Source organism: Astatotilapia calliptera, chromosome 2 (assembly GCF_964374335.1).
Source record: "Astatotilapia calliptera chromosome 2, fAstCal68.1, whole genome shotgun sequence".
Classification (NCBI taxonomy): domain Eukaryota; kingdom Metazoa; phylum Chordata; class Actinopteri; order Cichliformes; family Cichlidae; genus Astatotilapia; species Astatotilapia calliptera.
The window spans coordinates 7,000,538-7,072,166 of record NC_137423.1 but is presented as its reverse complement, the minus strand read 5'-3'; the positions used below and the strand labels follow the sequence as shown (position 1 = coordinate 7,072,166).

Here is a 71,629-nt window from a genome sequence, read left to right as displayed (position 1 = left end):
CGCGGCTAGTGACTACCAGAATCAGGAAAATGTACTGCAGAGACTCAGAGGCTCGCTTAAAGCCCGACCTGTGGCGACTGAAAACCAAGAAAACCTTCCTCCGAAGCAAGCCGCCAACAGAACCGTGCTAGGAGCCCTGCAGAACAACCAGAGGAACAAATCCCAAGTCGGCGGAAAGCAGGTAACAATGCTAACTGGTAGCTGCTTAGCTGGTGCTGCGCTTTGCTGTTGACTACATGTTTTGGAGCCAATACATTTTACCATGTCCCTGCTTGTTAAAAAATACTTGATGCTTTTATTATTTCTTAAAACTTAATATTTACAAACTCACGAACGTAGTTGTGTGTGTACGCCCCGTTCCCACCAATTGACCGCCATTTTAATATCAACATTAAGGTGAAGTCAGTCATGTAGTTGGCTGCTTAAAACAACAAACATGCCTTCTTGAGGGTGCTTTATTAACGTTTCCCTCCCGTCAGCGGATGTAACAATTGAGTATTAACATTGAACCTGACTAGTGTAATATCATCTGAATGTTCTCAGTCAAGTGCAGCACACTTAGTGTTGTAATGAAAAGTCTTCATCTAACCACTAAGTTGAGCAGCATGTATGCCCTTGGATGGTGTTGCTGTCAGATCTAATCTAACAAAGTTTCTATTCTGTGGGCCATGTCTGAATATTTCTTTGCTTCCAGGATTCAACACAATCCTTGTCTTGTAAAAATGAAGACTTTGGGAAAAGCTGCTTTGATAAACCACTGGCCAAGCAACCTGCTTTCCAGATCCATATTGATGAGCCTGATGGAGCCTGTGTCAAGAAGCCACTGCAAGCAGTTGAGAGTATCAAAGCCAAGCCCACAGTTGAACAATCCCCACTGGAGATCAGTGCTGTGGCACGGCTCCGGCAGCCCCTTGCCACTATTGAAATTCCATCAGCGATGGATGTCAGCTTTGGTGGGTTTAAAGGAAATGACGCTAGCAACTGTTACTCTGATCTGGGTTTTTACTGTTTACTAAATATAAAACTCTTCTCAGATTCTCCAATGGACATGTCTGTGGTTGAGGGGGAGGAAAAACCAGTGAATGTAAATGAGGCCCCAGAATATGCAGCTGAAATTCACAGCTATCTGAGGGAGATGGAGGTGAGAAATTAGCATACGAAGTGCTAAAGCAAAAAGCATATGAGAATTTTCTGGCAGTGCTGCCATCTTAGACATGTCCCCTGGCAACATTTTTCAACCTAAACCTGTTGATGGTTATCTGATCCTGTTTGCAAACTGGCTCTTTATAACTAGATTGTCACCCCACAGGTGAAAACCAGGCCTAAAGCTGGCTACATGAAGAAGCAGCCTGACATCACAAACAGCATGCGAGCCATTCTGGTTGATTGGCTGGTCGAAGTTGGCGAAGAGTACAAGCTCCAGAATGAGACACTTTATCTGGCTGTTAACTACATTGATCGCTTCCTTTCCTCAATGTCTGTCCTAAGAGGCAAACTTCAGCTGGTTGGCACTGCAGCTATGCTGCTAGCTTCGTATGTAACTCTTTGCATGTCAGATTCTACAAATGTTCAAAGCCCACTACTTTGCAAACATTACATTTGTTCCTTTTGAATGTTATGCAGGAAATTTGAAGAGATCTACCCACCAGAGGTGGCAGAGTTTGTTTACATCACAGACGACACCTACACAAAGAAGCAAGTGTTAAGAATGGAGCATCTGGTGCTTAAAGTGCTCTCATTTGACCTGGCAGCACCAACAATAAACCAGTTTCTCACTCAGTACTTCCTGCAGCATGCTGTTACCAAACAAGTGGAGAGCTTGGCAATGGTGGGCATGAGATTTCTGTAGTCTGAAAGTGATGTCTTAAGTGCATTGTCTAAACATTTGTTGTTGTTTTTCATCTTCAGTACCTTGGTGAGCTCAGCCTGGTTGATTCAGACCCCTTCTTGAAATACTTGCCATCGCAGACAGCAGCTGCGGCCTACATTCTGGCTAACACCACAGTGACTGGTGCCTCATGGGTGAGCTCTATAGACTTGTACAAATGGGCAACTAGGAGGTATTGGTCTATATGTAGGTGGAAATGCCAATGGTGTCCAGCAGCACAGCCAATAACTCAGAGCTTGCATCTACTCTTAACTGTTGTTTAAAGTTAAACTTGTCCAAGTTTATGCAAGCTTTAGTTTAGTGTGTGGGGAAATGTATTTGTATTTGAAGACACAAACTGACCAAAGTTGTGCTCCTTAGCCCAAGTCCTTGAACGAGATGACTGGCTACTCTCTGGAAGATCTGATGCCGTGCATTGAGGATCTTCACCGCATATACCTCAATGCCCCTCAGCATGCACAGCAGTCTGTCCGGGAGAAGTACAAGGGCACAAAGTAAGTCAGCAGATTTGTTTGAAAACTTCATGGGGAGTCTTTGTTTACATTTGGAACAGTCTGGGTTTCTTTATTTGTGCTAAAGCACTAAACCCTTGTCTCTTCCACAGGTACCATGAAGTCTCAAGCATCAATGCACCAACTAAACTGCAGCTGAACTGACTACTTCATTCCCTTCTATCCATGTTGTACTCCCCTGTCACTTAATGATGTGTGCCACAATATCAAATGCCCTGCTCTTTTTGGAGTAGCACTAGGTATTTTAGATGTTTTGACTTTTTTTTTTTTTTGTAATTTTTATATTGTAAAGTCTAAGATTCATGCCACACTACAGTTATTGGCAAAATCAAGAAGTTTTAATCAGACAAATTATAGGCTTTATAGCACTGTTGGGCTACTTGGCTCCTCAGTGTTGCTAATTGACCTGCACATGTACCTAAACCCACAGAACAGATTGTGGCCTCAATTTTTTTTTTTTTTTTTCTAGCTTAGTTTCCTAAGCAAGGGTGCAGGGTTGCCTTTTTTTTTTTTTTTTTTTTTTTTTAAAGAGGTGTAACCTTGGACCATTTGGCCTAATGGGATGCAGATTAAAGTGTAGTTTGTCTGTCATTGAGTCATTTGATTACATTGGTGTCTTGAAAGCTTTTTTGGGACATCTTCTGCACTGTTAAACTATGGCTCTTGTAAATAAAATTCTTTTAAATACATTTTCTGATGCTTTATCAACACCCTAGACTCAAGAGGGCAGCAGAGGACAAGTTCTTAAAAGCTTACATCAGCTTAGGAATGTGAGCCCTGGTTGTTTGTATAAGGCTAAACTAATTTCTGGGTATCCAAAATGGGATTTCTGTTTGAATTGAGGACAAAGTGCCATTGAGGAGTGGTAATTATGGGAAAGGTAAAGTCAGTTCTTTAAACCAGTAAGGTTTTCCTGTGCAGCCTTTCTTACAACAGGATAAGTATGGTTTTGAAATATCAAAAGCCCCTCAAGGCATTTAAGGTTCTGTTCAACAAGGGAAGGGGAAAATAAGGACACACACCCCGTGTTTGGAGTTTTTGTTTCAAACTAAATGCTTTTCCACTTGTCATTCAACAACGGCTTGATTTTTATCTGAACGCGAGTTAGTCGGCCAATAGCATTGAAGGTATTGCACGCTCCCCCTCGTGATAAATTGGGAGGCTGGCTTTGTGCAAGGAGTCTGACAGGAGAGGGGAAGTGGAGCCCAGCCGCAGAAAGGATTTTCATCTCAGAAGCATGGACCGCTCAAAAAGCATGCACTCTCTCAGCAGGTTTCCTTTATTACTGACTGCACGCACTTGTGACTAACGGGAGGATTTAACCATGGAAACTGATGGGAATTCTATAACATAGCCTAAACGGCTGGATACCTGGCTGAATGATGACTCGTGCAGCTACGGCATAACATCTGTTTAACTCCTAAGATCTAACTTTGTTAAAGACCATTTTTGGTAGTGTAAAGAGTGGCTTGCTGCTTAACCCCATGCCTGCCCCCAGAAGATTTGTTGTGGCGTCCACGTCGCTGCCGCTGGCACTGGGCTGGGGCTGGAACCTGAGCTTGTACGTGGGGATGCTTCTCGGTCTCCTGATGCTCATGATGCTTCTCCTCTGGATGCTTCTCAAACAGCTCAGGAACTCGGTGGCAAAATCGATGCTGCAGCCCGTTCGCTCTTTTAGGCAGCCTTGCTTTGAACAGAGGTTGGAGCGTGTGTTGTGAAATATGGGACAAATCTGCCAAAACACTGCCAGGACTGAGGCATGTTGGCGTACTTGATTGTGCCTTTGCAGAACTGTGTAAGAAAATTACTTTAAAAATGATCTGTTATGGACTCGTGCTGAAACTGCCTCACAAATAATAAAAGCTCATGATTTTATTCATAGAAACCCGTTTGTTCTTTTACCAGCTTTATATGTTGCTTATTTTCAGATAAGCGTGAAGCAGGGAGCCTTATCTGTGTTCTCCTTCAGTAATTAAAATTACCGCTAATTTTATGCAAGAGCTATTAAGTGTATTTACACAGCCATAGCCCAAACATCTAAACTGCTGAGTAAAAGCAGAAGCCAAGATTAAATCTGCATCCTGATCCATGCTGATTAAAGCAGTGCATTCAGTAGGCCAATTTGCACTCATCTCATTTTCGTGAATTGGCAGGAGGAATATTAAGGATTTCTGCTGATGAAATATATAAAAGGTGCTATGCCACCTTTATTTTTAAGTATTGTACATATCAAGGGGCAAAGTGTCATGAGACTTAAGGTGAGAAAGCTAATATCAACTAAAAGAACTCACAGGGTTAATGCCATTTAACATTTCCCAGGGATGTAAAAGTGGCCAATACACCTGATCTATTGACCACAGATAGGAAGCTATTTTACTGCCAAGTGTGGAGTCCACTTTTCCACTTATTGAAGGACATGTTTATGTCCTGATGAGAGTGATCTTTTGCAGGATGACATAAGGGATCACTGAATTATCTGATGCATATCAAAATAATGTGCACACTATGGCTTTCCTGATCGCCAGATTTCATACAGCACCAGATAGATGCTCAACACAAACATTAAATCATCAAATGCATAAATATCTTTCGGAAGAAAGACTTTCATCTCTTCAGTTCAGCTCCAGGAACAGAGTCAATGCCAAGATAATTTGTGTTGGGTTTTCCTTTAATTTACCATTTACCTGTGGTTCTTACTGTGTTTTATTTTTATTCCTCTTCAGTCATTAGTCAGAGGAGGTCATGCAGGCTTTGAATGATTGAATAGTCCCAAAAGGATCAATATCCTGTTAACCTAGAGGGGAGCATGTTCATAACACAATGGCAGCTGATTTCCTTATACTTCAACACAATAATGAAAACACCCATTATTCATATGTAGTGTACCTGTGTGATGCAAGTTATTTCTTGCAAATCATTGTTGCCAGAAATAATATTGTTAAGATTTCTCAAGATCTGTAAATATTTGCATTCCTACATTAACTTTATATTTAAAAGTCAACTAATTTGGAGGTTTTCTTACATCTTTGACTAGAAATAAACAGAAAGGGGTAGCATGGCTAATCGAGCTGCCAAAACTACTAAAGGTCACTTACGCAGATGTGATGGATGTAGAAATTTTTCAATGTGGCTCTCTGCAAGAAAGCAAAGAAGCATAGTGTTCCAAGGTGTCAAGCTGTTTCTGTGAATACTTTCTCTGAGACATGTCTGAAAACACTTCGCCACCTCTCAGCTAATTTCACACCAGTGAATCTTAAGGGATTTTTCTTCAGCAGATTCGTGCACGGGTTATTTCAAAATAATAACAGTTTGTTTATCTGCTCACTCCAGCTGTAACTCAGAGCTCTGCCAGCTCTGATTTATTTTGCACATGTGCTTTTGAGCTTAAAATTCTCCTTTGGTTACAATACTATGATCTCTTTATTTGCAATATATCGTAAAAAAAAAAAAAAAACCTTAGTGCAAATCAATCTGAATCCTGAAAAAGTCAAAAGCAGCAGCATCTGCGGTGTAGGTTCCTGTAGAGTCTATGCTGCAGACAACAGAGAGTTAGACTATGACCACGAAATAATCAAAGCATCTGATCTGATGAAGATGAAGAATTCTGCTGAAAAGAGCAACAAAACTGCTGAATCGGACTCATCTTCTGAGACCAGAGATGCACTTTTTAAATAGAGACGTGTTCAAAACACCTGCTTGGCAATAATAATAAAATATAAACCAAGGTAAACTCTGATCAAAACACTAACCATTTTATGGACAAAGATTTTGTTCTTTTTGGTATTTTTAACATTTGGGTTGGAAAAAAATTAATAAAATTCATTACCTGTAAAATGGGTAGGCTAGCATTTTTTAATTTTCAGTGAATATTCAAGTGTTGTTTTCTTGATTTTATTAATAAATTTCTAAATTTACTTATTTTGCATTTATCCTCGAAAAAGACGCGTTTTCTATATAAACAATATATTCTAAAATGCTGCTAATCTGACATGCTTACATAGTTTTATGCTGTAGTTTAAGCGCAAAGCTAAAGTCAATCCTAATAAAATATATTTATTATCAGAAATATTAGCTGGAGTTTTATGTACTTTACATCTTTGATTATTGGAAATTAACTATGTATATAGTCAGCCCCCTACCCCCAACCCCCAAAAAGCTAAAAAATAAAAATAAAATAAAGATTACATTTCATGAATATTTGTCTAAATTAAGTCTGCTCTCAAACACGACAGTAGTCTATTTGTTCCCTAATCGCAAATGTTGCATCTAGCACAACATTTATTCACTGGCTTCATACACAAGAGCTGTGGATGGTTTCCTCTTAGTAGAGGCAGTTTATCTGCTCTTTTAATATATTATGATGAACGTTCCTGAAAAGGTATAAGACACAAGTTGAACCTGGCCTCAGCAAAGCTGTAATTTGTGGAAAGTAGTAAACATGTGATCTATGGTGACCCTTTGATTGATGATAGACCTTATTGTCGGTCATTCAGTACTGCATATATTGAGTTGTAGACACAGAGCTCTGTAACACAGCTGTCGCATGGCACACCGCTCATGAATGAAAATCTCTCAGTGATTTGGTTTTAAAGCTGACAACTTGGGAAGGGCAATGGGAAGAAACTGCTGACTTTTGGTTTCACTTCCCAGCAGTTTGCAGGATCACTGATTTAGATGATAAATAATCAATAGATGTTTTCTCATATAAAAACAAATAGATTTTAATACATAAATGTCATATATGATTTTAGAAAGTGCAATTTAAAAAACAAGGTTAACTCACTAACTTTGGTTTTAACATGATTTTCCTGCCACACAAATTGTGCCAAACATTGTGCACATTTGTCTCACCTAAATGTTTCTGATCAAACAAACATGAAAATAGTTTTAATATAAGACAAAGATAACGCACGTTAAATGCTTTAAAAAAAAAAAACTATCCAAACTATCTGGCACTGTTGCATTGCTCCCTAAACCAATAAGTGGTTGTGCCACCCTTGGCAGGAAGAACTGCAATCAAGCATTTGTGATAACAGGGAATCAATGATGAACACTGATCTTAACTGAGACAAGTGAGGTCTGGAGTTCTTTGGATGATGTTTTGGGTTCTTTTGTGACCTCTTACATCAGTTGTTGATGTGCTCTTGGAGAAATCTTGTTAGACTTTAGTAATTTTGTTACTGTTCCAGTTTTTTTTTTTCCATTTGTTGATAATGGTTCATTGTGATTAGCTGGAATGCAAACCTTGTAACTTTTTCCAGACTGTCAAGGACTTTGCTTCTCAGCTGTTTCTTTAGATGGTCTCATGATGTGTTGCTTTTTGAGAGCTGAAACTAGAGTCCAAACATTTTGATTAATCTCAGTTAACTCATGATTTAACAAAGGCGACCTTTACTTTTTCACACAGGGCCAGAAAGGTTTGGATAGCTTATTTTCTCTTAAAAGAAATGAAATCATCATTTAAAAAATTGCAATTGGTATGAACTGGCATTACTAGAATTTGTTTGATGATCACAGTGACAAATGTGTGAAAAAGATAAGAATTCAGGAAGCAGCAAATACTTTTTCATGGCAATGTTTGATGTTTTTTTGGACTAGTCTTCAACTTACAGACAGTATGACCAAGTATGTCTCCTTATGTAAGCTTCTTTTTAAGTACATATGTATCATTAATCACTAACTGTCTGAATTTAACCACAACAGCAGTGATTTCTGTATGACTTGACTTGTTTTATTTATTTTTATTTTTTTACATTAATCTTTAAAATTCAGAAAATTAGTTAGGTTACAGGCAGAAAAAAAGACTTATTAGTTATTAGTTATTGCACATATTAATAGATATAGTGTCACTGCATATTTTAACACTTTGCAAATGAAAAAATTGCAATTTGTCTTATTTAGGCTTAGATTAATTATAGTTGTTAAACACAGCTAATGACATCAATGTTTTTAAGACAGCCAATCCATCACATTGTCATTGGTAGGAAATTATAGGAAAATCCCTTGCAGACTTGTGTGTATATATATATGTGTGTGTTACAGTTGTGTGTTACTGGCATTCAGAGCTCCCTGCTTGCCATTTGATGGAGTGCAGATTAAAAGAACTTTTGCACTGGTTTTACTTTTCAGACCTGAAGTTATGTCCATCTTTTGTTTACTTACTTACTTTATTTACAGCTTACAATCAAAATCATTACAAATAGATATGTATCTGAAACTATCACCCCCCCCCCCCCCCCCAAAAAAAAAACAAAAACAAAAACAAAAACAAAAAAACCCAAACATTTCATTTGAGAGATAAAGATGATCAGCTAAAATATTTTTTTAGGTTAATCCAGGCATGAAGTTTGGTGCACTGTATGAGGATTTTGCTAAAAATATGAATTGTAATTCAGTGTCCGTAGTGTTTTTAACAGTCATTATCTACATGCACATATCACATGAGAGAAAGAATGAGAAATTAGTTTTTGTAAAAACTGCACATATTATCCAAGCACTTCATATGAACACTTGTAGCTTATCCGATTGTGAGATATTAAATACTCAGAGAAGTACATAATCCATTTAGTTTGTGTATGTCTGCCTCTGGTGAGTAGATGATATCTCAGTTACCTGAAAAATATCTCCATTCAATCTGATATGTTTGTTATTAGCTGCTATACGCTTGTTTATGTGGGAATCAAGGAAATTGGCTCCTTGTCAGCCTGGGAGACTGTGAAATGAAACTGTGAGCTTCCGTAACTGGATCACCTCAGAGATGGTATTCACACTCCCATCTTCTCACAGGTGCTCACTTTAATTAAGGTTTGCTGCGAAGGAGACAACTATAATGATATGTGAGCTGCGCCGCTGATCCCTTCCCTCCTATCAGCCATCAAGCATCTCCTCTTTGTGTCCTGTCTGCACATTAACCTCTGAGTAGCCATGCTTGAAACCATGTTAATGTAGAGCATGAAACAAAAAGCTAAATGTAGACAGAGGCAGAAAGAACACTGAATTAAGCCTGCATGTTAAAATACTGATTTATTATTTAATAGAACACTAGCTCTCTCAGGCATTCATTCAAGACACTGGAGTAATTATGGGCACATGCTATTAATCACCCAAAGACATTTTCTCATATGCCATTCTGGTTTCTGGGTGGAAGGCAACCAAGTACTGCCAAGTACAATATGTGAGACATGGCTAAGTGGTGGGGCAGAAAGAAAGAGCCTTTAAACTGTTCATCAGGTCAAGTGGATCAGTGTTTTATATTTAGTTTGACTGAAACTAATAAAAAATTATCAAAAAAAGAGAAAAAACAAGAAATTAGAAAAAAGTCTGCAGCACCTGCTTTTTTTGACACAAAATAATGCTGCAGCTCCTGTCTGTAATGACAGTATTGCCTCTGATTCCAGGAAATAACAATAGAGTAATAAATTAAATGAATCTTAACTATTTCCTACAATCAACACATCCTGCAAACATTCCCCTCCTGCATACTATACTTAGCACACTCTCCCCAGGAAGTTGACCATAAATGGAATTAAACAGGGCCCTGAATGGTTTTGCAGTTCTTAGTTTCAAACAAGAGAAGAAGTGAGAATAACAAACAAAAGAATCAATACACATCTTAAAGCTTCTGGCCTTCTTTCAGAAAACTCGGTTTTTGCATTTCACTTATATTATACTTCACCTAATTGCTAATTAGGATTTTATACAGAATATATATAAGCTATATGATGATGAATGCATTTTTGTAAACTACTCAGTATTGTCCAAAACATATCAAATTTGCTCCACCTCAGCCAATTGTTGGTCATAAAAACAGAATACAACTATTTTAACTGTCAAACTCAAAGGAGCATTTGTATAAAGAACTACAGAGTACTACAGACTTTAGTCAGGGTTAAATTTAAGATAATTTAAAGCAAATAATCAACCCCATCATAGGGCCACTAAAACAAAGAAAATGTATTTCTAGAGTGCAAACAAAGTTTACCCGCAGAAAAGCTTGGAAACAAAAATATTCAAGACTAGTAATAAAACTTGGAAAAAAAAACATAAGAAAAGAGGAAAGAATAAATGATTTAAAAAATGTATTACTAACAGTTTCAGATAGACTGGTGGAACTTTAACATGTTTGCAATTTTTTAAAGAGTTCAAATTAATTAAATACGTGATCAAAGCTGCTGGGCAGCATCACACATTCTAAAAAATAACAACTGCTGTCTGTGAAAATTTGTAGAAATTTTTAACCGCTTAATAAAAGTCACACAAAGGTGACTTGAAGCATGAGCTAACCATCTCACGTTTGATTGTCAGTGAAAGGCAACACTACCTGCAGATGAGGATGTGCATCTTGTCAGCTTTCCTTAGTGAGGAGGAGTTTTAGGGGGAAGAAAATAAAGAGCGTACCTGACTCCAGATCATCTGTGTGGAGGAGAAGACAGACATCAGTTGGTAAGAACAGAAACTTGTTACTGTTGAGTAATTCCACTCGATTTATACTGTTTTTGAATAAATCCAGTGAATCTAAGCCTTTGTTTCAATATTTTTTAAAATTGTTTCGTTTCCTTTCAGTTGACAGCCATTATCTTCAATCATCAATAAAAAAAAAAGCATGGTAAGTGTGTCCTTTCATTGTTTTGTGCTCTGTGAAAAGAGAAGCTATGCAAAGTGCCAAGAATCCCTCCTGTTAAGCTGCAGCTCTAGGACTTTCTTTGTGTAATGAAGTGTGGCTTGACTCTTGAAAGGTCATTCCCTTTTCAAGTCACTGTGACATTCGTTCTGAAACGATGCCCATCACAAATAGCTCAATCAAATGGCTTGCATGTAGCCCTAAATTATTTTTCCCTCTATATATTTAGCTAAATTCTCATTTTTCCAATTTCCTTTTTCCACGAAGACTTGGTGTGTGTGGATACCCTGACTCTTTGATGAGCCTCATTTCACCGAAAGGAGTTTCTGTGTGAAGATGCACTCATTACAAAAACATTAGTATGCCTGTGCTGTATACTTACATTGGCACAAAAAGAGAAGCAGCAGCTTCATTTGATATCCTTGATTTGATTTTATCCCCATCAGGGTGCTGAGATACCTCAGACTGTCTAATGAGGAGACGTGAAGAAAGAACTCAGTTTCAGTTGATGACGGTGGTCTAGTTTGTACCATATTGAATTACCATGTACATGGAAACTGCAGGCACCTGTCTCTATTGTATCCCCACTGGCTTACAATTTCATCAAGAGACAGTTGGGAGATGGCACTGCATGATGGTTTAAAAAGGAGACTACTCCATCTTCACTTAAAAACTAAAATAAGTGAATAAAACAACCACATTTTGAGGTTGGGTATGACTTCTAAATGAACTAAGGCTAAAACCATTTATTTATTCCACCATATAGTCTAGTCGTGAATGAGGTATATTGAAAATGTTGTCATTACAAAGGTCAGAAACACAGGAATAATGATCCACAGTGAAATATATATATATAAATCTACATCAGTAATCCTCTTAAATGTCTTATTTGATGTTCCAGCAGGTGACGTTTTTAGATACAATGAACAAAATATATCCAGCTTATTGCCTCTAGAGAGTTTATATTTGTGTTTATGCTCATTTTATAAAAAGTGCTGGACATAAACACCTTGCTTAAGTAAGTCTAAAGAATCCCATATGTAATTTGGGCATCTGTAATCCATAAATCTCAAGTCATCTTTAACTGATAGGACCTGACCTGTGATCTCTCAGGATTTAGTCAGGAACAGCTTTTAGCCAAAAGAAAAAAAAGAATAAAATTTTAGAAGAGGAGATATTGGTGAAGATAAAGTCAAAGGCAAATGTGTAGTTTTTGAGCATGACTTCAATGGTTATACATTGAATGTTATACACAAAAAGTTATTCTGGTCTCTAAAAATGCTCAAAGGACATGTATCAGTTTTCAATGTTTCCCGCTAATGTACAGAATAGGTAACTCATTTACAGTTTGACACACTCACAAACAAACACCCAGTGCTGCTTTTAAGTTAAAATTTGTGTTTGCTTACTAATCCCTTATATCTTCATTTAATTATCCATCCATTCATCCAGACATCTAATGAAAAGTTTGCTACAATACCTACTACAGCATAAAATGGACAATTCCATCTCAATTTTTCATATAACAACCAAACAAAGAAAAAAAGCCTTCCCCCTGAAGCTTTTGCCTTGAAAAAAAAAACAATCCAGGGAAGAGACACTTCTTAATAAGAATAATCCCTGATGATAGAAGCCTGTATGTAGGTAGCTGAAAGAACAAGTTTCTGTTAATATGCTAATATGCTAATGCTAATATCCTACATTTCTGATGGTTCTCTCTCTCGTTTTCCCGTTTGAATTTTTGAGTTCAGTTATTTGTTTATGGCAGCCAAAGACTGTTTCAGAAGTAGAGCAAGATATTTTAATTCAATTTATGCACGCTCACTGCCCAGTAAGAAATTATTTTTCCTGGCCAAAAAGAGAGTATGTGTAATCAAGTGAGTCCTATTTTCCTTGTGGAGTTTTGTTCTGGCAAATCCAAGCTGGTCAGCTGGGAGGCAGTTGATAAACTGACATGGAATTATCCATCAGTCATTTTGCTTTTTGTGTGTTATTTCATGTGATGCAGATTTGACTAATTATCCTTCAGAGCTGCTCTTGACCCCAACGTTCAGTGTCGTTTGGACAATAGGTTCCTTCACATGTCAGAGTAAGAATTTATAAAGGACTTCTTTACATGGTTTTATCTTTCAGCCACACATGACTTTTTATCATAAACTGCTTTGTAAAACTGTTAAGATTACTAGTGTATTTCAGGACAGTTGATCTGATAAATGCTGAGACACCTCAATTAATGTTGGGAAAAGGCTAAGTAAACATTTCCAGATGAATATCTGTTCTAGATTCAAGCCTTTGCACCATTTTTAAAACACCAAGATTGCCAAAGTGAAAATGCCCAACTACTGGGAGATGTTAAAACAGATGTCCATCTTTTGTATACATTGTGTGTCTCAGTAGAAAGGTGGCTTTATAGTGTAGTGGTTTACAAATGCTAGTGCAATTCCAGCCAGAGACACAAATTCCCTTTTGTTTTGCAGTAGGAAGGGTGTTTGGGATAAAACTCAAACACGTTGAACTACTCTTGTTACAAGGAAGCATCTAAAACGAACTGTTGTGTGTCTTAGTAGAAAGTCTGAATGATAGAATTTGTAGCAAAAAGCAGAAAGAACAATAATGCTAAAAACTGTAACATAAAAAGCTTTTGAGAGGTTGTGGTGCCAAATTGAACTGGTTGACAATACAGACAGAATAAACACAGTGACAGTAGCACTGACACTTCAAGGAGACGCTGTCAAGTTGCAGAAGGAGGTTGCTCTCTTGAGCACGCTTTAACATTTATAAGCCATTTTTGTATGAACATACAGAATAGCACACACAAATGATCAACAAGAGAAATAATACAAATCTTTATAAAGAGGTGTAGGAGGTGTATTTGTTCATTTCTCCACCTGCACAGTTTATTACAAGACTGCAGCTGAGGTTTTACTGCTTCTTCTACAAATGGCCTTTTCCCTTAAGAATGTGTGCACGTCCAAGTAAGATGAAAACACATTTTTTTAAAATTACCTGCTGACAAAAACCAGCAGTCAGACCTGATTTAGGTTCTACTTAAAGTATTGCCTCACTGTTGGGTGTTACACCCCGGCCTAGGCAACCGGGGTGCAACGTAGAAAAACAAAGATAAAGAAAATAAAACCATGAAGGCCCTCCACCAAAATCCCAAAACGAAGGTGTCTCAAACGAAAATATTAACAAACCCATTCACAACTATTTACAACAGACTATTTATTTACACCAAAACACCAAACTATTTACAACACGGGGGAGATCGCGACCATGACATACTGAAACACAAGGCTTAAATACATAGAAGGAGCAATCAGGGAATGGACCACAGGAGGGAAACACAGCTGGGGCAAATTAGAACTGACGAGACAGGGAAAATGTAAACTGAACACACTAAGATAACACAGACTTTCAAAGTAAAGCAGGAAATACATAACAGTCACGCAAAAACAAAACACTGACACACCGAAACGTAACATTTCCCCCTACCCAAAAATCAAACATGTAACCCCAAGTGAAATGTTTGATCAAAACCGGATGAAGGCTGGTGGAGGCTGGAGCGGTCCCACGGACCCTCCAGCGAAGACGGATGAAGTCTGGAGCGGTCCCACGGACCCTCCAGCGAAGGCAGACGAAGGCTGGAGCGGTGCCTCGGACCCTCCAGCGAAGACAAACGAAGACTGAAGCGGTGCCTCGGACCCTCCAGCGAAGACGGACGAAGCTGATGAAGGCTGGAGCGGTCCCACCGACCCTCCAGCAGACGACGAAGGCTGGAGCGGTCCCACGGACCCTCCAGCGAAGACAAACGAAGACTGAAGCGGTGCCTCGGACCCTCCAGCGAAGACGGACGAAGACTGAAGCGGTGCCTCGGACCCTCCAGCGAAGACAAACGAAGACTGAAGCGGTGCCTCGGACCCTCCAGCGAAGACGGACGAAGCTGATGAAGGCTGGAGCGGTCCCACCGACCCTCCAGCAGACGACGAAGGCTGGAGCGGTCCCACGGACCCTCCAGCGAAGGCGGATGAAGGCTGGAGCGGTCCCTCGGACTCTCCAGCGAAGGCAGATGAAGGCTGGAGCGGTCCCACGGACCCTCCAGCGAAGGCGGATGAAGTGTGGAGCGGTCCCACGGACTCTCCAGCGAAGGCAGATGAAGGCTGGAGCGGTCCCACGGACCCTCCAGCGAACGACGAAGGCTGGAGCGGTCCCACGGACTCTCCAGCGAAGGCAGATGAAGGCTGGAGCGGTCCCACGGACCCTCCAGCGAACGACGAAGGCTGGAGCGGTCCCACGGACCATCCAGCGAAGGCGGATGAGCAGCCCACCAGCTGCACACACGGACACGCAGCCCACCAGCTGCAGAAGGCTGGAGCGGTCCCTCGGATCCTCCAGCGAAGACAAACGAAGGCTGGAGCGGTCCCTCGGATCCTCCAGCGAAGGCAGATGAAGGCTGGAGCGGTCCCACGGACCCTCCAGCGAAGGCGGATGAAGTGTGGAGCGGTCCCACGGACCCTCCAGCGAAGACGGATGAAGGCTGGACCGGCCCTCGGACCCTCCAGCGAAGACAGACGGCTGAAGCGGTCCCTCCCTCGGACCCTCCAGCGACGGCGGACGGCCGAAGCGGACCCCGGGCCCTCCAGCGAAGACAGACGGAGGCCGAAGCGGCCCTCGGACCCTCCAGCGATTGGACGAGCCCCCATATGTTACACCCCGGCCTAGGCAACCGGGGTGCAACGTAGAAAAACAAAGATAAAGAAAATAAAACCACGAAGGCCCTCCACCAAAATCCCAAAACGAAGGTGTCTCAAACGAAAATATTAACAAACCCATTCACAACTATTTACAACAGACTATTTATTTACACCAAAACACCAAACTATTTACAACACGGGGGAGATCGCGACCATGACATACTGAAACACAAGGCTTAAATACATAGAAGGAGCAATCAGGGAATGGACCACAGGAGGGAAACACAGCTGGGGCAAATTAGAACTGACGAGACAAGGAAAATGTAAACTGAACACACTAAGATAACACAGACTTTCAAAGTAAAGCAGGAAATACATAACAGTCACGCAAAAACAAAACACTGACACACCGAAACGTAACATGGGTTAGACAACATTTAAACCCATGCAGGTTTTTGATGGCCTTTGGCAAAAGTTTATAGTGCTGCTACTAACAGTCGCTTGCAATTTTCAGTATCTTAAAATTTTTATGCCCACAGAATAAAAAAATTCTGCTGGAGTTTTATTCTCTGCCAGAAAAGGGCATTGCATGAAGCACCATCTACCCGACTAGCTGAAATGGTGCTAAAGTTATGAAAGTCTTGTACTAATTCACTACTACTGCACTACCATTGGTTTTAAATTGAGAATTGATCTGGGAAGGATTTAATTTTAAGTGCAATAGGTGCACAAAAAATAATATAATTGTTTTTTTTTCATGTATGATTCGAGCCAGAATTGGTAATAACCTATGTGTGAAAGTACAGTGTTACGATCCAATGTTGTCAGTGTTTTGTGTTAGGCGTGTGTTTCCTGTTATACTTTGAAGGTCTGTCTTATCTCAGTGTGTTCAGTTTACGCTTCCTTGTCTCGTCAGTTCTGATTTGCCCCAGCTGTGTTTCCCTCCTGTTGTCCATTCCCTGATTGCTCCCTCTATGTATTTAAGCCCTGTGTTTCAGTTTGTCATGGGTCGTGATCTCCCCCTGTGTTGTAAATAGTTTGTTGTATATAGATGTAAATAGTTGTCAATACTTTTTTAACTCGTTAGCTGTAGGGGTGAGAAGCCATTTTTCTTTGGGAACCTTTTCTCCTGTTTTTGGTTAGGGAGGCAGGTAAGACACCTGTAATTTTCATTTGGGGTTTTCTGTGAAGGTAAGCCAGCTGCATTTCATTTCTAGAGTTTTTGTTTGTTTTGGCCATGCTCACCCTGATGCCTGCTACCTTTTGGGACTCAATAAACTGACTGGCTGTTGTGAAATCCGTGGTAGCTGTTTTTTGTTGGTTCGTCCTCCTTGAGAGCAGGGAGTGTGGGGGGCATTTTTTCCTTATTTTTATTTTCCTTATGTCGCACGCCGGTTCCCTGGTCTGGGGTGTAACAACAGTGAGTATTGGGTATATAAAATGCATGCATACTTGCACTTACATGAGTGCATTCACATCAGCATGCTAACTGTTGTTACTAACAAAGACAGATGAAGGAAACCTTTGCTTGTTACAAATGTTTTATTACTTACATGTGTTGCTCTCTTCCTACAGGCGTACCGAGGCAGCGTTAGACCTTACGTCAACTTCAATGCCAAACATGATGCTGAAATCCTCCATAAGGCCATGAAAGGGATGGGTCAGTATCCTGCTTAAATGTATTGCTGCTCACTTTCATTTCACATTGACACTAGCATGTCATACGACATTAACTAACTATTGTATGCAACATTTCACAGCGATGACCATAAATACAAAAAATGAATTCTTTGCACAGTTGAAAGCTTTTTTTTTTTTTTTTTTTTTTTTTATATAGCTGCTTAGGTGTGTTTATTTATTTACTTGGCAGGTCCCTATGTAAGTCATTCAATGAAAAAGCTGTACCTCTGAAAATGGGGAACTAAGTATAAAACTACTGTAATTTCTAAATAGTCATGCACAATTTTTGTAACATTCCTTGGTTTAAAGCTGAAATTCTGCACATAATTACATATTGACTGCTTGATTTAAAGTCCACTGTGGTGATGTAAGGAGGCAAAGCTACAAAAAGCATGACCAGTCATTTCATCCTATATTAATTTAATAAAAAACAGTTGTCTTCTTATTTGTCAGTAGTGGTTGTAAATACAGGAAAGGATGTGAAAACAGATAATGAACAAAGATAAAAACACATTACTGACACAGCTGTCAGAGCATCTGAACTGCTCCCTTTTGTAAGCATCATCTGAAAGATGGGAAAGCAATTCATTTTTCTAGTGTGTTTTACCAATTAGTGTATCACCAACATTAAAACTGACGCATGTGTCAGAGAGAGAAAGCGATAACACTGTAAATTATATTTCCTAACACTTTATGACCAGTACAAGCAGAACCATTAGATCTAATTAATGGTTTCCCTGTCTGCAAACTACTGTGGACTCAAACTTGAAACAGCAGACTTGCATTACTTAAGTACAGTTCTTTAGTCAGTGCTGTCACTGCAGATCAGCTGGGCTTTGTGCCATAATTACCTTTCACTAATTTAACATTTGATCCCTGAATTGAAAATGATACATGCTGCTTCAGCCTGTTTGCGTCTCTGAGCCTTTTTTTTTTTTTTTTTTTTTTTTTTTACTAAGGTGCTGTTGACTTTAGAAAGCTATTGGTTGTTAGATCATCTGCCATGCCAATCCTTTTGAATCCTGATCTCATGCTCTAACAGGCTGACTCATTTAGGTTAGGATATACTGGAAGCTATCATAATAAGGATTTGTGTTGTGTTTGAAAAGAAAGACTTGAAATGAAAAGCTTCTTTTGTCTTGACCCACATTGCAGATGATTTCAGAGTCATTTTCCACACATTATTTAAGGTTTATATGATTTCTGGTGCAGGTACAGATGAAGATGCCATCCTCATGCTTCTTACAGCCCGCAGCAATGATCAGCGCCAGCAAATTAAGGCAGCATATAAAAAGGCCCACGGAAAGGTGAGAAGAGCCACTAGGAATTAAACAGAGAACTGATATACAATTACAGGTCGTGCCATCCACTCTGCATTCCTCACTTCACAAAACCAACCTGGCTGATGGTCAACTTCACCCCAGGCACTGAAGACTGAGAATATATCATCCTTCTAAATATGCTGCAGGTGTTTCACTGAGCGTGAATAGTTGTCTGTCTTTCTGCATTCACCATGGGATGTATTAGTCTTGTCATGAGTGTACCCCACCTCTTGCACACTGTCAGCTGTTATGTGCCTCCCCACCTTCCTGCACCATGCTTCTGTGTTGGGCTCACAAGTAATAAGCCCAGAAATGAGTATCTGTCTACAGTAGGTTTGTGCATGTGTAACATCTTGACTGTTTTAAGAATTGTATATTTAACATGCACTTCTCATGCTCATTTCCAGCCCAGTATATTTAGTCTTAGACTCCAGCTGTGTGTGTGTTTCACAACTCAAAATAATCCTTATTTATGTCAAATTGGGCCTTGATGCAACCTCTCACTACTTTCTCTGTCTCAAAAAAGACAGTTTAGCTCCTCTTCCTTTAAGGTAACTGTCTTCTGATTGGCTGCCCCTCACAAACTAAAACTCTGAACAGCGGGTACTTGGGGCTTCTGTGTTATTTGACATCAAAACAAAGGGGACTACAATGTGTCGTAGCTTCCAGCTATCGTTTACACCTGAAGGCAATTTACAGTCATTATATTTTACTAATTTATTTTTTTTTACTAAAAATAATAATAAAAAAAACAAAGAGGCCCTAGCCTGAATTTAAGGACCTTTTTGCTGTGAGGTGACGGTGCAAAGCACTGCACTAGCATGTCAGAGTCACATTTTAAAGCTATTAAAGAATGAATTAGCTATGTTCAAAATACAAACAAATGTGCTTAAGTAAAGACCTCAATATTGCACTTGATTAGTTTTGAGCTTTTCCTTGGATGAGTTCTCCAATACCTATTTAATCAATTAGGGAGCAGGTACAACTGATAGAGGAATAAATCCTTATGACTTATAACATTTCCATTGCTTTTTGTGCACCTAACTAGGTGAAATTTTGCATACAGGACCTTTGCTTGTAATTTTTTCACATTGTTATATTACTTAAGTATAGAATCTTGCTGGTTTTTCACCATTGGCTGTCTTCTGTTCATCAATTTTTAACAGCAAAAAGGCAGCCAAAAACATTAAGTCTGTGATTTAAAGGGCAAGATTTTGGATCAAGACTGAACAGTCCTCAAATAAGTGGCAGGAAGGGCAGTTCTCCCCAGTCTCTATGGCGCAGAATTCAGTGCAGCTAGTTAGACAGAATTTTAAGCATCCATAGTCTCACTGTTCTGTCACACAGTGAAGATTTTTTTTATGCCCACCTGTGGATTGAAAGCTGAAAGCTAATTTTCTTTCTGTCTCAAGTATAAGTAGATGGAGGAGTTTGAGAGAGCATAGATGTATCACAAAACAGCTCCAGGGATAGCTCTGTATATTACAGTGTTTTATCAAAATGACCCAGAACGTGAGACTTTTTGCTTTGCTCAGTATTGCAGAGAATCTTTATGAGATGTATTAAAATGTCATGACGCCATTACACAATTGTGCTCAACTGCAAAAATATCTGAAGCCCGAGTCTACTTTTTTCTATATAACCGAACAAAATATTACATCCTCTGTCATTTTCTTTTTTCCACATTCTTTGTAGGGATTTGATTAGTCTGACTTGAGAAATTTAACTCGTTCTACACACAAAAAATACGGTAACAAATAGATGGATTGTGTTATCCAGAAATATGGGGAATTTCTGCTTAATATCTAATGTATTCAGCTAGAATCGTGATTTCTGGACTTCTCCAAAGAGCACTTGGATGAGCACAGTGCTGTGGGTGTTTTTGTGTACACAAATAGAGCCACATACTCAAATAACAATGGTATATGCTGTTGTTCATTTGGTTCCTGCAATGCACAAATCATTGGAGGCAGAAAACAATTTAGAGAAAGCCAGCTGTGAGTAATTTGCAAAGTAAATATATTTTCCTCTTCTGCAGGTCACATTGAATACTCTAAGTATAAGCGAAGCAGTGAGATGTAATTTTTTTTTCCCCTCATCTTCTTCACATCAAGGTCCTGAATGGCCATTTTGTGTTTTTTAATGTTGGGATCTGGTGTGGTTTATATAAATGTCCCTGTTACCAATATAGTTATTACTGTTTTAGCTCCTCTCATTATTATTAATTATTTGACCACAGGACTTGGTCAGTGCACTGAAATCTGAGCTCGGTGGACTGTTTGAGAGTCTTATTGTGGCTCTGATGACCCCATCTGTCTTATATGATGCTACTCTCCTGCACAACGCTCTCAAGGTAACAACTTAAACCACGTTACAGGTCTCATGTAAATGTGAATGTAGCCTACGTTTTTATTGTGATGTTTTTTGAATAATGTTTGATTAGGAAACACTTCATAGTTGACAACAGACATTTCAACTTCTCAAAGCCAGACAAACAAATGAGTAAATTAGGGACCACTGAAATTTCAATTTTTGGTGTATGTGTGTGTTTTGCTGTTATTCATTATTCACTTTGTACATAGAAACAAAATAATACTGTTCAGCAATGCAGTGGCTTCTCAAACCAATAGGTGATGTCATTATGATTATGTCCATCTTTTATTCAGTCAATGCACTATATTCATATTGAAGCCACTTTACAGATTTTAACTACAAGAGATGAAAAGGTTTAATTTTTTTAATCTACATTACACAGAGTTTCAACATTAGCAATAAAGCATCTAATACATGAAAAAAGAGTTGCAAACATAATTGCTAGTAAGATATCATGCACACTACCAGCTCCCTCCCTCTCTTTAGCCCACATAAATGGAACTCAAACATTACTGAAAAAGTGTTCTGAAAAGTTTGGTTGAAAAGGTAAAATGTTTGCCACCAGAAGGACCTTTTTCCAGTTTGTCTTTTTAACTAAAAGCAACAGTGGCAGGAACTCTTTCTACATAATAAAAAAATAGTTCCTGCCACTGTTGCTACTAGTCTCTTAACTCAACTCAGCTTCATTATAAATCTTTGGGCCAACAGGTAGGCCACCTAACATGTATTATTATCTGTTTTCCCACATGACATTCAAAACCTTTTATTTTATGTTAACAGTATGCGATAGAAGCTGCTTGACAACTCCACAAAGACCATTTAGACCAATCTCTGATGCCCATTCTTTTTTAGATCAACATTTTGGCATTACATCACATTTACTGATATGTTACAATGCTATCATCAAGCTCGACTCCAACAGCAGGAAGCAGCTGTTTTCAACCAATAGCCAGGGCTCGTTTCCAGAACACAATAGTTTAGGGTGCTTCTAAAATTAGTGGGAGTGCACTTGTACTGACAGCCAAAGTGATCATCAGCCATTTAAAAACTCATTACTCATACTTCTTATTATCTGACTATTCAGTTTTTGTAGGTCTGCTAATTCATATATCTGAATCAAACAGAAATATAATGAAAATGCAGTCTTTGTAAGTCTTTAATATTTTGAACAAGCAAATTTTCAAAAGAATACCATAATAATGCATGCAACCACTAAAGTATTATTTATTTCTCATTAATTCATACATATTTGTTGTTTCTAATGCCCCTTTTAGACTTCCTAGATTAAGAAACTATGATTATGTATTAATGTAATAATAGCTGAAGTAGAAAAATGTTAAACTCTAGGCTGTCCAGCAACAAATAGCTAGTGGAGACATTATATTTATCTAAGAGTTAAAATTAATAAATTGAATTAAATTTGTTAAAATTATAACATTTATCCAGAGTTTGTGGATGACAAGAATAATATTGGACCTGTTTGTCAAAAGTTTGCTGGAAGTTCACCACAGTTTGATAGCAGTAGCAGCTGTGATGACTGCATAAGGTGATCATACTGCTGGCTTTGAGTTTGTCAGCTTATTGCAGAGCTCTTTTCTTTCAGATTACTTTGTTTGTATTCAGCAGCTTGCTTTAGACTTCAGACAATGTAGCCATGACTAAGACATGTTTAAAACTGAGAACAAAGGCAAGGACAAAACAATTAAATTCAGGCACAAAAGACTTATTGTGTTTTGTCACAGGTACTACATGGTGGTTTTAGCCTTTTTGTTTTCATTGTTACAGTAAAATTGAAACTGTCATCTGATGACTTAGCTGCAGGGGGTAATGCCTAATGATTCAGGGGGTTTTGGTGACATCCAGACAATGAATGACTGATAATCAATAATAGCCAAGACTTTCGGTTCCATGCACTTGATGAATGCACATAATTGTATTTAAAGTTAATTCATAGTTAACTCGTTGGCAGACCGTAGCTCAATATTTTGAGATTGCAGATTTGACAGTTTGTTAAATTGTCAATACAATTTTAAATTCAAACAGACTAAAACTAGAATCTAGAACGTCTCAAATACCATAACTCTTTTTTTCTTTTGCCAATATATTCCAAAAATTCATATACAGATATCTTTAAATTGGTTAAGCTTTCTCTCTATATCTCCTGCAAACATTTTGTTTTGCAGCATTGGAGCATTGTAGTCCATTAGATCTATCTTTTGTACCTTCAGTGAAACTCAAATGAAAAAAGATGTCAGATCAAACTGGACATATTATATTATAGACATTTCAGACATTTTATGAGTGCTCTTTTTCAGGTCACAGGAGGCTCATAAAGTTAGAAGGGAATTGCATGAGGGAAAAACATTTAGCAAACTCTCAGATTCTCATATGATTTACAAATGAAATTTTTTTTCTGTCTCATTATTCTTCAGACACATTTACATTTGCATTACCCATGTGCAAATGAAGTGTTTAGTCAAAGTGAGAGCAAAGCATTTAGGACTTGGCCTCAACATTCCTATCACACCCACTCCTCCATTAGTTAGGTTTGCCAGACAGTCTTGCTGTAAGGTTAATTGCAGCATAGAGAAGTGAACGTCAAAGATAATTCTCTTTAGTACTGAACCTATTCGTTCTCTAATTGCAAACCTTTTAACTCTGCTATGCTCTCAAGTTGTACATCTTTTATTATTTCTATATTTTTCTTTATCGACTTTTAGGCTTTCTTTTTTTCATATTACTAATCAATGATATAGCCTAATGTATAATAAACATGTACTAAAATTTAATATTGAACAGATATGGATATTGTTTCACACTGACTCCATTTATCTCATGCGTCGGGTTCCCAGGGTGCCGGGACTGAAGATGAAGTGCTAATTGAGATCCTGGCCTCAAGGACTGGCGAGCAGATTAAAGAAATCACCAAAGTGTACAAGAAAGGTAAAACACTCCACTGATGAAGAGGCAGAGAAAAACAGACAAACATGGTTACTGTGACTACTACAAATAATGACGCATCTAGAAGAATGCATTAAGATGTTTTGTTTTACTGGCACTGCACTGGCAGAAGATATCTGCGCCTTTAAAAGCTTTATAGCTTTTTACTTTTTAAAAGTAAACTGCCATTAATGTTTTGATAGTTTTTGGCACAAAGGGGATTTGATTAATGTCAAGATCATGTTTTGATTAAAGCTTAATTGGTTATAATTGTCACAGTTAAAAAATAACAACGAGGAAATGAGTCATAATTAAAAGAATCCAGTTTGGATTATTAGTGGAAAATGAGAACTTACCAAACGTAATTTAGTTACATGCCCATGCCCACAAGTTTTTTGGGGGCGCTGAAAAAAACACAACAGTTTATAAAAGAACTAAGATGACTATGCCACTTCCAAGTCATCATTTTTCAATGTGTAGGGTTACTGTTGTTACAAAAGGACGTGTGTGTGTGTGTGTGTGTGTGTGTGTGTGTGTGTGTGTGTGTGTGTGTGTGTGTGTGTGTGTGTGTGTGTGTGTGTGTGTGTGTGTGTGTGCGCCTACGAGGCCTTCAAATATTCAAAATCAAGATACCCAGTCTGTGTCTGGAGTGATTTTTTTTTATAGGTAATTAATTGTCTTAAAACTATAGAGATGAAATTCGATCCATCCATTTTCTTAATTGCTTATTCCATTCAGGGTCACTTAGTAGCAGGAACAGTGTGTAACAGTGTGAGAGGCGGGGTACACTAGATAGGCTGTGAGTCTATCACACGTTTAAGGATTACACTGACTTGCTAATTAGCTAATAGGCTGAGTTAGCTGAAAATTATCTGGCCTTTCCTTGTGCTTACAATTCCAAGTTGTCCAACTTCTCACTCAGTTTAATTTGTTCCAAATCTTCGTTAAATTTATATGATGTTTGTGTAGGAAACTTGGGGATCTACATTAGAGTACACAGGACAAGTTTGAATCGCTTTATCCTTATGACTCTGTAAGCAAACATAGATTTTATAAGACAACTGTGAATAAGAAATTCACATTTCGAAGCCAAAACATTCATTTTGGACACCACAAAAGCCAGAAGTGACCATATTTAGACAAGATGGTTGAGTGCTAAGTTATTAGCTGAGGGTAGCAAGCAAGGGTATACAGCTTGGATATCCAAGCTGCATAGGAGCAATGCACAGGCACTCATGCCTGCTAGTAAAATAAAGGTCTGGGCTCATTCCCAAGGGCTCACCATAGCAGATGGATCTGCATACTTGAGTTGTAACAGATTTTACATTAAATGCCCATCCTAATGCAAACCCCTCCCTCAAGTATTTTAGTCCCAAACCTATGATGGCGTGCCTATTGTCAATTTACTGCATAGTACAGAAATAACAGTATATCGTATATAGTTTCTTTATTCATATAGATTTATAATATCTCCTCTTTTCTCTAGAGTACCATGCTTATTTAAAGCCCATAGCGTGGTGCTGATCCTTTTTATTTTCAGTGTAATATGTTCTGTCATCCGAGTAATAAACACACTGCACCTTTGTATCACCTGTCACACTTTAATGAAAGGTCTCTAACATAGCAGCTGTGACTTACAACAAACCGTGATGGAAAATATGTGATAACAAAGGCTCAAATGGCCCAAGGCAGAGAATGCAGTTTATCTGATCTGGATGAAAGCATAGACCCTTAGTCAACTAATCAAATCTCTCCTCTCATGGCTCATCCTGCAAAACAGAGGACAGCCTACTAAGGTCGACTGAAATCATTAGCAACTGTCGTGAACAGGAACTGTAAGCAATCGTCTGACCCCCTTCTCTTCTTTCCTCCAGAGTTTGGCGGAAAGCTGGAGAAGGATATCTGTGGTGACACCTCAGGGCACTATCAGAAACTGCTGGTGATCCTGCTGCAGGTAAAGAAGGGCACTGCTGGAAAGACTTATGTTTCTTTTCCTGATAATGAGATCCTACAGTGATGCCATTAGAAAGTCATGAGACGTGTAGGCTGGAAAGGGGGAGGGGGATGACAGCACATTTAGTTTCTTTAATGTGATGTTTATACAGAAGGAAAAGTAATTTTCATGGTTCTTGTAGATTTGAGGGATCATTTAATTAGGTGTTCAGATGTTACCTGGGTTGAGAGGTCTGAGCGCACCATGTTTCCATCCACACTGACCTACTTTACTCTATGTTTGTCCACCTGTCTTTGTACCTGTCTGGTTTCCTACCTCTCTTTTTTTCGTCTGGCTGCAAAGGGGAGTAGGGAGGAGGGAGTAGACGAGGAAAAGATCGAGAAAGACGCTAAGGTAAGAAGGAAGAACATGAGATAAAAATACACATGGCAAGAGCTGGCTTTCCACTTTAGCTTTGTGAGTTTGTCCAGCGAATTCAAGCAACTTCAACACTACATTAACAAGAAATCACTGTTTTTATTATTACCCTGGTGTTAATCGAGCCGGGGTTTTTTTTATTTTTTATGTCTAATTCCATTGTTTTTACAGGACTACTATGTTTTCCTTATTTTTTGTATACAGTACTTTGAAAAAGTCTTGAGTTACACTTCATTTCTTAATATTTTACTTGAAAATGGGAAATAAGTGCAGCAATTTATTGAAATGTGGAACATATATGACAAAAACAGAGCTTATGCTATTCTAAAAAGGATGAAAGTCAATATTTGACCATGTTTTAACACAGCCTGAGCTTTCTTGTAATTTCTTTAAGTAGCCTTCAGGAATAGTTGCCCAGGTTTCTTGAAAGATATTCAAAGCTTTTCTTTGGAGGTCGGCTGCCTTTTTGTTCTGTTCTCTATCAAGATGATCCCACACTGCTTCAATAATGTTGCTGTCCAGGCTCTCCTGCGAGCGGTCAATGCCCATAATAGTGTTCCATTGTGTGTTTTTTCTATCTATGCATGCTTTTACTGCCCTGGCAGTGTGGGATCATTGTCATGTTTAAAAATTAAGTTGTTGTTATCAGCTGGTATTGCATGCTGGATCAGAATCTAATGGTTCTTCTCTGCATTAATAATTCATCATTCCATTAATTTCAATAATCTCCAACACCTGTGGCTGAAATAAAGCCCCAAACCATGACAGAGCCTCCACCATGTTCTACGACTGCAGACACTCACTGTTTGCCTATCAGAACAAGGTTAATTTAAATAGGAGGAGATAAAATGGGTTGTTTCAGAGAAAGAATAAATGGAGGCATCTCACCAAAGCCCATTAAAGGGTCAACAGGGATTACTTTAAACATTTCGTCACTCATCCCAGTCACTTGGATAAGTGACGAAACGTTTCTCCGACTGAAATCAATACATCCAGATCAACAGAATTAACTTTTTGGGTAAGGTATAGGGAGGCTTAGAAGATCATTTTTAACATGGCAAAAAAAAATGTAATAAATAAAAAATAAGGATTATTTCTCAACTAGTATTGATTTCCAGCCACCCAGTGAAGATTCCAAGAAGTTATAGCTCTCTACCAAAAAGTCCTGCACATATCCCCTGCAGTAAATTATTGAACTGTCACGTACACACTTCGATCTTTGTACTGGATAAATAATGTGTGAGGTGTTGAGGTGTAGGGAGGCGGATTTTGTTACCTTTGGAGAGACACAGTCTAACTGTTTCCACATGTCCAGTATGTGTGCTAAGCTCACTGCATGATGTTTAATAGATAGACATTGGGGTATCACTATAAATATACAGTTTTCCACATATTCAATAAGTCTGTTTAAGTTTAAGGAAATGGAAAGTCTGTGCCTCAAGGGGAACTTTACACACTGATATAATTTGTATTACTTCCTATACTTGCACCAAAAGTTGGCATTAGACATACAGAGGTGTGTGTAATTATGGCATCTTGTTTTAAAACCATTACATGTAGCAGACATTAACATTCAATAACATGTATCTAAACACACACCAAATTATCATGACTAGCAGTCCGTCTTGACTCATAACACCAGAGCGTTGTTAAGCCACTCTGTGATCAAATTAGGAGAAATAAGCAATGCTAATTCATTAAAAAGCAATAATAAATTACTCATATGAATATGTTATTATTTTGGTATTTGATCATATGATAAAATATTTCTGAGCAAGGATAGAAAAAAAAAAAGCAAAAACCTTCGTTTGGTGAAGGACATAAAATCAGGAAATCTAGATTTTCTTTATAATAACAAATAGGGGGAAAAGACATTGTTGATTTGGCACAGTACAAGGCTGTCATTTCTTAACATGTGTTTCAATAAATCAAGTCAGCACGAGGTGTGTGTGTGTGTGTGTGTGTGTGTGTGTGTGTGTGTGTGTGTGTGTGTGTGTGTGTGTGTGTGTGTGTGTGTGTGTGTGTGTGTGTGTGTGTGTGTGTGTGTGTGTGTGTCTTCCATTACAGGACTTGTATGCTGCTGGTGAGGGAAAGTTTGGCACAGATGAGGAAAAATTTATCACAATTCTGGGCAACAGGAGCGCTGAACATCTCAGAAAAGGTGAGTTTGCCAGTTTGCCTGTGCCAGCCCATTTGGATGTCGTGATATGCTGTGTAAGACAAACACTGGAAAAAAAAAGGAAAACAAAAAAGTCAAAGTGTAAGAAAATGTGCAGGAAATATCAGTGAAGCATGCTTAAACAGCACAGATTGTGGAGAGTAAGTTGAGAGCGTAGAAAGTGCAATGGTTTAGTCAGATGTGAGCAAACAACAAACCGATCGATGTGCTTTAGCAAGTCTTTTAAAAGTCAGTTGTTGGCAAGTTTCTATCAAATTACTTTGACTGCTCGTTTCACAGTTTTTCTGATCTAGTAACGTTAACTTTTTTTATTAAAATAAAAAATGTAGACAAGTTTGGTTTAGTAAAATGACGCAGCAATACTAAGATAAAATACAAAGTAACATATTAATTTCACAATTAAACCAATATAACATAACATATGACAGTGGATATAAACCTGTTCAAACACGTATGCTGACCTATTCTCTGAACTCTAAAAATTGTGGTCCTCATTAAGAGGCGAAAAGCTACTAACTTGCTCCACAACTGCAATATGTTGTTTATCAGGAAAGAGTTAAGTAAACAACAGACAATCTGTGTCTTTTTTGTGGTTGGGACAGTCTCTTTTGCATTTGCGTCAACATTCAACTTTTTAACTGATGAGGCAGTGAGGTACACCAGGAATATGTCAGTTATTTCAGTTTACACTGATGCCTCTGTATCTGTGCCAATTAGTTTAGATTAGCCTTTATTGTCTTCCTTGACAGAAATTTACTTTGGAGAATCGAGAGGAACACGTCATGTACAATAACACACACATATAAACACTTATTTACAATTTCACCTATTACCATTCAGTAATGGCACTAGAGACAGTTTTAACCTTAAAGTTGTCACTTGTTCAACCTTCTCTCCACTAATGAAAACCAGACCGTGATCTCCAATAGATCTTGGATTTATTGGAGATAATAACTACTTGTACCATCCTTGAGAACAACAACAACAGTCAAGCATTTGCAATAATTGGCAATGAGCCTTTCACATCACTATGGACACATTTTGTGAATTTTGACCCACTCTTCTTTGTAGAATTGCAAAATTCATGGTTCCATTGATGGAGTTTGGGTAAGTTGTCCAGGCCCTGAAGCAGCATAGCAGCCCCAGGCCATCCCACTACCACCACCACATTTGACTGTTAGTATGGTGTTATTTTTATACAATGCTGTTAGTTTTGCACCAGATGTAATGGGACTCAAAACTCCCATAAAGCTCAACCTTTGTCTTGTTAGTCTACAAATTTTTTTCCCAAAAGTCTTGGGGATCATAAATGGCAGACATGAGACGAGCCTTTGTGTACTCTCTGATTAACAATAGTTTTCATCTTAGAACTCTCCCATAGGCATGATGCCATGATTACCCAGTCTCCTCCTTGTTGTTGAATCATGAACTCTGACCTTAACTAAAACAAGTGAGGTTTTCAGTTCTTTGGGTGTTGTTTGGGGTTTTTTTTGTGACCTCCTGGATGAGTTGTCAGTGCGCTCTTAGAGTAACTTGGTAGATAGTGCAAAATGTTCTCAGTTTGTGGATCATGGTTCACACCATGGTCCACTGGAGTCTGAAAGTCTTAGAAAGTCTTGCTTTGTAACCGATTTACTAACAGAAGTCAATGACTTTGTTTCAGAAACAGAATCGGAGTGTCAAGGGGTTGACAATTTGTTCAAACACAGTAAGAGAGAAATGAGACACTGGCAGACCGACTCAGAGTTTCAAAGACGTGCGCACGGGTGAGAGTCTCTGAGCAGACTAACACACCGAGCACCGTTTACTCGCTTTATTTATAAGGCAAAATGGGTTACATAGTACTTCCTCTTTCAACTGAAGAGGGGAGAGCTCAGGCATTGTCTTAGCTATCTAACTTCTGCACACAAACTGAAAAACAACGACACAGCAGTATTCATGCTTATCTGACATCGCAGACACTGAAGTAAAGAATGCATGTATATATCCTGTCTTTGTCAAACATCTCACACACTTAAGCAAGGAATACATTGTGTTCTTTTCAACAGTAAGCTTTACCGTGTGAAAATATATAAACACTTGATTATAAGGCATACTTGTTTCTACTTGATTATACTTTAATGATTTAACTAAAATAAAAATTCTCTTAACATTCCCTCCTGATGTTAATATATTTCACATGTTTTACTCAATGCATAGTCACTTGTTAGTCACATTTTCAACTTGCACGTCATTCAGTGAAATAATTAAACAACAAGCTTGTCAAGATTGTCATAGAGATTTTCTTCTCTCTCTCCCACACTCAGCATATCATACTGACGATAGGGATCCTCCATAACTGACTGAGCCAAGACATGGTTTCCTAACATACGCTTGAACATGTTTGTCATTATGCTTCTCAGACATGGGATAATACAAGCAATGAAAAGGCAAAATAGTAACATCACACTGAAAAGGGCCAACAGGCCTTTAATCAGTAGAGATTTCCAAGAGCCGCTCAGTTGTTTCAAAACATTCAAAGCATTTGTCATATTTAATGAATGGATGTTATCAGGTATGTAGGTACAACATGTAGTGTTAAACAATACGCAGAGACCACCTTTCTCTGCGAGAATGATGTCTAAAGCCACTCGGTGCTGCATGACAGTGATGCGAATTGCATCAATTTCTTCATTCTGTCCTTGATTAATGCGGGTTGAAGCATTTAAAAATAATCCAAAACGATAGTCCAGGGTTTCTATCCGTAGTGCGTGTTTCCCTACTCCTATCCATGGAAACAAAGCGTGTATTACCTTCTGGCTCTTGGTCCAGAGTTTGAAGTCATCTGGTACATCAGAACCAAGATATGGATCATGGGGCTTGAGGCCTGTGTTACGTTTAGCTCTGGTGTTGCTGTTCACTGACATCTTAAAGGTGTGGTCAGATACCAGAACAGGGGCACAGAGTCCGGTGCTGTTTGGTGGCAGCATGAAATAGACTTTCAGGCCACACGCCCAAGCTGCGCCCTGTACCCAGTATGTACCTGTTGATGAGCCGATGCCATCCCAATCTGGTGCCGCCAGGATCATGGAGCAGTTTCGGTTTTGTCCTAATTTCTTCAGACCCTGGGGCGTACCTGTTTGTCCGGTTGCTCCTGTGAAGTTAAAGCACACTGGGTGTTGTATGTCAGGTGGCAAAACAACTGAGAATGATTTCAGTTTTCTATGGCTGACGTTTATATGCACCCAGTAGGCTTCATTGCAGGTGTAGTTTATATTTGGGTACTGATGGGTGCAGTTTGTTATGTTGTAGATTAGAGACTTTACACTCTGTGGGACTATATATTGTGTAGTGTTGTGGCATGTGTTGCTGTTTTGGTCCTTTATGGATCCACCTATCACCATCACAGGTTTTCCTGGTGTTGAGCAGGTCCCGGTAATGGCTTTGTCATATATGCAGAGTGCTTCAGCCTTGGTTGGGGGCTTTCCATACACTGTGGCATGGAGTGCTGTCGTGGGCATATGTGAGCAGACATAGCAGTTTGCGGCATTGTCTTCTCTGTGCACTCTGTCATGGACATACCGGTACCATGCATTGTTCAGCCACGGGTGGTTGTGTTCTTTGTCTATCTCCTTCAGGTGCGAGTTGTCGTGGGTCCACCTCTTAGGTCGGAGAATAATTGGTACTGTCTTGTGGGTTCCACTGGGCATCAACCAAAAGAGTGTCGTCATCAGGAGGATAGCCATTAGACAGAATATGTAGCACATGAGTAGTTTTCGTTTGATGTCACAAGCGCCCAAGCACAACAGCTTTGGGGCTGGAACTGGTGCTAGCATTGATTCTGAAGCTGGTTCTTCTTCTGGATTTATCAGGTTGTTTTCCTCAGTCATCTTGTTGAGATTTTATTCAGGCGTCCCTGGTGTTATTATTGGTTCTGCTCTTCGGTGGGATAGGTCAGTCTGATCTTCAGGGCGACCAGGCACACCCGAGCTCCCACGTGAGTAGCACTGCCGAGGAAGCACAGGGCGGGAAACCCGTTCAGCCCTGTCCTCCAGCAGGGGTTCACGTAAGAGTCAGGGGAACCGGCGTCTTATTGTGGTGCAAACACTTTCTTCACGTGGGATTGATGAATCCACGAAACTCGTTCGGCTATCTTACACGCTGTGGGTGTGGTAAGTAGCACCTGGAAGGGACCTTCCCACTTTGGAGCACTCCAGTTTTTCCGCTGGAGGACTTTAATCAGAATCCAATCACCGGGGTTCAACCTGCAAGAAACTGAAGAAAAGTCACTCGGCAGTTGATTGCTTAATCTCACTTCTTTATTCTCAAATAGTTTTGTCATCCATTCTGCCATTGTTGTTTCTGCAATAGATTTATTAATTGGCTCACTCATTATGGGGAGTGGAAAATGTCTGCCATGTACGATTTCAAATGGCGTTAGACCACCTGTTCCTTGAGTTATTCTCATCCATAATTTAACCAAGCTTAGACATTCAGGCCAAGGTTTTTTAGTCTCTTCCATACATTTCCTCAACCTTTGTTTAATTGTGCCGTTAGTTCTCTCGACTAATCCTGCACTTTGTGGATGATAAGAACAGTGATGTTTTATGCTGAAGCCTAAAGCTTCAGAAACTTTACTTATTACTTCATTTACAAAATGTGTGCCATTGTCTGATCTTATCAGAGATGGAATACCGTACGTTGGAATAAAATGATTACATAGACATTTTGCTACTGATATTGCATCTGCTTTTTTCACTGGGTATATTTCTGGCCACTTGGAAAATACATCAATTATCACAAGTGCATATTTGGAGGATTGTGATTCATTTAATTCTATGAAATCCATGTGGACAGTGTGAAATGGATGCGGTGGTATAGGGAAATGCCCTCGCTTTGGACGTAGATTTCCCTGTGCGTTGTGTCTTTGGCAAATCATACATGTTCTGATAAACTCTTGTGCTGAACTTTCAAAATTTTTTGTATAGAATTGTTTATTAAGAATATTAATCATCCCTCCTGATGACACATGAGTTTTCCCATGTGTCACTAAAGCAGCAGTTCTATGCAAAGATTTTGGAAGCACTGGTTTGCCATTACACATCATGAGGTTGTCTTTTAATTCTGCTCCATCTTTCACCCAAGATTTTTGTTCACTCAGCGATGCTGTTTTCTGTGCATCTGCTAGTATTTCTAAAGGTATTAGATCTATGGTTTCTGTTGTTAAAACATCAATTTGTTTTTCTGCAGCTGCTTTTGCTGCTTTGTCAGCAAAGTTATTTCCTCTCGTAATTTCTGTGTCATCCTTTTGATGAGCTGCACATTTGCATAGTGCTAATTCTTTTGGCAACGTTATTACTTCTAATAGCTTTTTTAGAAGGTTTGCATGTTGAACTGTGTTGCCTGAGGAAGTTGTCATTCCTCTGTTATGCCATATTTTAGCGAAATGATGAACTGCTGAATAGACATATTGACTGTCTGTGTAAACATTAACACTTTGACCCTTATATAAAGTACATGCTCTGATGACTGCGGTTAGTTCTGCGCTTTGAGCAGAGTTTGAGGAGCTGAGAGCTTTTGCTTCTATCACTTTATCAACAGTTGTGACCGCATAACCCACACAATTTCTACCGTGAATGTCTTTTGACGCTGAGCCGTCCACAAAAACATTACTGAAACTGCTCTGGGGGGAGCTGTATATATCAGTGCGAGGTTTTGTATCTTCCTCTAATTTTTGAATGCAACAGTGTTGTTCTCCGTCCAGAGAAGTCGGCAAAAGTGTACTTGGGTTTAGCTGGCCACACTTCTCTATTTTTATGTGTGATTGTGTAAGTAGAATCCCCACATAAGAAAGTTGTCTTGCATGCGTGAGGAAAGAGAGGTTCGCTTGGAGCAAAATAGAGGTCACTGCATGTGGGACTTTGATGATCAATTTATGTCCTAGAACAATGTCTGCACATTTTTTAACTGCCTCTGCTGCTGCTGCGCATGCCTGAACACAGGTAGGTAATCCAGCAGCTACAGAGTCAAGTTTGCATGAGTAGAAAGCTAATGGACGTTGTTTTTCTCCAAAAGCTTGAGTTAAGACTGCTTTCATATACCCTCCTGCACCATCAACATGGAGAACGAAAGGTTTTCCATAGTCTGGTAATGCTAAGACGGTACATGTCTGCAGTGCTATTTTCAAATCAACGAAAGCTTTTTCTGCTTCTGGAGTCCATTGTACTTTGTCTTTTAATGCTAGATCTTTACCATAAATGAGGTTCTGTAGTGGTTGAGCTAGTAATGCGTATTCTGGAATCCAGCATCTACAGAAATTGCACAGTCCTAAAAAACTCATCATTTGTTGTTTAGTTACTGGTTTTGGGGCATTTTGGACTGCTATCTTTCTGCTCTCTAACAGCTGCCTGCCTTGTCCTGTCAATTTGTGGCCAAGGTATGTTACTTCCTGGCTCCACAATTGCAGTTTATGCTGTGACACTTTATGGCCTTGCTCTGCGAGATGTTGCAAAACTGTTAATGTGTTTTCTTTGCACTCATCTTTTGTATGGCCTGTGATCAATATGTCATCTACATACAACAAGAACTGCCCTGGGGCAGGGAGCGTACAAGATGACATTGATTTTCTCAAAGCCTCTGCATACAGAGTTGGGCTATTCTGGAATCCCTGAGGCAACCTTGTATAAGTATACTTTTGATTGTCAAAGGTGAATCCGAATAACTTCTGTGAGTCAGGGTGCAGAGGTACGGAGAAGAAGGCATTGGACAAGTCTATTACAGAGAACCACCGTTCTTTTGGTGTTACTTGATTTAGAATTGTGTGTGGATTTGCAACCACTGGAGGTATTTGCTCTGTTACCTCATTTATTGCTCTTAGATCATGAACTAAGCGATATTTTCCTGTATTAGCCTTTTTTACTGGAAAAATTGGTGTATTACACGTGGCTTCATTAGTTTTCACGAGAATACCTGCTTTTTGCATCTCTGTTATGACTGGTCTGATACCTTCTTTAGCCTCTGCACTCAAGGGATATTGTGGTTTTACAGGCCTATATGAGGTTGTAGTTCTCACCACTACTGGATCTGCTCCTTTTATTAGGCCTACATCCGTGGGTCCTTGAGACCATAATGTTTGTGGCAGCTTCTCTAGTTCTGGATGTGCTTCAATTGTTAATACTTGTCATTCATCTTGCTCTATTGTGGCTAAATGTGTGGCTGGTGTGGCTGTCACCGGCCAACACAGCGTTAGCCTCATGCACCCAGTTCTACGGCCTTTTTGCCAGTCCTCACACTCTATTTTGTCATATCTGTCCATTTCTACATTTCTCAGCACTGTGCCTAACTCAGACCAAGGCGTTTGGTCGTTGCGTGCAACAGATACATGAGGGTTGCACATCTTATTTAAGCGCTGCACTGCATCTGTCTGTAACACTGAGCATACTGCATTACCACTCTGTGTCACATACAGGTGTTGTAGGACTAGTTTTTGCGGTCCTAGTCTGTGCACTTGTTGATCATAAATTTTGTCTGGACCTGGGACATATTTATACCACAAGGTGTTGTGATATTTTGCTGGGTCCTGTCTATGTGAGTGCTCAGGTAAGTACATATTAGCTTTGGCCTCTAATGGTTCAAGTTTTGGTAAATCTAAGGCCCAGTAATAATTTGGCTCACCTAAACCTTCACAAACAAAAATGTCTTCAGTTTGGCTCTGACTTTCAGAGAGTAGGAGTCTGGCTTTCATGCCACTTTCTTCAGGAAAAACTCCTATTTTTAATTTTGTTAAAGCATCTCTTCCTAACAAATTTAGTGGACAAGATGGATCATAGATGCACTGATTTTTGCAGGCACGGCCACTATCTCTATGTGACATAAAAAGGGGGTCGGTTAGATGCTGTTTTGTCACATGTCCTGAGGCTGATTTCACGATTAAGGTATCTTTTGAAAAGGTTAAATTTGGGACTTCTACTGTTAGGACAGTTTTACAAGCACCTGTGTCGCAAAGGAATTTTATTGGGACCCCGTTAACGTGCACTATAACGGTGGGCTTTGCTTCTGATCCTAGCAGCAGTTGTTCAATGTTGTAAACTTCCCCTTCACTTGTTTCACTTCCCTTTTCTTGTGCTAGTCATTCATCACGGCGTCTGCGCCTGTCATCTCCACCTTCCTGTTCTTGGCTTACATTTCTACAGTTTCGAGCAAAGTGCCCGATTTTACCACAGTTATAACATCTCATATCTCTTCTATCTCTTCTTTGTCCTGCTTTTTGCTTTCCCCTACTTTGCTTAAAACCTGCCGTGTGTTGCTGTCCTGAGAAGGCTATAAAGCCTGTCTCTGGATCAATCATGAAAACTCCTTCTGTTTTTTCTTTTTGTTTTTGAATTTTGACTGCATGCTCAGCATATTGTAGGGCCTCAGGCAAGGTTCCTGTATTTTGAGTGACCCAGTGTTTGTCTACATGTGCTTTTATCTTGGGCAGTAGACCATTTAGGAAGGCATTTTTTAATTGTTGTTGAAAAGCAGACAGTGGATCGGCATCATAATTTAGCCCTGAGTTTTGTCTGAAAACTGGGCGTAGGCGATCCAAATAGTCTGATGCTGTCTCTCCTTCCTTTTGTTTGCACTCTCCTATCTTTCCATAATCTGGCCTTGGGGCTAAAATAACTTCTATTCTGCCATACAAGTTATTAAGCTCCTGTATTAATTGGGGAGTGTCTGGCCCCAACACGTCACCGTTTAAATCATTTCCTGTAAATTGACCTCTAGCTCTAGGAAGACTTAAACCTAATAAATCTTGAAAAACTTGATGCATCTCATGACCATTTAAACCCCACCCCTGACGGATCAATTCCACTGCATCTCGCCACGGCCGGAAGCCTTCTTTAAGGGGTGGCACATCTTTTAGTACATTCTCTCTGTCTTTATGAGACCAGGGTCGGAATGCATAAATTAAAGGCTCACCGTCTACTGGTATGACTCCTTGGGCGTCTGGGGGACCAGTGGGTTGACCGTACCTGGGGTTAGATAAGGCTACCATTGGAAACTGACCTACAATTTCTGTTTTTTTGGAATGACCATGCTTGGTCATAAGATCAAGTTGTTGTCTGGCCTCCGTATAGGGATTTGAAACAAAAGGTTTGTGAGGAGAGCTTACAGGAAGTGCTGACGTAGGGTTAGGTGCAGCTGCTGCAGGCTGTGCAGGCTGAGGAGCATAAGGAGGGGGGTACGGGTTTTCTTCTCCTGCAGTTTTCTGTTTATCTTTAGTTTCCTGCTTTTGGGCACGTTTAGCAATGCGTTTATCGTTTTCTACCATCCACGCCTTGAAAAGGTGCCATTCTGCTAAGCGTTTTGCTTTTTTCTTTTGGCTCTTTTCCTCAAATAGTTCTTTTTGTAAAGCAGCCTTTAAAGCAGTTATTGATTCTTGATTGCATTTGCCTTGCCAGGCTGGGCAATAAATTTTATGTGGATTTCTCCACCTATTTGCACTGACTCTTCCTGCATTTGGACAGTTTTTTTCCAACCATCCTTCATCTGCTGTTAATTTTACTTTAGTTTTAGAGTTACCCATTTTGAACTAATTACGTCAGAACTGTGACACCTTCTTTGGCATGAAAAAGTGAGAATGGGTTTTCGATAACAGCCTTCTACTCTCCCACTAATTGAGAGAGCGGTTATCAATTTTACGTGATGAAGCACAACCCTTTTTTCCACCTTTACCAATACGTGAGTGTACACAGGAAAACAGTTTGAGAAGTGGTTCGACCGCGTATTGGGTCGTAAAAACAACTCACTCCTCACAAACAAAGCGCGTTTCTATGATTTTTATTGAGATTTTCCGTAGGCCTATTTATTTGTGTAACACCTTCACCTTCAGCCACTCTTCTTGAGTGACCGGAAACCTGTTCCGTTGCAGCCACTCCCAGAGCGACCGGAACTTTTAATAGCGATTTTTCTAGAATTTCGCTCTTGCCTGTCGTCTTCTTAGTCCCGCATGGACACTGAGATCTGTCGGCGTACCTAGGTTTACACACTACTTAAAGGAAAATCTCAATATCAACGTATTTTAGCGCTTGGTGGAATGCGTGTCATATTCACCTCTACTGTGGCGCTGCGTTTTAAGATCCGGTGCTCATCGGGTCCTGGAGCCGTGAAGGCCGAACGCTGACCGGAGATCGAATTCACGTTCCCGGGTTTTTCGTTTTACTGATCAGATTTCTTCCAGCGCAGGCGTCACGACGTCAGGATCCGATGGAGACCGTCTGTGGAAAACTAGACGTTAAAAATAACAGTCAGTTATCCGGCTCGAAGGACCAATTAAATGTCAAGGGGTTGACAATTTGTTCAAACACAGTAAGAGAGAAATGAGACACTGGCAGACCGACTCAGAGTTTCAAAGACGTGCGCACGGGTGAGAGTCTCTGAGCAGACTAACACACCGAGCACCGTTTACTCGCTTTATTTATAAGGCAAAATGGGTTACATAGTACTTCCTCTTTCAACTGAAGAGGGGAGAGCTCAGGCATTGTCTTAGCTATCTAACTTCTGCACACAAACTGAAAAACAACGACACAGCAGTATTCATGCTTATCTGACATCGCAGACACTGAAGTAAAGAATGCATGTATATATCCTGTCTTTGTCAAACATCTCACACACTTAAGCAAGGAATACATTGTGTTCTTTTCAACAGTAAGCTTTACCGTGTGAAAATATATAAACACTTGATTATAAGGCATACTTGTTTCTACTTGATTATACTTTAATGATTTAACTAAAATAAAAATTCTCTTAACACGGAGAATGAGAGAAACTTTATTAATCCCAGAGGGAAATTGAGTTGTCATAGCAGCAAATATACAACAAACAACAAGTACTCATAAAATGTGAGTGTAGAAACAGTTATGATAGATAAATATTAAGATGAATAGATAAATATAGAGATATAGCATACATATAAACATAAATATACATATATATAAAAGTATGTGTGCAAAAATGTCATGGTGTACAAAAGAGACAGGGTTCATTGAGGTGCAATTAATACTGTATGGATGAATTAGAGAGTCTGATAGCAGCAGGAAGGAACGACCTGCTATAACGTTCCCTCAGACAGCAAGGTTGAAGGAACCTGTTGCTGCTCTTCAGATTTCCAGTGTGTTATGGAGGGGGTGGGAGTCATTGTCCATGATTGCCAGCATTCTGTCACTGTTTCTTATCTCTTCTCGAGTTTCTTTAAATTGTGGGATGATGTGAGATCTTCTAACTACTTCATTTTCTCAGACAGGTTATATTTAAGTGATTTCTTGATTCAACAGGACTGACAGTAATCAGGCTGGGTGTGGCTAGTGAAACTGAACTTGACTTTCCAAAAAATGTGGTTAATCACAATTAATTCATGATTTAACAAGGGATGGTCAATTACTGTTACACACTGTGCCAGGTAGATTTATATAAATGCAATAAAAAAATGTAATCCAGTAAACTCACCAAAACACTCGTATTGTGCACAAAGAGATCATCTAAGGGCTGAAACTGACATATTTTTTGCCCTGAAGTAAAAACAGGTTCAAGTTGAAAATTGCTTGATGTGTTTCTCTCTAATGAGGATGTATGAGTGTCTGTCACTGTGGCTGTTTTGGTTATTTTGCAGTATTTGCTGCCTACAAGAAGCTTTCTGGCTCTGACATAGAGGACAGCATTAGAGGCGAGACCACTGGGAATTTAGAGAACTTGCTGCTGGCTGTTGGTAAGAGCCGCAATTTATCTGGGTGATAATTTAGGCGTCACATACGGGGACAAGTAATCAGAATATCCCTGGATAAATTTTGAATAAAATATGACAGAAGATAACACTTGATAGCAAAAAGTGAACATCAGACAGTGTCAGCTTAACTTTGCAAAAAATGTAGTCTTGCACATAGCCTCATCAGTTTTTGTCTTTTTCCTCCACAGTGAAATGTGCCGGGAGCATCCCAAACTTCTTTGCTGAGAGACTATATAAATCTATGAGGGTATGTCTCATTATCACATCGCTCTAGTCTAATTAATGAAAATACTCACCAATCACTCACCTGTAAAATATATGATATGTATATAATAAATAACAATCTTAACAAAGTTAAATCTGTCAAAAAAGATAACTTGACTACATTAGATTTTGAGGTTAGTGTTGGTGTCATTTTTAACCCTCCATGATGCTTCAGCAAATTATTTTCATGTTAGTCTTGCTCAAATATGAGAATATCAATATATTAAGAAGACTTTAAATTCAAATCAGAAGAGTAGCTACAATACAAGCTGTTGCATTAGAATGAATAGGGCAACAAAAGTGAAGTCAAATCAAGGAGTGACTGTGTAGTCATTTTCCAGTAAACTAAAAGGCTGTTTTCTACATCTAAACAGCAAAAAAAAAAAAAAAAAAAAAAACCCAAAACAAAATGGTGTTTACAGTGATATAGTTTAAAAGCTTAACTAACCTGGAAGAGGCCTGAACCTGCCTTTCAACTCTGGGCAAGAAAATGTACAAGCATTTTTTTGCGAAATGTTGAATTAATATTTGAAGTGCAAACTAAAGGTTCACTGTGTAATAACTGTAGATTTTGGGAAAGAAAGTACACCTTCCATTCTGAAGTTATAGTCATCAGAACCTCTGAGGATCACCACATGACATCATTCAGCGTGTGGAAATTTAACACAAAAAAGCCAAAATGCTAAAGCCGTGTAGGCGGAAGTAAGTACACCCTTATTGTAGCAGCCAGCTACTGCTAATCAAAATCACTTGATCAGCTGATCATCAGCATGTTTAAAATTCTGTTTAGAAATGTAATGTTAACAAAATGTTAAGAATGAACAACATCAGCAATAACTCTAGAGAAGTCATTGTTGCTGCCCATCAATCAGTAAAGGGTTAAAAAGCTGTTTACAAAGAAACTGAAGTCTATAATCTAGAATGATAAAGACTGTTAATATAAAGAAAACATGTGAGGCAGTTGCCAATCTTTCCAGGAGTATTATTATAGGGCCTTTACCTTACAATATAAAGTGCATTGAGGCAACTGTTGCTGTGATTTGGTGCTCCAACCCAGTGTTAGACCACGCAATGCCACAGAAATTGCAAAGACCCCAGAGCTATATCTCAGACTCTACTGGCCTCAGTTAGCAGATTTCTTTCTTTCTTTCTTTCTTTCTTTCTTTCTTTCTTTCTTTCTTTCTTTCTTTCTTTCTGTGTATTTAGCGAGCTGGAACTGATGACGACACTCTGATGAGGATAATGGTGTCCAGGAGTGAGGTGGACATGTTGGACATCAGAGGCAGTTTCAAGAAGATATACGGACAGTCTCTGTACACCACCATTCAGGTACTGCTTCAGCCCCCTCAGGATTTCTGTTCATTCCCTTGTGCTCTTTTTTTAATGAAACATACTGAATAGTCTATTACTTCAGAAGAATAACACATTTCTGTAAAATGTAATTTTCCTCAGTTGTCTCCATATTCTGCTAAATATACTCATCTGTCCCTCTGCATGACTTTAGAGCACCAGCTGGGTTTACTATGGATATGATGGCTGTACACTACTCACGTCAGTGCAGTGATGGAGTGGGGATTAGTGATTTACTTTAAATGTCTCCCTCAGTGTGCTTCCCTTCTTTTCACACCAGATGAAGTGAATAATCTGTTCTCCTAATGCCAGATGTTCCTCCATTGAAGAGTTATTACGATCCTCCTGTAGAACTAAATGGCCAGTACTGAATAGATAATAACACATTATGAAATAATCTTGAATAAATATATTATATATTTTTTACAGTTCACCAGAGTTCATTTTTTCCTTAATTATGGCAGTTATTCTACAATTTCTCCACTTTTTAAATAATTTATAATTCATTCTGTATGTTCACAGTCCCCGTACTGTGTACTATTCACTTTGCCTTCCAAATGAATCAGAGCTACATAAAGCTAATGACATTAATTACGCCTGTGCTTTTCCTGCTATTATAAGAGCACGTTTATGTCACACAGTAGTTGCCACAATTAATGGTGTCTAACATGTAAATAATGATAATTTCAACATACAAGCCGTAATTATGACTTGGAGACTTGCTTTTTGAATATTTTCTGACAAAAACATACCAACCAACCATGGATGCCTGACATTAAAAGTGGAATAAAAATGTAAAGCCTTAACTAAGCTTATTTAAGGCTTTACATTTTTATTCTAAAGTCAAAAGCTATTTTAAGCTTTTGGCTCATTGCTTATACTTAGGCTTACACCCTAGCGTCCACCATTGTAACTGTATTTATATGAGAGAAAATAAAAAAGCTTAATAGGTCTCCTTTAAAGGACAGTGTGCTAAAGTTTCAATGGAAGTTTTCAATGAGGAGTGATTATAAAGTGATATCAAACTTTGCTTTTCCTTATCAATATGATGTAAACATGGATGGTGTAATCTAATGTGTATTGAATAATAATCAACCATGAGTAATTAGAGTGGATCGCTGTAAGCAGTACTGTATAATGCAGAGTATTAATTGTCCTGAAAATAACGTCTCGATTATGCAGGAAGCACTTATTTCATTTGTATCATGGATATAAGTGACGCTGGGATCTCGGATCATTTCCCAGTTATATTTGATACTGGCTTATGTACTAACGAACTACATCCTGCGGCTCCCCTTCGCCCACTACGTGTAATCAATGCTGAAGCGGTGTCAAACTTCTCTATGTCTTTCTTGGATTCTGCATCTGTCACTCCCGACTGTTGTTCATTTCGCTCGGTTGATGACTGTGCTAATACCTTGCTATCGTTATTTTCTTCTATCCTTGATACTCTTGCCCCTGTTGTGCCAAAAAGTGATTGTCTGCCAAAAACTGATTGCTTGTATTTAAACTGCTATAAATAACTTGTTGATCTACAATATGTGAAACATATGTCAAATATATCCCTCATGAATTATATCAAGTCATCTTGACCAACAAACAACATTCCTGTAACGAGGTAGAAGCCGCAATCACTTTTTGGCAGTGACTTTTATGTATCCTTTATTTATGCAGTTAAAAAAAAAAATTCTTGTTTGCTTTAAAAATGTCTCTTTTAAGAGTAGTCTGGCCAAGAGGACAGCTGAAATTGCAACAAATGCAAAAATAGTTCTGTAAACATATTTTAAGTGGACAAAAGGAAGCTGATTGATTATAATTAAGTACAATAACACAGCTACAAAGATAATTGAGAAACAGGTAATTTTTTTAAATTGTGTATTTAACCCCTTTGCAATACCTGTTCACCGAAGTCTATTTAGCAACATACGTAACAATATTACACATAAAAAACACACGGAAACATTGGAAATCAGTTTTTGGCAGGCAATCACTTCTTGGCACAACACCCCTATTAAAATGAATCGCCCTAGAACCTATTCTCAGTGTTGGCTTAATGACACTACGGGCGCTCTACGTCGCGTGTGTCGGCGCGCTGAGATAAGGTGGAAAAAAGATAAACTTCAGGTTTCTTACGACATGCTACAGACTAGCCACTTAAAACTCCAAAGTGCTGCTAAAATGGCCAAAGCGTCTTTCTTATCCAAAATCATCCGGGCCAATGGTCATAACCCCCGCACCTTATTTAGAATTTTTAACTCAGTGGTTAACCCTTGCCCAGACATGCCTTTACCTTATTCTCAGGCTCTTTGTGAGCGATTTCAAATTCACGTTTTAGAGAAGGTCTCATCTCTTAAGTCCTCCCTTCCCCATGTCCTCTCCCCATTCTTGAGTGCATTTCAACTTTCCACCAGTTTTAGCCTGTGTCACTTTTGTCTCTTAAGCGGCTAGTTGATCAAATGAATAACACCAATACTGTGCTTGACATTCTTCCATCTCGCATAGCTAAGGACTGTTTTGATGTAATTGGACCTAGTATCGTATTTCTTATGAACTTTTCCTTGCTCTCAGGCTGTGTTCCTTTGGCTTTTAAGCATGCTGTAGTCCACCCGATTCTTAAAAAAAGAAACAGACTGTTATGACCTTTTAAACTACAGACCGATCTCTAAGCTTTCGTTTTTGTCCAAGATCCTGGAGAGACTAGTTCTCTCCCAGCTCCAGGCGTACTTGGACACGAACAATATTGCTGAGAAATTTCAATCTGCCTTTAAGCCATTGCATAGCACTGAAACGGCGTTGGTTAGAGTTCTTAATGATATTCTTGTAATTACTGATACTGGACACTCTATGGTCCTAGTTTTATTGGACCTCTCTTCAGCTTTTGATATGGTGGACCATAACATCTTATTATTAAGACTTGAGCACACTGTGGGTATTAGAGGCGCTGCCCTTGACTGGTTTAAATTATACCTCGCTGACAGGTCCTTTTCGGTTAACTTGGGCACCTTCTCCTCTTCCTCCGCTCCGGTGTGTTGTGGTGTACCTCAAGTGTCAGTTTTAGGCCCTATTCTTTTCTCATTGTATTTGCTCCCTCTAGGCGTAATCTTTGAAAAATACAATATCGTCTTCCACTGTTACGCCGACAGCATACAGATCTATTTTGAACTTACTGACGACCTTGCTGTGTCCCTGCACTACTTTCAAGAATGCATGCGTGAGGTCAAAGAATGGTTCCTGAGTAATTCCCTCGTTTTAAACGATAAGAAGACTGAGATTGTGGTGTTCAACAGTAAAATCCCTCGTGTCCAGCTTTGTGCTGCCCTGGGTCCCTTTGCTAGCTCTTCCTGTGACTATGTCAGTAACTTAGGTGTACTGCTGGATAGCTCGCTCAAACTCGATGAGCAAGTCTCTGCTGTAGTGAGATCTAGCTTCCACCAACTGCGCCTTATCTCTAAGGCTAGGTATTATGTTCCGCATGAGGACTTGGAGAAGCTTATTCATGCTTTTGTGACCTCCAGGTTGAATTATTGTAACTCCTTGTACTACGGTCTTCCCTCTTCTCTTCTTCTTAGACTGCAAACAGTCCTGCCTCTTGACTGGTACAAGGAAATTTTGCTCTATTACTCCTGTTCTAGCTGGCTTGCACTGGCTGCCCATAAAGTACTGTATTCAATTTAAAATATTACTCCTTACGTTCAAAACTATTGATAAATTAGCACCGAGTTATCTTAGTGAACTTCTCAGGCCGCATTCTCCTGCTAGAACACTTAGATCTGCCACTCAACTACTTCTGCCGCAACCTAGATCTCGGCTGAAATCTCGGGGTGACCGTGCGTTTGCACTGGCTGCCCCGGTACGGTGGAATTGATATCCACGCCTTTGATTCTATTGCACTGTTTAAATCACGACTAAAAACCCACTTATTCAATCTTGCCTTTCCCTCTAGTTAACATTTCTTTTATGATTTATTATTATGCACTTTTATGCTCATTTAATTCCTTGTTTGTTCCTATGTATCAGTGACAGCTATCTGCTTGCATACCTAGTACTTGCTTTGGTCCTATTTCTGTTACCTTCCTTTTATTCTCTATGTTACTTGTTAAGCACCTTGGCATACCCTTGGTTTCAAGTGTGCTTTTTAAATAAAGTTTATTATTATTATAGTCACCTCGGCTAGCTTTGCCTCAGTAGAGGAAATGACTGATGGTAGCAGAACTTGAGTACCTGTGGAAATATTTCCCTGCAAAATAGGAAAAGATCCAGAGGAGGCAAAGAACATGAAGAGAGAGAGTCATCAAGCATGCTGGAGCATGACTCTAGACTTGAGAGATTTGCCAAACAGTTGGCATTTCTGTTATATTTTTGATGTTTTGTTGCTTAGTAAACTTTAAATTCAACTGTCTGCATGAAAATCTCTGGGATGATAAATAACGTGCAAGCTTATAAAACCATTCCACCATAAGTATGGTATGGTATAACACATGGTAGCTAGCTGGATAGCCATGTAGCATTTTGCTCAGAGAAGCAAAGTAAATTGATATTTTATTGCTGTATTTATTTATTTATTTACAGCAGTACCTAGGTGACGTAGCCCTGTGATGGCCTGGCGATTTGTCTATGGTGTCCCACCTCACCGTTTGTTCGATGACAGCTGGGGTTGGCTCGAGCCTTCCTTCCAATCAGGATTAGATAAGCAGTTAAGACAATGGATGGACAGGTTAGCTGACCATTAAGAACATGAATGCTCTAGATAAAATATCTGTAACATCAACATTTCAAGGTTTTTTGTCAACAGTTGCAGTTATTAACTTGATATTTTGAGATAACAGATGAAAAAAATGGGACTTTTGATGGCAGAAAATCTGCATTGATATCAATGCACGTGTCAGGGGGAAAAGGTGCTGTGGTTAACTCAAACTGGACACTCTCTACCTTACTCTGTGTAACATCAGATCAGCAGAAGTTGAAGTCAATGTGGAAGGAAAGCTCATATATGTTTATAGCTTTAGCTTCGATTAGCTAAATGTTAGTAGCATTTGTGAAGCTGCCAAAAGACACTGGGACATGTGACTAACTGGAGGATGTTGATGTTGAGTTAAATGCTTTTACTCAAGGACAAACTGACATGTGGAGAGGAGGAGTAGGAGAGCCAAACACCTGAGCTACCCACATGTCAGTATACAGGGAGTGCAGAATTATTAGGCAAATGAGTATTTTGTCCACATCATCCTCTTCATGCATGTTGTCTTACTCCAAGCTGTATAGGCTCGAAAGCCTGCTACCAATTAAGCATATTTGGTGATGTGCATCTCTGTAATGAGAAGGGGTGTGGTCTAATGACATCAACACCCTATATCAGGTGTGCATAATTATTAGGCAACGTCCTTTCCTTTGGCAAAATGGATCAAAAGAAGGACTTGACAGGCTCAGAAAAGTCAAAAATAGTGAGATATCTTGCAGAGGGATGCAGCAGTCTCAAAATTGCAAAGCTTCTGAAGCGTGATCATTGAACAATCAAGCGTTTCATTCAAAATAGTCAACAGGGTCGCAAGAAGCGTGTGGAAAAACCAAGGCGCAAAATAATTGCCCATGAACTGAGAAAAGTCAAGCATGCAGCTGCCAAGATGCCACTTGCCACCAGTTTGGCCATATTTCAGAGCTGCAACATCACTGGAGTGCCCAAAAGCACAAGGTGTGCAATACTCAGAGACATGGCCAAGGTAAGAAAGGCTGAAAGACGACCACCACTGAACAAGACACACAAGCTGAAACGTCAAGACTGGGCCAAGAAATATCTCAAGACTGGTTTTTCTAAGGTTTTATGGACTGATGAAATGAGAGTGAGTCTTGATGGGCCAGATGGATGGGCCCGTGGCTGGATTGGTAAAGGGCAGAGAGCTCCAGTCCGACTCAGACGCCAGCAAGGTGGAGGTGGAGTACTGGTTTGGGCTGGTATCATCAAAGATGAGCTTGTGGGGCCTTTTCGGGTTGAGGATGGAGTCAAGCTCAACTCCCAGTCCTACTGCCAGTTTCTGGAAGACACCTTCTTCAAGCAGTGGTACAGGAAGAAGTCTGCATCCTTCAAGAAAAACATGATTTCCATGCAGGACAATGCTCCATCACACGCGTCCAAGTACTCCACAGCGTGGCTGGCAAGAAAGGGTATAAAAGAAGAAAAACTAATGACATGACCTCCTTGTTCACCTGATCTGAACCCCATTGAGAACCTGTGGTCCATCATCAAATGTGAGATTTACAAGGAGGGAAAACAGTACACCTCTCTGAACAGTGTTTGGGAGGCTGTGGTTGCTGCTGCACGCAATGTTGATGGTGAACAGATCAAAACACTGACAGGATCCATGGATGGCAGGCTTTTGAGTGTCCTTGCAAAGAAAGGTGGCTATATTGGTTGCTGATTTGTTTTTGTTTTGTTTTTGAATGTCAGAAATGTATATTTGTGAATGTGGAGATGTTATATTGGTTTCACTGGTAAAAATAAATAATTGAAATGGGTATATATTTGTTTTTTGTTAAGTTGCCTAATAATTATGCACAGTAATAGTCACCTGCACACACAGATATCCCCCTAAAATAGCTAAAACTAAAAACAAACTAAAAACTACTTCCAAAAACATTCAGCTTTGATATTAATGAGTTTTTTGGGTTCATTGAGAACATGGTTGTTGTTCAATAATAAAATTATTCCTCAAAAATACAACTTCCCTAATAATTCTGCACTCCCTGTAATCTCCATTAATTTTCTCAGGTCGCCAATCTGTTACTGGGCAAAACTAACTCTGTCAGTACTTAAATTAAATGAAAAGAATTCAGTCATTTCTAAAACGAACATACAAGAGTAGATAAATGAATGTTCAACCTCCCAAATTAAATGAGACTCTTTTTCTTCTTCTTCTTTTTTCTCTTTACAGGAAGACACAGCTGGAGATTACCAGAAGGCTTTACTCTACCTGTGTGGTGGGAATGATTAATGCAACCTTATGACGCATTTAGCAGCAATGAATGATGAGCCATCATGTTGCTGCTATACACATGAGATGAGGATATTGATCTATAGTTCTTCTTTCTGTTAGTGTGTGTTTATTGAGTTAGTGTGAATTACCTGAGTGTCATTTTGACTTATGACAATATTATATTGTATGAATATTATTTACAAAGCACTGTTCTTTTTTTGTTTGTTTGTTTTTTAAATGCTAGACAGAACATATAGCTCTAATTTAGTCCTTGGTAAACAAGCAGTTTTAATTTTAATGCTGATAATAATGCTTTCTGAAATGATGAAATGCCTGATTAATTTAAAATCTTTGACCTCTTTCTCTTGTCAAGCGTACACACAATGTTAGCAGCTGTTTACCTTATTTGAGCTCGCTTCTCACAGCATGTGTTAAATGCAAGTTTGAAAATACAATATCGCTACTCAATTATTAAACCCTACATGTTGACAACCCCGATGCTCTCATTAATAAGAAATGAGACTGTGATCCAGACTTGACGTGCAATGCGGCTGTCAGTGATCAATAAGTAATGGGACGCTATTAGACATTTGTTGATGCATATAATGAGATCTATTGCTTCCATGCCTTTCTGCACGATGAGGCCAAATGTCAAACAAACGGGGTCCCTATAGGTCACTCGGTGGAAAATGATTTTATTTTGCTGGAACTGAACCACAGGGTGGCAGCAGAGTTTGAAATGAGGACACAATGTCTTTATATTGTTTCTCATTACAGTGATTGATGAGATAGTGTCAATATATTTTACTAAAAAGTAATTTTCTTTTCACAAATTAACAAATTCAAATGCAAATAAATGGAGTGATTACAACAGGGCCTTCGCAGACTAGTACTCGGGCCCTAACTATGTTTTTCAACCCTCCCATTTTAACCACACCGCATATCTTAGGCAACATGTGTAATCTTTCTCATATATCACTGCAATGTTTCCTCATTTTCTTATAATTCAACTTCACATATTTAATACCTTTTAAATACAAATGGGTTATTTAAGTAAAGTTCTTGGTTGGTGAATTTGCTCATTAATGGGCATATTAGCCCATTAATGAGTGCAAATGATGACTGTTATTGATTAAATTTGAGGAGGATGCATATAAGGATGAGTCATATAAATGTTGATCTGTTTAAAATTATAAAGTCATTAAAATAACCCAGAACAGATGTGCATGTCAATACTCTCGAAATGTATCATTTCTCAGTGTGGTTCAGAAATATTCAGTGTTTCAGTTCAGTGTGGTTTGACATATTTTACAGTCATGTGACCTAGACACTGTTAAGTATTCAGAAAGCACCTCAGGGTTAAACCTGCAAAGTGTTTTCATGTATAGTCATGCTTTCTTCTGAGGCTCCTGCTCTCTCTGCAGACACAAGTCCACACTGATTCATTGCAAAAATGACTGGAAAGTTGATGCTCCACATCTCTGTTGGTATTTATTCATCCAAAGAGAAAATTACATTTGCTTTTCAATGCAGCTATACTATTGCTTTACAATGAATCTGCTGTTTATTTACAACTGGATAGATTCCACAGCTCAACAGAAATGCCAGTGCAAAATAAGAAAATAGCACAATCCATATAACATTACTCCAACCAGAATAAAAATACATACATACAGTACAATGAATAGCAAAAGAGAGACACATTAAAATTTAACATATTTAACATCCAATGATTTGAAGGGTTTTGATATATTTAGGTGTAGTATTATAAATTATGAATAGCAGTGCTGGCTGTTAATGACAGTCCAGTAATTTGAGATAAATCACCTCATTTTAAACTTTTTAGTTTTAAGTTTATGAAAAGGGGGTTAATCAGGAAAAAGTTTAGTTAAAGTTGGTAAACCAAAATATCCTTAAATTTAGTACACCAGATGGAGGAAAACAGGTACCCATGTGCAATGTAAACCATACACATATTTTGTGTATGGTAGATCTTTGAAATGTGCAGTTTAAAGTCTTTCCTGTAATCACTGTCACTGCCAGTGCCTATCATAAATCAGGCTTGCTCCATACTAGATGATCATTTCTACTGCAGGACGACGCTGTAGAACTTAATTGTCAGTTATTTCTGGGAAATCTTTGCTCTGAGTCACATTATTTTAAAATGCAGCTTATGCATGCATATTGAGCCTTTATAATACGTCTAGAAAAACGATACTCATACAGCCAGATGGATGGTGATATTTGTTTGGTCTAGACTGCCCACAACAGCACACACTCATCTGTCTAACTTCACACTAACAGTGCCATTTTATGGCATTTATTTTTATTCCCTTCAGTTCTTTGTTATCTTGGCTCCACTGAGCCTAAAGCTTATAAACGAAAAGCTCACTTGCACACATACAAAGGCATTCATATAAGCTTATAAGCCTGACTCACATACACACTGTGCCAGATCTCCTTTGTGTCAATAGTGCTGAAATGTGTTTTGAATATTTTCAGCTTGACCAAGCCTTACATCGCCTCAGCCAATCAGGAGTGGTTGCAGGCAGTCACACCACCTGTACGCCCACCCTTTCCTGGGTTCACTTACTGGGGAAAGATTTGGCTTTACATCCATTCACGTATCATGAAATTAATAGCAGGAACAGACCAATGTTAACATTTGTTTGGATTTTGTTAGAGGCCACCTGATGAAAACATCTTACTAGCTGTTTTTGTTTTCACATACTCATTTCTGCTAATTGGAGTCACTAAACAGTTCTTTTTTAAAATGGTGCTGGGGCTTTTAGAAGCATTTTAATGCAATGATATGACAAATCTGGCTTGGATTTCTTTTAACACAAAGTCTGAAATGAGGTTGTGTTAGTGAGTGAAATTCTAGTTCATAAAGATAAAACTTGCTAGCCAGGTTTTTTGTTAATAGCTGCTAACTTACTACTTTTGTTTCCACTTCTGGCATCATAAAACCAATATGTTGATGTATACAAGGGTAAACTGAAGAACCTAAAATTGTAGTCCACAAACGAATTGGTGACATCATGGAGGAAACATTTGTCTGATAATTCTTTCTGTGTATTTGTGACTGCTTTCAAAATGAATTCCCTTGTTTAACTCACTGGAAATGAGGAGATCATTAGTGCAGCTTTAACAATGCCATTAAATACATGACTTATTGACTGTAAACAAAATAATGAATGCAGAGACCTACATACATTTTTAAAGCTATGATGAGCTCATAAAGATAACGTTAAAATAAAATAGTACAAACAAATAAATCAATGTTAAACAATAAAATCATATTTACAAGACATAATATGAAAACACATTGTCTTTAGCCCTATTCCTCAAAAATGCTCACCTTCATTTCCTGTAATCATTCTACAGATACATAACTGAGATGCATGATGTGCTTCTGAATAACACTGGCAAGAGGAATCACAGTGCAGAAAACATACCAAAAAATACATAAATAAATCAGTCGCGCTTATCCGAAGCTTTTATGCAAAGTGTGCCACAGCATCACAATAAATGTGTGACCCCTGTTTGTTCACTCGCAGAGCTATAGAGCTCAGTCCTGGAAAGCAGTTCATTTTGGTCTTTTCTTTGGATCCTTCACTATAAAGCAGAACTAGAACATGTGGCAGTTATGTGCTTTCTGAAAAGTGTCTGGGTTAAAGCTGACACATTGTTGGTCAGGAAAAAATTAATGCATATTGGAGTATAAAACAACTTAAGAGCAATTTTGCAGCATTAGTCTCAGTATTATTTTTCATAGCTTGATTGCATTTAGAATGACATTTGGTGTCCATGTAAGACCCATTTCATTAGCTTTAAATACTGCATTTGGAGTTTTTAAATTCAATTATTTCTTTGCAAAGCTGGCAGAAGAATAGCTCTTAATTTAAAGTACCATTCTTCTGGCATTTTATTATTTTTAACACATGCATCCCCAGGCTTTTACCTTTCTACCTATAAAACCCGGAGAGCAGCCAAATGGGTGGTAGGCTTTTAGCTAAGCTTTAGCTTCAGCCAAGTGGAAGCTAAATTGGCTAGTCATTCATATGTATATTAGGTTGTTACCTGGGAATTCTGGAGGGAGGGGAGTGGGGGTGTGTGATTGAGGGGGTGGGGGAGCTGCTAAAAGCTGTGAACTTCCTTTTGTGTTTCATCTTGATGCATTCTCAATCATCCAGGGAAATAAATCTCCAAAAGTCACCAACTTGGAGTGTTTCAGTTTGCCATCTTAGGGAGAAATCAACACACATGGGTGTATGTCCTTTGTTGCTGAGATTTATTGATAAAAACAGAATAAAAACAGAATGGAATCCAGAGCCACACCACTGTGCCAGCCTCTCTCTTCACATGGCGCTGTTGCCTCCTGTGAGATTCCTGACACCCCTCCCCCACCCATCACCTTCACTCAATACCAGGTTGAGATGCAAATGAGGAGACTTCACTCAGGCAAGTCTGCTGGACCAGACGGAGTGAGTCCCCTTGTCCTCAAGACCTGTGCCCCCCAGCTGTGTGGAGTCTTTCATAAACTGTTTATGCTGAGTCTGAGTCTGCAGAGGGTCCTGGTGATGTGGAAGACATCATGCCTCGTCCCTGTACCAAAGACGCCACGTCCCAGTGGCCCCCAGGATTACAGGCCCGTGGCATTGACCTCCCACATCATGAAGACCCTGGAAAGGCTCATCCTGGACCAGCTGCGACCCATAGTAAGACCACACCTGGATCCCCTTCAGTTCGCTTATCAGCCTCGTCTCGGAACTGAGGACGCCATCATCTACCTGCTCAATCGTGTCTACACCCATCTGGACCAGCCGGCAAGCACTGTGAGGGTCATGTTTTTTGACTTTTCCAGTGCTTTCAACACCATCAGGCCGACCCTCCTGGGTGATAAGTTAGCAGCGATGCAGGTGGATGCTTCTCTGGTGTCCTGGATTGTTGATTACCTGACAGGAAGACCACAATATGTACGTCTCCCACAGTGTGTGTCTGACAAGGTGATCAGCAACACAGGGGCACCACAGGGGACTGTCCTCTCCCCCTTCCTCTTCACCCTCTACACCACAGACTTCAGCCACTGCACAGAGACCTGCCATCTTCAGAAGTTTTCTGATGACTCTGCGGTGGTTGGATGCATCAGCAGGGATGATGAGACAGAGTACCGGGCTGTGGTCGACTCCTTTGTCACGTGGTGTGAGCAGAATCATCTGCAGCTCAACGTGGCAAAGACCAAGGAACTGATCGTGGACTTCAGGAAGACCAGGAAACACTTGACCCCTGTTTCAATTCAGGGGGTCAGTGTTGACATTGTGGAGGACTATAAATACCTTGGAGTACACATTGACAATAAACTGGACTGGGCTAAAAACACCACAGCACTTTACAGGAAGGGCCAGAGTCGTCTCTATTTTTTGAGGCGACTGAGGTCCTTCAACATCTGCCAGAAAATGCTGAGGATTTTCTATGAGTCTGTTGTGGCCAGTGCGATCCTCTATGCTGTTGCATGCTGGGGGAGCAGGCTGAGGGTCGCAGATGCCAACAGACTTAATAAACTAATCCGTAAGGCCAGCAATGTTGTGGGGATGGAGCTGGACTCCCTCAAGGTGGTGTCGGAGAGGCGGATGCTGTCCAAGATAAAGACAATGTTGGATAACACCTCCCACCCACTCCATGACATGCTGGTCAGTCACAGGAGCTCGTTCAGTGAGAGACTGAGATTACCGAAAAGCACCACTGAACGACACAGGAAATCATTCCTGCCTGTGGCCATCTCCCTGTACAACGCATCCACTTAACACACTGTTTGCTGCTACAACTACACATGTTTCTTTTCCAACTATTTATTTATGAGTGACTTATGTATGTATGTATGTATATATATGTATATATTGTACTATTCTTAGTTAGTGTATTGTCTGTCTTGTCTTAATGTTGGTTTAAAATGGAGCACTGTAACAAAAAATAATTTCCCCCAGGGATCAATAAAGTATTCTGATTCTGATTCTGAATAGAATAGAATAGAATTCAACTTTATTGTCATTGCACATGCACAGGTACAGGGCAACGAAATGCAGTTTGCATCCATCCAGAAGTGCTTTAGTGATATAGATATATTACAATATATATTAGCAATAATATAGATATGTGAGTATATTACAGAAATGGGTCTATTATGGTATGTTATAATGTACACGGTATGAAGTATGTTGTGAATATTCTATAAGTATGTACAGGCTGTAGTGAGTACAAGCTATGTACAGGATATGAACAGGATATAAATATGAAAAACTATACAGAATATGAAATAAATAACTTTACAGAATCTGGGATATACAGCTATACAGAAGTGGGAACTATGCAAGTTGTAAACAGTTGTAGGATTAAAGATTATCGAATGTACAGAATGATTATTTACACAGAGCTATACAGTAGTGCAGTTACGATAAGTGAGGGTGTAGATAGTTTCTACAGAGGCTATATAAAGTGCTAGTGGTTGTGAGTGGTGGTTCAGTCCATGTTATTATTGTGTGTTTGAGGGTACAGTTGTCCATTGTGGGTGTGTGTATGTTCAGTCCATGAGTTTAACGTGAGTCAGATGTCAGGAGGCAGAGTTCAGGAGTCTGACAGCTGTGGGGAAGAAGCTGTTCCGGTACCTGGTGGTCTTAGTCCGGAGGCTCCTGTAGCGCCTCCCAGAGGGCAGGAGGGTGAAGAGTCCATGCGATGGGTGACTGGGGTCTTTGATGATTTTCCCAGCCCTTTTCAGACACCGCTTCCTGTAGATGTCTTTTATGGCAGGAAGTGGTGCTCCGGCGATGCGCTGGGCAGTTTTCACGACCCTCTGCAAAAACAGTACAAAAAACCAACCATTTGTACACATATTTACAAATAATAATAAAAAGTGAGTGAGTACATTTCAACATTTTCAGCAATCACTCACAATCCTGGTACTGCCATGGTATCTGTAGTCTGCATTTACCACATGTGTATCTGTTGCAGTGAACACATCGCACAGTGGCATGATTGTTCTTGCATTTGTGTTTGACCTGACACATGGCTCTTTTTCCAGGGCTAGGTGTGGAGGGTTGTGTCCAAAGCAACTGTTCTTTTCTTGCCTTCTTCGCAGCTACATGAGAGTGAGCCAACTCTCTTGCAAGCTCCACCAGGAAGTCCACCCGTCTTTCCTTCGTCCCGGTGCATGCTTGATACAGCACATGTGCATTCAGTGCTGCCATGTCAATCATGTTCGCTGCAATTTCCAGTGTGTGGGGATCATTTGTCACCAACAGCATCACGTGCTGCAACCCTGATCTACATATCACCGTTGATGAACAGCTTTTCCCATCAAAGACTCGGTGCTGTTTCCTGCAGTATATTGCAAGTAAACCTGACAAGTTTGGGATCAAGTTTTGGGTGGCTTGTGACCTAAAATCCAAGTACATTTGCAATGTCTTCCCATATCTTGGCAAGGACCCCAATCGTCCCACTGGGGAGAGACTTTCTGAAAATGTAGTAATGAGGCTGATGGAACCATTCCTAGACAAGGGCAGAAATGTTACCACGGACAATTTTTTCACATCGCTTTCACTTGCGCAAAAACTTCTTAGACGGTGTGTTGATTTCTCCCTAAGATGGCAAACTGAAACACTCCAAGTTGGTGACTTTTGGAGATTTATTTCCCTGGATGATTGAGAATGCATCAAGATGAAACACAAAAGGAAGTGCACAGCTTTTAGCAGCTCCCCCACCCCCTCATTCATACACCCCCACTCCCCTCCCTCCAGAATTCCCAGGTAACAACCTAATATACATATGAATGACTAGCCAATTTAGCTTCCACTTGGCTGAAGCTAAAGCTTAGCTAAAAGCCTACCACCCATTTGGCTGCTCTCCGGGTTTTATAGGTAGAAAAGCCAAATGGCTGCTCTCTGGGAGTTTAAGTTTAATAGAAACTGTTTAATTGAGCTCAGCAGAATTTCAGTCTTGTTTTCAGCAGCTGTTGTTTTAAAGTCCTTCAAGGAAAGCTACTCCTTATAAGTCTGTATTCACTACATTCCAGCAGTGACTTTGTGGCTGCTGTATAATTTATTTTTTTCTGCAGCCACACTGTTTTGGCCTTTCTGATCCACCAGCAACAGATTTCCTACTAAGCCCAGAATGCAACCTGCTGAGAGTCTGAACTTGATGGATTTAACCTGTGGGCAAACCATTAAGTTTCAGCAGGAGATGAAGACTAAGTGATCACAGAAAGCAGAGTCATTCCACTGTCTAAAATGACAACATGTCTTCCAGCTCTGGCTGAAGAATGTTCTTTCTGGCTTTCACAGAACTGTGTATGATTGGAGAATATTAACAATGGAACTTTTGGGAATGGAATTTTCTGGGATTCCTAGAACATAAACAGCCAGTGTGTATCTTTACAGGACTATTCCCATTAAGTTTTATTTACTTTCTCCTAGTTTGTTGTTCATGGATTGTCAGTACTAGTTTTTTTTCTTCTCTTTGACATCACCTCCCAACCAAGTGTAGCAGATGGCTCCCTGTCCCTGAGCTTGGTCCTGCTGGAGGTTCATTACCACTTCACAGTGTCACCAAGTGCTTTCTCAAACAGAACTATCAGGCCATCTGTATTTTCTCTATTATAGCAGAGATTTTATCTTCCCGTGTGAAACAGTTTTAGGTGATATATAAAAATATAATAAAATCAAGTTGGTTTAATTCAGACTGACGACCTGTCCAGGGTGTACCCTGTCTCTCACCCTCTGGCAGCTGGGATAGGCGCCATCTACTACAGTTTCCTTGTAGTACAACTTTAATTGTTTTGCAAGTTTTTATTTAAATTACTTTAACTGGTAACCTCTCCATTATCAAGTAAATATTGACAGTAAAAAAAGGAAATCAAATTACCCAGGAATGTACTTCATTAGTTAGTTTATACAGCTCATTGATACAGTAATATTAGAAATATTAACTCATATTCCAGTACAGCTTTTTCAAAGCAAATAGTAAGAATTTTACAGTATGTACAAGTGTGGTATGCAAACTTAATTCAAGCTAATTCAAGCTAATGTTATCACGGAAATGATGAATAAGTATGAGAACTTCTACTGATCATAAGTGCCAAAAAATTATGCTAAAGTCTTCGGTTTAACCTGCAAAATATTATTTCTGTTTTATTTTGTCCGTTTAGATACTGGTATCCCTTGATTATGCAAGATGAACATATGAGGTTTTTATGGCTTCACACAGTGACTGTGGCTTCACAGACCTCTCGTTGCCAAGGTATGCAGGCTGAGGTTTCTAGAAATCACACTCCCCCTGGCTTAAATTGCTATGTCAATACCAGACATTCCCAAACATTTAACCTCCCATGAAAAGACTTCAGGCAAGACTGTGCACATTTGGGAGAGACAGAAAATGGTTTGACATTATTTTAAGGAGTATTTTGTCTTTTTATTTAAGTAGGCATTTTATATTGAGAAGGAGAGGTAATTTCAATATGGCTATAATAGGAAAAAAAAAACCCAAGTGAAATTACAAGTTACAGGAAAAGAAATAAAAATCGAGAAACTAATATTCTACATATTATATCTGTCTCAATAGGCTTGAACGCTTACACAAATTTCTCCAAAAGCGATAGATCAAAAACTGTTCATTGAGTATGTTTTTGTTGAGCAGCAAGCATCTATATGAAGAATCTATGGGACAAGTATTTACTGTATGTGACTGCAGAAAAGCTGAACTAATTCCAGTTTTTCTGTATCAGCAATCATAATCCCGCACCATAGTAAATAGAAATGTGCAAACACTTGACCAGGAGTTGTTGCAGAACTCCTCTGCTCTCTTCCTGTTATCAGCTTGACAGGATTTTACAGCTTTGACTGGAGAAGTTGGGGTATACAGTGGAGAAGTCTTCACCCTCTGTGTTACATTCAGTCTGAAATGAGCCTCTCTGGCAGCTCTTCTGCACATACCTGCCCTGACAAAAGCACTGCTGTCCTGGCAGAGACTGTTTAGCTTCTTCAGCTCCCTGCCGATCTGCTTCCAGTAAAGTTTAACATTTGAGGCATACTCAGGACAAGCAGTAGGTCTGGCAATATACTCGCAGCTGAAGCTCCTGTCCTCCTTCTTGCACGTGATGCTGAGAATGACGATATCTTCACCTGTTGCAACCCAAGCACATTCAAACTTGTCTTTGGTGACCACTTTGCCTCTCATGAGCTGTGCAGAGACGGGCTTTGTTTGGCGGCCCACTTTTGCTCCCGACCTATTCTTGTGCTGTCCTTTGTCCATGCCTCGTCCCCTCCGTCCACCGCTCTTTTGGCAGCTACCCAACATCACCTGATGGGAAATACAAGCCAAGACCAGGAGGATGGTGACGTTTGTGAGGAGAGCCATGAAATCAGTAGAACACAACCTGCCAAAGGATTAAATCAGATTTAGATATTTGACCTTAAAACCCTTTAATTTCCCTTTGGAGAAAGACATGTCTTAATCCCTCCGTTAAACTAACATTTCAAATGGAAACTGAATGTTGTGGGAATAGTTTTGGCTTTAGACAGCACAAAACAGCATTAAGTATTTTTTGTACAGCACATTCAAGACAATTTCAAGTCAAAGAGGTATTTTGAAGAACAAAAAGAAGAATGCAAAGATGCAATCTAAAAAATATTCCATAAACGGAATTTTGAAAAAAACATGGAGCACATGCACCTTTTAGTTTGACTTTAAGAAAGGAAGAGGTTTAAAAACTGTTAAAAAGAAGCACAGATTTAAATACTGATTAAAAAATAAAAATGTAAATGCATCATATTACAATTGTGATGGTGCAATTATCCCTTGATTATGCAGTTATGCAACTATATCGCCTACAGTATAACTACAACAGTTATAAACAAAATACAGACTAGTAAATATTGGAAATAGAAATAAAGACAATGTGTTTAACAGGTATTTTATAAATATTGAACCTGGCAACAAGGATTTCACAGAATGCATTTTACAAAAACTTAACTGTGAGCCCATTAAATATATACTAGGCTGATGTAAGTAGCACACCCCAAATATTATTGCCAGATTAGGGTGCAGCTTAAGTTGTGGTGCTTTTCCTTACCTGAAGTTTTTAGAGAAACTTCGGTTTGCAGTCCTCACACATGAGAGTGTTGCCCTTACTTGCAGATTGCAATATGCTGCCACATAATCACCCCTCCCCTTCAAATATATACACTTGCACTCACACGCTCAGTCACACACCCTCACACACACACAGCATGACTGAAGAGCTTATAAAGTTTATTGAGGTCTCGAATAGATTAGGGATACTTTGAACCTGGTACCTGTGTCATCAAACTAAACTGTGTGTGTGTGTGGGGGGGGGGGGAGACATTTAAAATTACATGGCTGATAGAAAATGAAATTACCCTAATACATAATAAAAACTTTTTATAAACACTGTCAATTTAGAACCAAAACTTCATCAACCCACAAGTGATACAAGTGTTAAACTTGTTTGCAGCTTCTATGGACCTGAATAATCATGAGCACTTGCAAGGCTTATGTTAAGCTCCCAAAACTAAAAGTTATCTGTTGTTTCAGATTTTCTGCTTCAAGTTCCACCTGCTTTAGAATAATCTAAGTTCATATTTTAAACAAATGCAAATAACCTAGAGTCTTAAAGGACCTTCACAGGGCCAACTGTAAGTGCACCGTGCCAGAGATGAAATGGCTTTGAATATCTTGAAAGGAGCCAGATGTTTCTGCTGGATAAAACTGCTGATTGATTGAACTTAGTCTCAAAGCACCAAACACCTAATGGTCATATACGGTACAGTAGACGAGTCATATGGCTTAAAAATATTAAACTGCACACTGCCATAAGACATAACACCCTAGACAACTCATTTTCACAAATACTGCTGCTTGCAGTTTTATTATCTAATATTTTTAATCAGGAATGTTAATGAAATGGCATTAATCAGCACATAGAGATTGAAAATGGTTATTTAATAAAACATTTTCACATTTATACATATTTTAGGACAAATACACCAGCATGGAAAACCAGAGCAAAAAAAATAAAACAATCCCCCAATAATTCTGAAGGTAATATTGAGTGATGCAAACAGATAATATGCAAGTAATAAACATAATAAACATACATTATATGTTAAAGCAGTATCATTCAGTACAGGTTGTTCATGCAAAACATTTGTCATTACATAGTCAAGTGAGACCTTTAAGTTCTTCCAGCTTGGCTCTTAATGGAGGCTGATAATTGTTGGTTTGAGTGAGAGGAGTACTTGAAAGTCACTGTAATAGCACAGCTTGCCCTGAAGAGGGTGTTACAGTTCTACAACAGGCTAACAAACTCCTCGTTTGGAATTTTCCTCCAAGGGCTGCTTGAGCCAGACGCCAAGTTATTTTCATTAGCGGTTAAAAGCTGTGAATATAACACATAATGTGTGCAAGGTGGAAACTGGGTGCATAGGCAATATAATTAGGAGCAGCAAAATAAATAAATAAAAAAAATGCTGGAATCTAACTTAATTAAATAGCCTCATTCTAGATTAGTTATAAATGAATATTTTTTTAAAAAGTGTTGCATGTTAACAAACAGGCCCAGTACTGCTGCTCACCTTTCTGGTTAATTACGAAACAAACCAATGAAGAACGAGCAGATGCCCTGCAGCGACCTCCAGCAATTCTGCCGAGCCATTCTTTTAGCGTTGCTCTCAACAGCAGGTGTTGTTGGTGGTGGTTGAGTACTAGTTTCCTGAGTGGTCTTTTCTTTTTGTGGCTCTTGAATGGATTTTGCGTCAGCTTGTCTTGTTGGTGTAGGCCGACGTTGAGGTCTTGCTACTTTCCTAGCAGAAGCCTCTGCTCGTGACTGGGAGAATGAAGATGATGAGAAGACCATCTGAGAGTCATCAGTTGCCTTCCTGCACATGTGAGGTTTAATCTGTCTTGGTGCTTGGCAGGCATTGTCCAGCTTTCTCAGATTCCACATCATCTGCACGAAATAGTGTCGAGGATTTTTGTTGTAAGGGGTGCAGGTGTGAGGCTTGCCTATGTAGTCACACCAGTAAGAGCGCTTGTTCCTCTGGCATGACAGTCTCAGCCTCGTGAATTCCCCTTGACCGGTGACAATCATGGTGCATGAGTCTTTAGCCTTGGTGCTGAATTTGATAGGTGGATCCCAAATGCTTTGACCCCTTTCAGTCTGAGCCTCAGCTGGCCAGAGGCAGCAGGCGAGCAGCAGAGCAGCGGTCTGGGCCCACATAGTTTCCAATGGGTGCTAAATGTGAAACTACTGGAAATGAGCGTCCCTCCTGCTTTTTATTGGCCAAGCAAAGAAGGAATTCAGGTTCCCAAAAAAAAAGAAAAAAAGAAAACAACCCAGTAGACTAAAAGAGGCCAGCTCCATGGGAGGAGGAGAGTGGCCTTACCAGTTACAGCTGCCAGAAAAAGGAAAGCGCTACGTGCAAAACGATGCTGACACATGTAGGTGTTCTGTTTAAAAAAGAAAAAGAAAAGTACATCCTCTCATGCATGTAACCACTTCTCAGTCATGTTAAATTTACCTCATGGAAAAACATCTTAGTTTCACTTGTTAATAAAAGTTCATTGCAGAATGCAGGCTTAAAATGTCTTGCTTGCTGTAGAAAACAGTAATAACTCTTAACGATGTAGTGCAACCTATTTTCCTAAAAGATCTAAAGTATAAAGAGAAGTGTGAGAAGCCACTCAGACATTGGTCATAAAGTGTATTATGAGTGTCTTTAAGAGGCTTTATTTTCTGGGTCCATCTGTATCTGCATTGAGAGTGCTGTCAGTGATAGAAGAACAAGACATGGTACTCAAAGAATCTATACAGGCAGTATAACTTCCAGGGTTTTAGTGTTTTGAGACTAAGAAGCAATATATCATTGATCTGCATTTAGACCACAATTTTAGAATAGCTAAAAATTATATTCAGTTGTGAATTTTCCATCAGTAATTTGTCTCAGTTTCTAGATGCAAGAGATGAAACTCTTCAGCTATAGTGCCGGTTGGTGCCAAACACAATATTAGCAGTTTCTTCTTAAAATATTCACTACCCTTCCCTGTGAATGTTTCCATTTCCCTGAAATATCAGCATGTTCATTCCCACACTTGAAAATCATAATATGTGGGCTGCCCACTGTGCATAACGACAGTGATATCAGAGCTCAATTTTGTCCTGTAAAGGCAAAAGTATGGTGGCCAGGTGAGCTCACTACACTATAAGGAAACATCATTAATTTTTCATTGAATGTGCAAAATACAACATAACCAAATAAATAAAATCTATTTATTTAGGAAATGGAGTAACACCTGCAAATTGCATGTGGCAGAGCGATACTCGTCAGTGGTGCTGAAAAACAATGAAAAAATGTCTTTTGTGTTTCCTGAAAAATTTTCCATTGTGTTCTTTATAGTTGCGCTGTGTATATTTTAAAACTATGTCTGAAGTACTCTCCCCGGCACAGCGTTTGATCTGATGTAAACACACTGAAGAGGGTTTCTCTGAACCGCTGCTTCTGTTTTTATGTAGTTTTGTGCTCATCTCTCTCTACACAAGCCTTTTTAGAAGTAGGGCTGCTATGCGGTTGTAGTGGTGGTGGTTATTCATATACTAAACTATTTAATGTCTCAGAAAACCTCCAACCAGAGGAACAAACAAATGCTTATGGAAGATGATAACCTCTTATAGAAATAGCTGACCAGTAACATAACAGTGGCAGCACCACATAAGAATGTGCACTCTTGCGTTAAACTGTTTTCCTTTTTAAGTTTTTTTGTCTTGTTTGTTAGAAAACCAAATAAAGAAAAAATGAAATTGTTGTGAACTACATTTGCCCATTTAAAACAAGTTCATCCAAACTGTATGGCTCATTCAAAACACAGACCACAAAAGAAAAATGTCACTGAAATGCAAACTTTGGATTTTAAAACTTTATTCACAATTTATACACTTTCTTTCCATCACATCACATAAACCTACTCTTCAGTGGCTCCATCAGTGCCCAACTTTGGAGCATCACAGTTCAAACCAGTTACCGCTGTATCTGATCCATCCAGGGTTAGCATACAGGATATCTAGTGTAAGCACTTAGTAAATTCAAACATTTTTCTCTCACATCCAAACTTTCGCAGAAACCCAATGATAGTCCTGTGAGCACACGGATACTTCAAAAATGTCCATTTTAACAAGAAATGTGTCTCAAAATAAAAAGAACATCAGTGACTCAATAGAAGCCCGTCTGTGTTTAAAGTTCAATATAATTCAGAAACTTCATCTTGATGCTGGGAGTTTCCTACACTGCAAATATGTTCTATTACTACATCATAATTTAGGTTTATCTATACAGAGTATTTCTTTTCTCATCGTCACTTAGCCCTGGTTTACAATAACACAGCTTTGGAAATTAAAATATTGAAATAAGATAAATAAACTGGATATTTCAGTCATATTTCTGATGCTAATTCATTGATGCCAATGTTAGAGACAAATATTCTTATCACTTTATTTTCCCCTAAATTAATGATTGTGTGGTACTTGAAAGAACAACTGTGCTATGTTAACAGAAATATATGTTTCAGTGTTAAGATGGACATTTTTTTGAGAGTGTGCATCAACACCATGCTGTGCAAAACATGAAGCATGCTTATTTTTCTACTCTTGATTGACAGCACTCACTATTCCCAATCATGGATTGTCTAATTTCTTTTCGCCATCATTACTCTGCTAACAGCAGCTGCAAATCTAACCTGTAAACATAAGGGCAAAGAGAGTGGGACAACTGGATCTGTTTGCCCATTGCGTTACACATAGATTTCAGCATATTTCTCAAATTCCATATCAAGCAATGTGAAATAAAAAGAAAATAGCTCTTGAATACATTCACTTTTTTCATAGCTTTAAATGTATCCATAGCTACTGTGGGTTTATACAAAGCAGAGGAACAAAATAAGCACATAGTTGATAGACCCCTAAAGACCTGAGAACTACAGTTTAAAAAAAAAAAAAAGAAAGAAAGAAAGAAAAGATTTGGCTTGAGAATTATTCTCCACTGTAAAAGTATCACCACTACGAAAAAACAAATCATAATAAAAATATTATGTTAGTGAACTCAACAAAACTTGGTCCCATGTGACAAAGGATTCAATCTGCCACACAGGGAACCTAAAAGCCAGACATATGTCTGTTTGTGTTTTGAATTAAGTCTATGATTTAAAGGGAAAATCCACCTAAAAAAGCTTACACTGTTGGAAAAAAACTGGTGTGATTTTGTTTTATGGTGCTGAAGGTCTGTCCACATCAGTAACATGCTATATGGGGATGAGACTTCCTCAAGGTTCTTGTATACCTGAGATATCCAGAAATTATTATCAAAACAAGGGCCGAGGAGGTGGGGGGTTAGCCCCAACATTTCTGCCCCATAGTACCATTAAAAAACCAGCTTACCTAATCTATGAGGTTTCATTGACCCATCAGGAAGCATTTAAAACCTAAAAGATTAAAACATATTCAGAATTTGAATTGGAGCAATCTTATTCCCAGGGCATCAAATACAGTAATTTTGTCTGAGATGCACATTTTGAATGTAGGACGTTAGTACTGAGACGCACCGGCTAATAGTGAGATGAGTGTTGCTATATGGACTCTTAATTACAAGAGTCCAATTAATATCATTTTTTTCAAGTTGCAGCGTTGTTAAGGGGAATATTTTAATCAAAACGGCCATTTTTTCCTAAAAATAACCAGCTAGTTCTCGTGCCTAAACCCAACCAAGCACCCAGTGAAGGTGAACGTAAAATGACAACAAAACGGACATGAAACACAAACACTGGAAAACCTGTAATTTACATCATCACCACCTTGCCTCCCACATAATAAAGATGAATATCCTGGTCTCTCAGTATCAAATATTACAGTCAGTGCGTCTCCATATTAACACCACAGAACACCTCGCACGGATCAAAGAGGCCAGCAGCCACAGACAGAATGGCGGTGTTTGACACCCTGGGAAGATAATGCATGAGCAAAACATACTGCGGACATCATCGTCACAGTAGAAAGCATTACAGAATCAGTTTGTTACATTTCATTTCATCTTTTTGAAATAAAGTAATATAACATCCCCACTGGATACAAATGACTTGTTTAAAAGGCATTCTGGAAAAATGTAGGGAATTGCCACCTGTAGATGTAGATGACACAGGGTACGGGAAGATAGGTATTCTAGGAAAAAAAGAGTACAGTTTGGATCTTTACTGCACAAATAACTCCCAGATTGTTGATTTTCAGCAGTGTAAGATTAGCTGTTGGCAGATTTCCTCTTTTAAAAAGTAGCAGCTCTCAAACTCCATACAAAGGCAACCAGTCTTTTGTAATGCGCATCAAACCAGCAAAGATAAACGTTCCTGTGATATTGTAAACATTTTAAAGAGACTAATGTTTTTGTAGAATACCCCCTAACCTCTATTTTACCACTTTACTCAAATTCTCAATCATGAAGACACCACAGATCCACCACTTCACACATGCTGCACTTAAAAAAAAGTATTTGCACTATTCAACACTTTTTAACAGGCTGTTATCGTTAATTTGCATTCATCACAGATGTAATGACACACTAGTTTGCCACTAGTTTGAGTTGAAAGTGTCAAATCTCTTTTTAAATGCAGGAAGCAGGAGAAGGAAAAATAAAGAGTCCTCTGCTTGCAGTTACCTTCGTCTGACCTTCCAGCTTTTGTTTTCGTAAGCACAAAGAAGCACATTAAAATGAACAAGCATCACAGTTAATGTCATGTCCCGTCACTGAATATTTTTCTGCTTTGTTTCATATCTGAACAAATGTAAACGCAGACAAAGCAGTCCTTTACAAAAAATGCAGAACAAGCCTGGCTCAGATTGATGCTGAGGGGAGAGGAGTTTGATATCCTGCAGGCTGTAACCGTACTGAAGGCCGAGAAGGTTCGGTTCATCGCTGAAGATAACGCCTGCAGGGCAATTGTTCTTTTGTTGTGAGGAAACCAGCTTTCACTGAGCCTCATCTGGTCCAAGGATTTAGGAAATTAAAAGCTTAAAAACAGATGAGAGAATAACATGCTTTAGTTAGTCAACCCCAAAAAAGACACCTGGTGGATGTGATGCTGGATAAAGTTAGTTCATAAAGTATGTAGACACAATCACGTTTTGCACATTTTACTATAATGTACTTTACTGAACTGAAACATGCGTTTAAGAAAGTATTTCAAAAGGTATTCAGACATACAGACATAGATCAGATCACAGGTATAAGCCTATTTTTAAATCTTTAAGCAGGGTTAAGATATATGCCCAAACTGTGTGAAGAACAAGCAGTTCTCTCGTCAAGGAGATGACTAAAAATCACTCTAACAGAGCTTCAGTTGTCCTCTGCACAGATGGACGACAACTCAGATAAAAATTCAACCTCTTTCATTTATCAGGTTTTTACGGTAGGGCAGGTATAAGAATATTCCTTTGAGAGTGAGATCCTGGATTATCTGGGCAGAACTCCAAGGATGATATTAGTTGTAGCTGTCAGGGTCAAGTGGTTGACCGTTTGGTCAGAGTGGACTAGAAACTAATCAATACAATGTCAAAGAAGCTGCCAAATGCAACTTGCCTAACAACAAATTCTAAAAATACTGTGAGTACTGTAGTAGTGAGTACTGGCATTTGTCCAGATTTGGAGCTGAGCATAGTGCTACCTTACAGAAAAACAGATCTGATGCAATTTGGATTTTGTTCACATAATTCTGCAGAAACAGCAAATTGGGTCTTTGTCTTTATCATTAAACGTCCATCCTCATTTATTATAATGAGCAGGGTGGCTATCAACCTGCAGCTTTAGCATCATTGTCAGGGTTTCCTTTAGAGCAATTTGCAATCCCAGCAGTAGTAGCGCAATGTGACCAGACTGCTACCACTGCATTGCCAGCTCATTTTGGCTGCTTTCTAAACATCAACTTCAAGTACTAATAGTTCAGTTGATACCTAATATAGCCCATCTTTTGACAGATGCCACTGTGACGATAAGGGGTTTAAATCTTATGGATGATTGGTGCACATTCTTCTCAACCACTGCCCTTTTTAAAATGATAATTATTTTTAAAGTGTAAAGAAGCTACATAGACTCATTGCACCACATAGCACAAATCAACATTTTCAAAAATAAATAAATAAATGAGATCTAAAAATTACCCAGGCCCAAAAGAATTTTTGTTATCTTCATAGTGATGAGCTGTCAAGTTACTATAACTACTCATTTTGCAAACTTTCCCACTTCCTTTGGGGAAAATTGGATTTGCAGAGTGTAAGCTGCTTGTTAAATTGTCACTTTAACAGCAACAGTACTGAACTACTTTAATACCAACTATTGATCCAGGAATCGAAACTCATTCTGTTGATAAAGCCACTGTGGATTCAATTTAAAATGTAAAAATAGTAAAAAGGCAAACCTACTATGACGTATTTCAGTTCCAGTTTTGGAGGGCACTGAGAACACAAATGTTAAGAGAAAAGAGAATTAAGATTTTGTTTTTTAAAACAATTCAGTAAATAACTTAAAACATACTGCATTTCTTGAATGAGATTTATGGAGCTCTGGCTGCTTTGTAAAGCAAAAAAAACAGTCTGTCATACTCCAGAGAATATTTTTAAAGACTACACCGAGCCTTTTGTGGATACAATACTCGCATGAAACCTGCTTTCCACAGAGCTTAAAGCATTTTCCCTGTTTTTGAATTTAAAATGATTCTGGAAAAAATTTGATATTTAATGAACTGCAACTCAAAGATATCATGATCATGTACCAAATTTAAAATGAGAATAAAAGCAGGTCCTTTTTAGTTCTGCAACTGTGAGAATTATATAAAAAAAAATAGGAATATTTATTTCAAAATAAAGAAAGCCTGCAAGTGTTGAAAATAAGTTTTTTCTCAGAAATAAAATAAAACTTAATAAATTAAGAAAATAACAATTAATTGTGCAATTCATTACATCTAGCACTTGGACTGCAACAGTATTACCAGCATGTGATGTTAGCCATTACCCAGCTGGCAGTTTACATCACTGTAAAAATTGCATCAGCTAGTTTTCAGATACTGCAGCTTTTCTCTGTGCTTGTTCTGCTTTTCCATGACTCAAGTACTCAGTTAGGAACAATTCAGTACAATACAGTCCAAAAAAACAACACGGCCATTATAAAGTGTCTAGACGTAACACTGTAAAAAAGTGCAGCTTGCAGCAGTGTGAGGTGTTGATGGCATAGTAGAATGCACAGAATTTAAAAGTACTCCTATTATTTTGTAGGTCCCATTAAGAAACCCAAGGAGAATAAAATATTTGGAGAAAAGCACATTATATCCACTAAAAACACAAGCTTTTCATCAGAGAAGTGCAGGTGTTACCACTGCTTTGTTGTATTCACACGTCTCAGTTTCAGGAACTTAAAAGCTAAGTGACTGAATGTATTTCACGGCTTGTAATTGTGACACATTTAACATTTTCTCCGAAAAAGGCATAAATGCAGCGTTTGTCAAAAACAAAACAGAACTTACAAGCGACAGAGAACAAACACAGCACACCGACTAAGCAAGCCGTCACACTGAATAAAGATGTTAATGATTCCAAAATTAGTCATTCTCACCATGATGGTTCTTCAGTGAGCAGAAATGCACTAAAACAAGCTGTAAAGAGGGGTTACAGTAAGAGAATTAGGTCAGGGTACAAATACAAAAACATAAGACCAAAAACAGGAGAGAGCACGATGGCACAGTTACTGCAGACAGAACGTCAGGATAAGATGGCAGCTGTGAGAAGGAAAGATGTGAGACTGGAAAGAAGGAGGATTAATTAAAATCATGTTAGAGAAACAGTTGTCTGATTCATTAGCTTTGCAGTACCTTTCAGGAGCCAGAACAAGAGGCGGCTCTGTCACCAGTCGATGTGCCTCGGAGGAGCCGAGGCCCGCGGGAACCTGTTCATAGTATCATAGGTAGGGATGCTACCAGCACAAGAACACACAAGATACACAAAAAGGAGACAACGTTAACAGCTAAAATTCAACAAATCCATCATCGTTTTGTAAAGCCGCCGGTTTCTCCTCTTCATTTATTTGAAATGGAAGAGGAAAAAAGACGAGCGGCTCACAAGGCAGAGAGCAAAACAGCTGCATCGATATCGACTCAGTTAAACTGGACGGCCAATTAAAGAGGCATTAAGTACAATTACTGCAAATGAGAAATGTAGTATTTCACGAGGCTGTTGCCGTTGTTATTGATAATACCTTCAGATTACCAAAAACTGATGCAAAAATCTTTCCATCTCCTGGACTGTTCCGAACAGCAGAGAAAGGTCATCAGGTTGTAGAATACTTACTGCCCCTTTATTTTTTTAGAGAGCTTTGGCTAGATCTTGGACTTTTAACTGGATAAATAAAGGAAAATGCAGGTTTCATTCCATCTCATATTTGTATTTAAAAGAAATATGAACTGCATCTCATATGAAATGTAGGACAGTGAGGAAAACTGCACAAGCAAAGACCATCTTGAGACTGGACTCATCTGTAATTTAGCTGTTTTGCTCTCTGCCTATAGCTCCTGTTAAGGTTGGCTGGTTGGCCAAATTCATCCTCGTCCAAATGCAACTTAAAAATACATAACATGCAATTAGATGTTTTGTTAGTTTAAGGGAAAACAAATAAAAGGAGCATTTCCAGCATCACACAAAAGCTTGACATGCTTGCCTCTCTCTGAACATAATGATCAGGTGTACATTCATCGGACTTTGGCTGACTCTAAACGAGAGGAAAGAGGAAGATTCTTCACTCCACCAGAACGTGTGCACAGAGAGCATGCCTAGTTAGTAACATATTCCTCAAAAGACACAAAGTAAAAAACTGGCAAAATGAGAAAGTGAAAAGCAATCGCAGCAGTTCCTAACTAAACATGTAACTAAAAACATTAAAGGTGGAGGAAGAAGAAAAACTACATCAACCAACCACAACACTTTAGTATCTTAATAAATAATACTATGTAAAGCACTTGAATACTCCTCCACCTCCAACACTGGTTGTTTTGCATAATAGTTGAGCATTAGAGGCCCGGGTAATTAGATTTTTTTCATCTTACACAAAGCCGGGCTATCCATTTTCCTTTACTTCCAGCCTTTAAATTACACTAGTACCTCTTGCATTGCTCAGTGCTTGCACAGAAGTCATGGCGTTACCATCCTGTTCTCCTCTAATCCTACAGAATCTAGATACTGCAATACATCACACAATTTGTTGATAATACTCTGCTGGCCTTTTTAGGTTTTCACGTTTTCTGCTGCCATTACTTTTCAATTTTATGACCTCCAGATATTCAATATGTCTACACGTGTACATGCAATGAATCAGCTCCCCTGCAGTCTTGCACTATGCCAGGCCAAGCTCCTCCGGCATGCTTCCACCTCCACCATCACATGCACTTAACAGGATTAATGTAATGTTTACCTTGTCATCATAGGATTAGGAATACCTTGTAAGTGCTCACTATGATAACCATTATTACCAATTTCCATACTGAAAACAAAATATTGTAAAAACAAAAACAAAAACAAAAAAAGAGCGATGAAAAATGTAAGGTAATACGCCATGCTGAAATGCTTGCATACAAATGCTT

The 71,629-nt window shown here is 39.1% G+C and overlaps 5 protein-coding genes across 28 annotated transcripts in view; 2 read left to right on the top strand and 3 right to left on the bottom strand.

The window, feature by feature from the left end:
- Positions 1 to 3,089, top strand: part of ccna2 (cyclin A2) — a 3,592-nt gene extending 503 nt beyond the window's left edge. Inside the window, exons 2-9 of the mRNA XM_026183235.2 lie at positions 1 to 181; positions 695 to 953; positions 1,035 to 1,141; positions 1,310 to 1,533; positions 1,624 to 1,828; positions 1,909 to 2,022; positions 2,249 to 2,382; positions 2,493 to 3,089. The exon at positions 1 to 181 is cut by the window's left edge and continues 254 nt beyond it. Coding sequence (XP_026039020.1) covers positions 1 to 181; positions 695 to 953; positions 1,035 to 1,141; positions 1,310 to 1,533; positions 1,624 to 1,828; positions 1,909 to 2,022; positions 2,249 to 2,382; positions 2,493 to 2,544 — 1,276 coding nt within the window. The 3' untranslated portion in view covers positions 2,545 to 3,089. The remainder of the gene's footprint in view (positions 182 to 694; positions 954 to 1,034; positions 1,142 to 1,309; positions 1,534 to 1,623; positions 1,829 to 1,908; positions 2,023 to 2,248; positions 2,383 to 2,492) is intronic.
- A 13,395-nt stretch (positions 3,090 to 16,484) lies between these two features.
- On the top strand, positions 16,485 to 50,125 carry anxa5a (annexin A5a). Of its 3 annotated transcripts, none has more exons than XM_080304891.1 (12): positions 16,485 to 16,865; positions 17,290 to 17,374; positions 18,607 to 18,701; positions 20,956 to 21,069; positions 23,942 to 24,032; positions 25,904 to 25,983; positions 26,326 to 26,376; positions 28,468 to 28,561; positions 40,209 to 40,304; positions 40,511 to 40,569; positions 41,793 to 41,915; positions 48,863 to 50,125. In XM_080304891.1, the coding sequence occupies exons 2-12, from the start codon at positions 17,362 to 17,364 to the stop codon at positions 48,920 to 48,922; spliced, it is 876 nt and encodes a 291-aa protein (XP_080161017.1). In that variant the 5' UTR covers positions 16,485 to 16,865; positions 17,290 to 17,361; the 3' UTR covers positions 48,923 to 50,125. The 3 variants fall into 3 exon arrangements, with proteins under 3 accessions (XP_080161017.1, XP_075266499.2, XP_080161013.1); XM_075410384.2 differs by having other exon boundaries at positions 16,485 to 17,134; XM_080304887.1 differs by lacking the exon at positions 48,863 to 50,125 and adding an exon at positions 42,091 to 42,343 and having other exon boundaries at positions 16,485 to 17,134.
- An 8,219-nt stretch (positions 50,126 to 58,344) lies between these two features.
- fgfbp1a (fibroblast growth factor binding protein 1a) lies at positions 58,345 to 60,755 on the bottom strand. Its single transcript, XM_026179178.2, has 2 exons — positions 60,027 to 60,755; positions 58,345 to 59,330 (listed from the first exon to the last, which is right to left on the bottom strand). Exon 2 carries the CDS (start codon positions 59,309 to 59,311, stop codon positions 58,676 to 58,678), a length of 636 nt encoding a protein of 211 aa, XP_026034963.1. The 5' UTR covers positions 59,312 to 59,330; positions 60,027 to 60,755; the 3' UTR covers positions 58,345 to 58,675.
- A 140-nt stretch (positions 60,756 to 60,895) lies between these two features.
- fgfbp2a (fibroblast growth factor binding protein 2a) lies at positions 60,896 to 62,192 on the bottom strand. Its single transcript, XM_080304877.1, has 2 exons — positions 61,549 to 62,192; positions 60,896 to 61,352 (listed from the first exon to the last, which is right to left on the bottom strand). Exon 1 carries the CDS (start codon positions 62,190 to 62,192, stop codon positions 61,557 to 61,559), a length of 636 nt encoding a protein of 211 aa, XP_080161003.1. The 3' UTR covers positions 60,896 to 61,352; positions 61,549 to 61,556.
- Positions 62,193 to 63,871: 1,679 nt separating this feature from the next.
- Positions 63,872 to 71,629, bottom strand: part of prom1a (prominin 1a) — a 94,223-nt gene continuing 86,465 nt past the window's right edge. For 7 of the 22 annotated variants that reach the window (XM_026183095.2, XM_080304804.1, XM_080304801.1 and 4 more), the window contains 5 exons: positions 71,461 to 71,529; positions 69,869 to 69,969; positions 69,613 to 69,652; positions 68,427 to 68,459; positions 63,872 to 67,019 (listed from right to left, as the gene is read on the bottom strand). In XM_026183095.2, coding sequence (XP_026038880.2) covers positions 69,900 to 69,969; positions 71,461 to 71,529 — 139 coding nt within the window. In that variant the 3' untranslated portion in view covers positions 63,872 to 67,019; positions 68,427 to 68,459; positions 69,613 to 69,652; positions 69,869 to 69,899. Of the gene's footprint in view, positions 67,020 to 68,422; positions 68,460 to 69,612; positions 69,653 to 69,868 lie in introns of all 22 variants that reach the window. The other 15 variants (XM_080304815.1, XM_080304829.1, XM_080304832.1 and 12 more) reach the window with 10 other exon arrangements.

Coding starts and splice junctions, on each gene's coding strand:
- anxa5a (XM_075410384.2), top strand. CDS start 17,096: ATGTCGCACGCCGGTTCCCTGGTCTGGGGTGTAACAACA. Junction 21,070..23,941: donor TCCTGCACAACGCTCTCAAG/GTAACAACTTAA, acceptor TCGGGTTCCCAG/GGTGCCGGGACTGAAGATGA. Junction 24,033..25,903: donor CACCAAAGTGTACAAGAAAG/GTAAAACACTCC, acceptor TCTTTCCTCCAG/AGTTTGGCGGAAAGCTGGAG.
- fgfbp1a (XM_026179178.2), bottom strand. CDS start 59,311: ATGGCTCTCCTCACAAACGTCACCATCCTCCTGGTCTTGGCTTGTATT.
- fgfbp2a (XM_080304877.1), bottom strand. CDS start 62,192: ATGTGGGCCCAGACCGCTGCTCTGCTGCTCGCCTGCTGCCTCTGGCCA.